Below are 72089 nucleotides of genomic sequence, written 5' to 3'. Positions count from 1 at the left end.
ATGAACAACGGTATAACTAACTAACTGCTAACGTTACTATATGAACAACGGTATAACTAACTGCTAACGTTACTATAAGAACAACGGTATAACTAACTAACTGCTAACGTTACTATATGAACAACGGTATAACTAACTAACTGCTAACGTTACTATAAGAACAACGGTATAACTAACTAACTGCTAACGTTACTATATGAACAACAGTATAACTAACTAACTGCTAACGTTACTATATGAACATCGGTATAACTAACTAACTGCTAACGTTACTATAAGAACAACAGTATAACTAACTAACTGCTAACGTTACTATATGAACAACGGTATAACTAACTAACTGCTAACGTTACTATATGAACAACAGTTTAATTACTTACTGACGTTACTATATGAACAACGGCATAACTAACTGCTAACGTTACTATATGAACAACGGTATAACTAACTAACTGCTAACGTTACTATAAGAACAACAGTATAACTAACTAACTGCTAACGTTACTATATGAACAACTGTATAACTAACTAACTGCTAACGTTACTATATGAACAACGGTATAACTAACTAACTGCTAACGTCACTATATGAACAACGGTATAACTACTTACTGACGTTACTATATGAACATCGGTATAACTACTTACTGACGTTACTATATGAACAACGGTATAACTACTTACTGACGTTACTATATGAACAACGGTATTACTATTTGCTGACGTTACTATATGAACAACGGTATAACTAACTGCTAACGTTCCTATATGAACAACGGTATAACTAACTGCTAACGTTACTATATGAACAACGGTATAACTAACTAACTGCTAACGTTACTATATGAACAACTGTATAACTAACTAACTGCTAACGTTACTATGTGAACATCGGTATAACTAACTAACTGCTAACGTTACTATATGAACAACGGTATAACTAACTGCTAACAGTACTATATGAACAACAGTATAACTAACTGCTAACGTTACTATATGAACAACGGTATAACTAACTGCTAACGTTACTATATGAACAACGGTATAACTAACTGTTAACGTTACTATATGAACAACGGTATAACTAACTGCTTACGTTACTATATGAACAACAGTATAACTAACTGCTAACGTTACTATATGAACAACTGTATAACTAACTAACTGCTAACGTTACTATAAGAACAACAGTATAACTAACTAACTGCTAACGTTACTATAAGAACAACGGTATAACTAACTAACTGCTAACGTTAATATAAGAACAACAGTATAACTAACTAACTGCTAACGTTACTATATGAACAACGGTATAACTAACTGCTAACGTTACTATATGAACAACGGTATAACTAACTAACTGCTAACGTTACTATATGAACAACGGTATAACTAACTAACTGCTAACGTTACTATATGAACAACGGTATAACTAACTAACTGCTAACGTTACTATATGAACAACGGTATAACTAACTGCTAACGTTACTATAAGAACAACGGTATAACTAACTAACTGCTAACGTTACTATATGAACAACGGTATAACTAACTAACTGCTAACGTTACTATAAGAACAACGGTATAACTAACTAACTGCTAACGTTACTATATGAACAACAGTATAACTAACTAACTGCTAACGTTACTATATGAACATCGGTATAACTAACTAACTGCTAACGTCACTATATGAACAACGGTATAACTACTTACTGACGTTACTATATGAACATCGGTATAACTACTTACTGACGTTACTATATGAACAACGGTATAACTACTTACTGACGTTACTATATGAACAACGGTATTACTATTTGCTGACGTTACTATATGAACAACGGTATAACTAACTGCTAACGTTCCTATATGAACAACGGTATAACTAACTGCTAACGTTACTATATGAACAACGGTATAACTAACTAACTGCTAACGTTACTATATGAACAACTGTATAACTAACTAACTGCTAACGTTACTATGTGAACATCGGTATAACTAACTAACTGCTAACGTTACTATATGAACAACGGTATAACTAACTGCTAACGTTACTATATGAACAACGGTATAACTAACTGCTAACGTTACTATATGAACAACGGTATAACTAACTGTTAACGTTACTATATGAACAACGGTATAACTAACTGCTTACGTTACTATATGAACAACAGTATAACTAACTGCTAACGTTACTATATGAACAACGGTATAACTAACTAACTGCTAACGTTACTATATGAACAACTGTATAACTAACTAACTGCTAACGTTACTATATGAACATCGGTATAACTACTTACTGACGTTACTATATGAACATCGGTATTACTATTTGCTAACGTTACTATATGAACATCGGTATTACTATTTGCTAACGTTACTATATGAACATTGGTATAACTAAGTACTTGCTAACGTAACTATATGAACATCGGTATAAGTAATTACTTGCTAACGTAACTATAGAAACATCGGTATAACTAACTAACTGCTAACGTTACTATATGAACAACGGTATAACTAACTGCTAACAGTACTATATGAACAACAGTATAACTAACTGCTAACGTTACTATATGAACAACGGTATAACTAACTAACTGCTAACGTTACTATATGAACAACTGTATAACTAACTAACTGCTAACGTTACTATATGAACATCGGTATAACTACTTACTGACGTTACTATATGAACATCGGTATTACTATTTGCTAACGTTACTATATGAACATCGGTATTACTATTTGCTAACGTTACTATATGAACATTGGTATAACTAAGTACTTGCTAACGTAACTATATGAACATCGGTATAAGTAATTACTTGCTAACGTAACTATAGAAACATCGGTATAAGTAATTACTTGCTAACGTAACTATATGAACATCGGTATAACTAAGTACTTGCTAACGTAACTATAGGAACATCGGTATAAGTAATTACTTGCTAACGTAACTATAGGAACATCGGTATAACTAACAGTCTGTTTGGAATGACTCGTCAAATCTAGCCACTACTTCTCAGATACTTAGGTCGAGGTTAGTATACTCCAAATATAGCCTTTGTAGGCATGAAAAAAACAAATACACAGCAATGATGAGTTACATAGCAACGAAAATACAGGGGTATACAGTTTACAGTCAGCGCAAACATACGACTGACTGTAGACTCTGTATGGATGAAACTGAAATAGTGACTATCGGGCGTTCCCCATTGGTTTCAACACGCATGCGCACTTCGTCTTGTGGAGCTCGCTAGACGTCGGATTCCACTGGCTAGGTGTATTAAGTCAAATTAAATATTATTTTCGTAGACATGTCCCTTCTTATGATGGTTATTGTATGCATCTACAGTAAACTACGTTTATAACGAACACGCTTATACCGAACCGACGGATATAACGAACTGCTTTGGGGTCCCGTCCATTTATAGGCTGAATATATGCCCATAACGAACTACGGTTATACATTTCTTTACACTCGTAAATTATACCTACCATGGGGATTCCGGGTAAGTATATAGGTCCCCAGCAATGTAAGAGGCTACTTAATAGATCGGGTGGTTGATGCATGTCATCGTGTTCCATGATCGATGGTCATGATGTCAATCACTGGATCCTTTGGTCCAGACTCGATTATATACAGACCACCGTCCTATAGCTGAAATATTGCTGAGTGCGGCGTTAAACAACAAACGAGCATTACACGTATATTACACCAATATGTGCATGAGGGTGACATAAACCCCAGCTGTTGGTGGCTACATCGAGTGAATGCATATGATACTGCACCATTAACATCAGCTGGCAAATATGATAAGATCATGGCCAATATATATGGAAATTGGACTTTTCCATAATATTTGCAATAAACTTTATGTATGTTTTCTAGTATGTATTCTCTGTTTCATGGCCATATGATTGTGCTTTGAATAATAACGGCGGTAGCTGCCACGACTGTTTGAATACAGTGAGAATGTTCTACAGCTCCCGTCGCGATTTATAGGTCATTATCAGACCCACTCCATAAGGTCACTCCTCTGACATATATTTACGTCATATGGAGACTGGATCTTGGTGTCGCAACTATTAGTATCCTATTGAAAAAATACAAGGTTTGGGAATACAAAGGAATGGTTTTCCCGAGGTACGACACAAAGAAGTCCGTTTCCTCTATCGGACCAAGGAATCTAAAATTCATAACAAATGTTCATGCTTTTGACATAAATACTCAAAGGAAATTAAGGGCCATCCTATTCTTTCATATTACTACAGCATGATAGATTAACTATGGTAACTATAGAAAGAATCGGCGACATTGTGTGGCATCACTTGATTGATAACGGTGTGGGTATCTACACCGAAACGTCACATTCGTTGTAATAAAGAAGTTACTAAAGCCTGGGCAAGTCTAGATCAAATTAAACCAGTCTAGTTTCCTAGATTCCACATGAAAACAGCAGAAGAGGAAAGGTTCTTTCGAAGAAAAGAAAAAATATTTTAAAGAAATTTTGGTAAATGTATTTTCATTGCCCAAGTTCGTTTGTTTTTGGGTTTTTTAAATGTATTTTTTTTATGTGGTTCTGCAGTGGACAAGCAAGGGGAGGTATGTTATATGATACCAGAAAGATATTGATTTGATTTTAAATATTCAATATAATCTCAGGTTAATATTTAGAATTATACATGAACACATGCAATCGCATTAAAATAAGATCTTAGTTCTCGCTACTGCTGAACAAAGATCTGAGGACATCCCATTGCGGGTCACGTCAGACCGACCTTGCGCGAACTTTGACCGACCAATGGAATGACCAATCAGAAGGCAGCTTTCTCGTGCTTTACGGCACTAATTTCAAATTGGGTACCTCGCTTCGAAACATATTTTGACAAATTCCCGATTAAAAATTTGAAACCTGAACAAAAAACATTCTGGAATGGCTAATAGATGGTCCGGATTGTATGGATTCGGTCGTTAAACCGCTAACTATCGTTTGAGAATATCCGGTGTTAAAGTTTTCAAGGTTGCATGATTAAAAATCACATTCCGACTGTCACTTTCATGATCTGGTAAGCGACGCACTGATTGGCACTGAAAGGTCGTTCTGACGTGATCCCTAATGGGATGTCTTCAGATACTTATTTAGCGGTAGCGAGAACTTAGGTCTGATTTTAATGAGATTGGAACACATACCACGATTCCTCTATTCGTTTAGTACTTTTAGTAGCCTCCTTCACAAAAGAGCCATCAACGCATCTCACATGACAAATATCTTTACCCTGCTAAAGAGAAATATCTTATCTGGGGTGGAGGGAAACGTTTCATTTTGCTTGTATTCACGGGAATCTGATGTTCTGATTTAAACATCTATTTTTTTAAATAATGAAATACCTTTATCTCTATCTAGAAACTCCCCTCGTGGGGATTCCGGGTATTTAGTCTCCTAGCAATCCATGCTTGTCACAAGATTTGTTTGGTCGTTTGTTGTTTAACGCCGCACTCAGCAATATTCCAACAAAATGGCGGCGGTCTGTAAATAATCGAGTCTGGACCAGACAATCCAGTGATTCACATCATGAGCATCAATCCACGCAATTGGGATACAATGACATGCATCAACCAAGTCAGCGAGCTTGTTGTCATAAGAAGCGGTCAAACGGGTCCAGTGGTCAGGCTCGCTTACTAAATGGATTGCACGTCATCGTACCCTACGACGTGGATCGTTGCTCACAATATCGATCACTGGTCTGTGTAGTCCAGACTCGATTATTAACAGGTCGCCTTCGTATAGCTGGAATATTTCTGAATGCAGCGTCACCCAACCGACAATCAGACACTACGATTAATTTATTCAGCAACATAGGCCATGGGCATTCAATTTGACCGTGTTTGAAATATAATATATTAAATCAGTATTTTCTCGTTTCTCGTAGAAAAAACTTTAACTAAATATAGACCAGTAATATATATAGAACGTCTATCAGCTCATGTCATAAGGTGGATATTTTTTAAGTTGAAAGTCTGTGTGATATAGATGCATATATTGTTCTTAACATGTTAAATGAGAGTAGTAATTAAAAAAGAACACGCATATATAAACTAGTTCGGAAACCTAGATGTGTCTTTTTTCACTGTTTTTTTATAGTTAACACACAAAGTCACTGTGCGGAGAGGATGGAAGCATAGGATTGGGTTTCGGGGCTTCTCTCGAAAAGCAGCAAGCTGGTGCCGTTACAACTCGCATCAACAAATTTCAAATTCATTATTCCCATGTTTTTCATCAAACGTGGAAGAAATTAACAGTGCGCGTTCCAGTCATGTTTTAGTTTATTCCAATCAGTTGTTATCAGATATCAAATTTTGAAACCAGACAAACATTGAGTGTATCGCATGGACGGGGACAGCATCCCGCCAAACAATGGCGGCCAGCGACACACTGATGCCGAACTAGCCAGTCAGCCTGCCGGCTCAGCTTACAGTGTATGATATTCACATATGTTGCCATTTGTCGTTTAATTGATAATTTTAATCACGTTGCCATGATCGAGCAATAACTCAGCCGCATCTCTCCCTGAGATGCATTGCTAGATGTCACATACACTGTTGGCACTGTTTCAACATACGTAGACTTTCACAAGTCTCTAAGGCAATAATTTAGTTTAAATCATAATTTCTAGAATATGTAAATAATAAGAACAAGTTGTTACTAGATGAGACTGGAGTCTTCATATATCTAAACTTGCCTATTAGGGGGATAGAATTACCACACATCCATGTACTTTTCTTTCAGTACAGCCTTTGAGCAAGGCTACAACATACGTACAGTATCACAATGGCGGACACCGGCTTCCACGAGTGAGATACGATGACCTCCGATATCCGGAGGCCTGTTTAGCAGTGTAGTACTTCAACACAACTTGCGACCTTTCTTTTATTAAAGCAAAATGAGCATACACATACAAACTAAATCTATGGGTTTGAATCCGAGATTAACCCCTCCCTATGCTTGGTTTGTCAGCACCATATCCGTCTCGTGGTTTTCACGCAAGTCATACTGAAATACTGTTCAAAACTTAATGAATACCCACGTTGCATTGAAGGTATTGTGATTAACTAAATGAATACCTACGATACATTGAAGGTATTGTGATGAACCTAATGAATACCTACGATGCATTGAAGGTATTGTGACTAACTTACTGAATACCTACGTTGCATTGAAGGTATTGTGATGAACCTAATGAATACCTACGTTGCATTGAAGGTATTGTGATTAACTAAATGAATACCTACGATGCATTGAAGGTATTGTGATTAACCTAATGAATACCTTCGTTGCATTGACAGTATTATGACTAACTTACTGAATACCTTCTTTGCATTGACGGTATTGTGACTAACTTACTGAATACCTTCGTTGCATTGACGGTATTAAGACTAACTTACTGAATACCTTCGTTGCATTGACGGTATTGTGACTAACTTACTGAATACCATCTTTGCTTTGACGGTATTATGACTAACTTACTGATTACCTACGTCGGCTAGCATACTGTACGGAAGCGAGTGAATCAATCGCTTAATAGAGTAGCTTTAGAAACCGTGCATCTAGTTTTGCCTCCAGGATCACAGAGACACGTGGTGAATGGGAACCCGTAGCGTATTGGACATTAGTCAATAGTTGACTGATAGAAGGCATGGTATGATGTATGGAGCGTTGGAAGTAGTTCCGCAGGGCGATCTCATTTGCATAGTCATAGTCGATAACACTATCCAGTATATGATAAAACGTTATACACCTCCCTTTCTGCATGTTAACACTACCCGAACGTCTGTGTATCTTGTAACTATCTATGTGAGTCAGATGTCATGTTCATAAATGTTGAAGTACCTAACCATGCCTGCTGAAAAGCTGGTATATAAGAACACTGTATGTTTCACCCGACCGTCGCTGACTCTGAGTCATATAATATATATAATACACAGAAGCACGGACAGAAGCCGACGAATCACTAGAAGGGCTAGACTGGAGACCATCCATCGGTATGTGGTCTCTGGCTAGACAAATAACAAATACATGGTTGGTTGATTTGTTTGTTGATTAACGCCGCACTCAGCAATATTCCAGTTATATGAATATAACGGCGGTCTGAATAAATAATCGAATCTGGACCAGACAATCCAGTGATTGATATCATGAGCATCGATCCACGCAATTGGGATCGATCACATGCATCGACCAAGTCAGCGAGCCCGACCGCCAGATCCCGTTAGTCGCCTCTTACGACAACAAATACATGGAACAATTGCAAAACATGCCTCTGCCAATCTCTGTATATCGATCGGAGTATATCACTTTATTAACACTGTTTGGACAAAAATGTAAAACTTGATCCGATTTCAAATTCTAGCCATTTTACCTCCATGTTGCTGCCATTCAAAGGCTAGCTATATAACATGGGGAAAAATAGTATATAGTAAGCGCAGCTTAGATATGTACTGTTGTCCCTTTCGATCTTTATTAGTTCGTTAACAAAACGTTTGACCTAAACTTCATTGAAGTTTGTCGAAAAAATAAAATAAATTCAGCTTCCAGGTTAGTATTGCTACAAATGAATGAAAAATAAACAAGTTTTAACATGGCAAGATACCGAAACATAATTGATTTGTTTTTGGGGTGTTTTATTTTGTTGTTGTTGCTGTTGTTGTAAGAATAAACATTTTTGTATGTATCAGTCACTATTTATTTATTTCGTTTATAAGATCTCCAAAATCTGACAAAATATTTTTCTCAATATTCATTTTATTTTTCTGGTTACAGTTTTGTCTGGGTCCCATAACCACACAGAAATAATAAATCATGTGTTTATATTATAGGCATAGTCTCTGTCTGTCGTTTATGATAATGCCAACATATTAATAGCTGCGTCATATGAAGACAATAATAATGAAGACGCATTGCTATGGAAACTCGTTGTTTCTCAATGAGACAGTCGTCAGCTCACATGCAGGTGAGCAGAATAACAATAAAACCTACACTCTTTATTCGGGGTCGACGACCTGGCAAATGTCTTTGTCCGTCGCACCACGTGTGCGGGGATCGAGCAACGGGATGGCTCCGTGTTCCAATGACTCAGTGAAGACCAGCTCCCACCTATTGAAGGGCTCTGTCGATCTCACCACCAGCTGCAGCAGCCAAACAGGTACATCATCCCCACTAAATCGATACCCGCTTCCGGATCGATGCGGTACAAGTCAGTGATATTACTGGGTAAACATTCTGCACAATTTCAGCTTTCACTATAGAAGTATTTGTCAGGCTGTCTTTATAAACAATAACAAAAAATAATATTCATGTTTTAAAATGTTTAACTTTAACAGGTCAGGATAGTTTTGAAAAAAAATTGAAAAAGGAATCTGCAATTCACGCATGGGTTACATAAAAATACAACTGTGTCGTGGACGCTTCATTGAAATAAAACACGGGACTTAATTGGCATCATGCATATGTATAAGTTTATTAAAAAAAATAGCGTCGGGTAGAATTTAGGGTTTGACGCTGATGCGAAAGAACATGCATTTATGTTGCCTAATCCAAGTAATTGTTAAGTGCTTCTTCTTAAGTGCGTCCCTACCCTCGAAAGTCTCTTGTGAATACCTAGATACCTGTCTGTCTTGTAGGCACACATGGGTATGTGACTTTGCTAAAAATCATTCCGAGTTGGTACAATGTGCTCAACGTTTCAAACAAGCCCATTCTTTGAAATACGGACAATGAAATCGTGGCCCCAATCCAGCCCAGGCGAGCATGTTGTGTGTCTGTGAAGATTTTAAGACGCTTCTCACAGTATGCGGCGTAGACACTGCCTGTGGATCGTCCACTCGATTTTCGGGAGTGGGGGAGGTACTCGGTAGCTCTGTAAGCGGTAACGTTTGTAGTGCACACTACCATTATACATAACAGGAAAACTGACACCACCCACCACACCACCCCGAACCTCACCCCTCAGGCTTGGTCCGCGCATTACCGTCAAGAGTTAGAAAGTGAATGTTGTGTAACGCCGCCCTCAACTCGATTCCGAAAAGAGCACGGCGGTCTGTAAATAGGAAGCGGGTATGGGCCAGACAATCCAATGTCTATTCCAACCATACATACGTTGACGATAGCATGAATAACATTGTCATACACCGTGACCCTCCGATCGTCACATTAGACAACAATTGGGTCAGGTGTGATGAGATTAAATGAGGTTTGACGTTGCCTTCAGGATTATTGCACTTATATAGCGACGTGCATGCACGTGTGTGCGTGTGCGTGTGCGTGTGCGTGTGTTTATATGTAGGCCACTGAGATACCATGCCGAAGTTTAACACGGATACCCTACTCAGACACACACTCCAGTCTATTAACGTGTTTTGGTATGAGGGGCGGTCGGGTAGCCTAGTGGTTAAAGCATTCGCTTGTCACGCCGAAGACCCTGGTTCGATTCCCCACATGGAAACAATGTGTGAAGCCCATTTCTGGTTTACCGCCGTGATATTGCTGGAATATTGCTAATTGCGGCGTAAAACCATTCTCACTTACTCTTTTGGTTTGACGAGGTCGGGGATCGAAATACCGACATTCCGCTCTATCCACTAGGCCACGGAGGCGGTCGACAATCATTGGGATATGATTACGTCCCCTGACCGTGAATCACCAGTCTCCTAAACTCATATCTGTTACTCTTCAGGTCTATTACAGAGCAAAATAAGTTCACAGAAAGCATTACTGGGTGGCTTCAGTTGTAACTGGAGTAGGGGCGGTCGGGTAGCCTAGTGGTTAAAGCGTTCGCTCGTCACGCCGAAGACCCGGGTTCGATTCCCGACATGGGTACAATGTGTGAAGCCCATTCCTGGTGTCCCCCGCCGTGATATTGCTGGAATATTGCTAAAAGCGGCGTAAAACCATACTCACTCACTCACTGTAACGGGAGTACAAAAAAAAAACACTGTCAGAAAAGTAGCATTTATTTCGGACATATTTCAACATAACTATTGTTTTCCGTGTAACATCACCTTTAGTGAGTCATGTAACACAGAGCCCTCTTCCTCGCCATGAAACAGTGCTCCAGACCTAAAGAACGTCACCAACGCCTCGAAAGCATTACACTGAATACAGTGCCATAGTGTCTGATAGTATCCACACAACATTCACCCTCGTCAGGAGATTTGGCAGCAGCATAGAACAAGCCTGGTGATTACGAAAACACAAGACAAAAATACGGTTTTTGTTTGTTGTTTAACGGTTGTTGTTTGTTTGTTGGTTGTTTAACGCCACATTTAGCAATATTCCATCTATATGACGGCGGTTTGTAAATAATCGAGTCTAGACCAGACAATCCAATGATTGGCATCATGAGCATCGATCCACGCAATTGAGATACGATGACATGCATCAACCCAAGTCAACAAGTCTGACCACCCAATCTCTTTAGTCGCCTCTAACGACAAGCATAGTCTGTACTATATATACACTTCCAGTCTCTTATGACTACTTGTGTGTCCTAGAACTGACAGAGTGAGCTAGCTTTAACGCAGCCTTCAACAGTACTAACGTTATGTTACGGGGTGACACCTAATGTGATAGGCAGGTCCTAGAGGTTCCTTAAATAGTGAACCAATAAGGGGAAGCAACTCTTCACAGTGAATTGCAATGCCTAAGATCACTGACGTGATTGGTTTTCGTCTTTATTTCACGAAGCACACGGCAATATTCCAGCTGCTTCAGGAGACGTTGGGCCAAGGGCGTGGAGTCATCCCACAGGTGACATCCTTACCTTGTCAGCTTGCGGACGGTGTTAACCTCTTTAGTCATGTGGTCAAGGCGTCCAACCCCAGATCAGAAGGTCCGTGGTTCGAATCCCATCACGGGACTTGGACATTTTATGCAATTACATGACCCATGAGAGACCCTGCAGTAAACAACAGTGACATCGTAGAATCACTTGACACTTCTACATACGCCATACTGCGTAAAACAAGTATGGGAACACACACAAATTAGTATATCTTCAGTAAAAGTAAAACTGAGTGAATGCAGTGGTATTATGTCTTATACATTTGGAACACTGCAGAGGTAATGTAAGCAGACACGCAGTTGGAACCCTGTCGGAACCCATATTGGTGGCGTTTTGGTGACAGTCAAAATGACAGAAAACATGTGGAAATGTTCCCGAATCCCGAACATGTCCATTGTCACACGATGGTGGCTACAACCCCAAAATAAACATCCACGTGCGCTACACATCTTCCCGAGACAAGGGAGTTAACTGACTGTAAAAGTCCAGTTTCCACCCTTGCCGAACTAGGCTGGTATTATGGAGTTACATTTTGGCTGGACTAACGAGTCTATGCATAGTCCAATCAAAACCGCGCAACGAAATCGAAATCCGGTTCGTAAACTGTCGTGCAGATTTTGGTCGATTGCAGGATTTGCAAAGCATGTGCACCACCAACTCGTTGTCAACAGATATTTTCATAATCTTTTCATGTTTTTTATCAAGTTGCTCGCGTGATTTGATGCACTTCGCGATGTAAAGACCTGTTTTATCACAATATAGATCTGGATTATCGATCAGATCGTCTTGCCTGGGCGCCGCCATTTTGTTTGAAACAGATGCAAGTGAAACGAAAGATGCAATCTGATTGGTCAATAGGAGAGGCTTAGAAGGGGCATAACTCGTAATAACCACTGGTGGCGCTACGACTGAGCCTAGGAATTCCAGCCTAGTTCGGCAAGGGTGGAAACTGAATTATTACAGACAGTTAACTCCCTTGCCTCGGGAAGATGATTCTTTCCGTTCAACATACGGCTATTATTTAATTTGTTTATTGGTGTCTGGTCCATTAAATGCCACAATATCTGAAATTACCCAATGTGTTCTGGTTGTCATTGTAGTCACTGAGATATGATGGAAATAGTGGGTGTTCCCATACTTGTTTGACGTGGTATAGATCTATATCGCCTGTACGTGTTACACGAGGCACGACAGGAGCCCAGTATATGGTGTTGAGTCTCCTGTGATATCCTGAAGTAGGTACACCACACGCATGTCTGCTCTTCGTCATCAGACGTCCCTTGTGCACGAAGTCATTATTTAAAACACTGCAAAAAAGCATCAAACGAAAGTATCGCCATCTTTTGTGTACGTTTTGCCGTAGAGGAGGGAACTAAGATAGTCGACCAAACCACTCAACTGGTAGTACTCCGCTTCTGTAAGAAGCTCCCGCCACAGGTTTTCGTTCTGCGGAAGGATACCTTCCTTGATACAACCGTCTCTAAGGTAATTCAGGATATACCGGAAGTGGGTACCGTCTCGGTCTATGAAGAAACTCCCGTCCAACTCTCGCTTCAGCTCGTGTCTCCCACTAAACATGGCCGCCAACATAGAGTCGGGGTCCTTCGTGAGCGTCAACAACGACGTCGTGAACAGATGGCCGCCGATGTCCAGCTTGATTCGACTGTCCTGGATCTTGTACATCTCTGACATCCTCTGAAAGAACATTGAATGACCGATAACTAAACGCCATATCATTACATGTAATATTAAGTGATTACAGATTTCCAACGCGATTCACCTATGGTAGAGATAATTACAGACTGAGGCCTGTGGCCAGAGACCAAGCCAGAACACCGAGGGAGGTCGTATAGTGTGAGGGAATGAGGGAGTGTGGGAGTTGGGTTTAACGCCGCTTTGAACAGTACTCCATTTATATCACGGCGTGTCAGCTTCACGTGGGAGGAAAGCCCGAAGTGATGCAGGTCTCAGATGTTTACCACTTTAGTGTAACCCACGAGCCACATGTTTTCTGACAAACATGAATCATAATTGGGGAAAAACTGGGATTCGAGAGAGTGAGTTGGGTTTACCGCCGCTTTTAACAGTACTCCAGTTATATCGTGGCGTGTCAGCTTCACGTGGGAGGAAAGCCCGAAGTGATGCAGGTCTTAGACGTTTACTACTTCGGTGAATCCCACGAGCACGGGTATGGTGCTGACAAACCAAGAAACATGATTGGGGCGAACCGGGATTCGAACCCACAATCATAGGTCTCTGGCGTGCCAAAGGGACGCAACTCTGCACAGCGAATTCCAGCAATGGCAGAGATATTTGATCGGCGTTTGGAGTATCAGGCCAGGCCTTGGGGAGGTCGAATAGAGAATACACTATCGGGGTGTCGTAAATATGTAAGACATTCACGTCTTTTAATGATGATATTGACAAAATGGAAATGAATGACCAAAAGAAATGACACTTGGAAAAAACTCAATTAGTATTCAAATCTACCAATGCTTATCAAGACAACAAACTACTTGGCACAATTGTAAATAGTCAGATTAACTTCAATTAAAGTAGACACCTTAAAAAAGGATCCCTGAAAAGGTAATAACAGACTCGGCAACTGTGCACTTGTTCCAGGACAATCTTGTTCTGACATCTCGCCACAGCCGGTAAATATGCTGATTGGAATATTACTGTACTAATAGAGTACATGAAATACTAGCCTATCGGTTTCGTAATCTGCATATAATGAACATCTATATGAGATTAATGCACATATTACGTACATAAAATCTGTTTTTATAGGGCTTTTCTCGGATGTGAATGTCGCGTTCGCAAGGACAGCTGTCCGGTAATGGTAGAGATAGGGGTGGGGGGTTGGGGGATGGGGTAGGTTAATACAGTAAGGATGAGCATGCTACATCTACATACATGTACATGTTGTGTTCTACAGGGGCATGCTGTGGTCAGGGTGCGGTGGCCTTTGGGTCACGGTGTTCGCTCGTCTCCAGGGTTCGATTCTCCATAATTAAGCAAATACAATAAACTACGGTTATAACGAACACGCTTATAACGAGCTGACGGATATAACGAACTTACTTTTTGGTCCCGACTATTTGCTGTAGTTATGCTGTATATATGCTTCTAACGAACTACGGTTATAACGAACTAAAATAAGAAGTCCCTTTGAGTTCGTTATAACCGTAGTTTACTGTATAATTCACTCACTCAGTGTAGAGCATAATTAACATTCATGAGATAAAGATTTATTTGTTTGTTTGTTATTTAACGCAGCACTCAGCAATGTTCCAGCTATATGATGGCGGTCTGTTAATCCTGCACTTATCCTACAAACTGTTTTGTTTGTTTGTTTCAATCATCAATATTCCAGCTGTATGACGGCGGTCTGTAAATACTAGTAATCGAATCAGGACCAGACAAACCAGTGATTGGCATCATGAGCATCGATCCACGCAATTGGGATACGATGACATGCATCCACAAGTCAGCAAGCCTGACCACTCGATCTCGTTAGTCGCCTCTTACAACAAGCGTTGTCGCCGCTTACGGCGAGCATGGGTTGTTGGAGACCTATTCTCTGCTCGGATCTTAAAGGGCCTAATGATGTATGCAGTCGGAAAGTGAGTAATGAGAAACGACTTTATACAAGTATTTTCATTAAATAAAAAGTGTCACAAACCTTGATTTCAGATTCGAACCTGGTTCTGTCAGCTGCCATCTGTTCCCTCTCTCGGTCCATTTCATCTTGTTTCTTCCTAACACCCTCTTCCGCTTCTTCCATTCTGTCCCGGAAGTCACGTTCAAGGTCAAGCCTGCGCCGTTCGTACTCTCTAATCTTCTCTTCACACGTGACGAGCTCGGCATGGAGACGCCTCTCACGGTCCTCGAGACGGATAGACATCATGTCAGTGTTCCTCTCGCGCGTACTCATGTCACGTTCACGATGTCGCAGTCGACTCTCACGTTCATCCACGTAGTCCTTGGCGCGCTGGACGAAAACGTTGTAGCTTGAGTGTAACTTCTCCAGAAAGGACTTCCCAATGTGGTCGATCTGGTCGTGGATGTCGATCTCCCACGTGCTCGTCACGTCTTCGAAGATGTCGTGATCGACGAGGGGGCCGATGGGACTGTCCTGGCAGGACTCCGTGGTCTCGGGGTTTGTGTTCCATATCCCGTCTGGGTCCGACACCTCCAGCGCTACAATCGGTCGAGTGAAATCTGAGTCAATGTCAAGACTTCGACCTATGGTCTTGTCTCTGTAGAAAACTGTCCGCCAGTCACTGTCAACATCCGCCTTAGCCCACATTCGGGTCGTCTTCTCCTGGGGGATGTGATATAACTCCCGTATCTTCCACTCCACGTGACCGACCTTCTCCATCTTGCTGAACCTCACGTTATGGAAATCTTCAGGGGGAGAATTCGACAGCATCACTTTGAAGGAATTCTGATTGTGTTCTATTTCAGCTGCCCTTGAGTAGTGATACACGACTAACTTCATCGGCTTGTGACCCTCCGACAGCCCGTACCACTGAATCAGCATCCTCCACACGTCTTCGTGTACTACGTCGGCAGTATGTGCGTAGTCCCGTCGCGTGACGATCGGCCCGGGGGGTGAGGTAACGCGCTTGGGGTAGTATTTCCTCGTGCTGGAGAGGCCCACGTATCGTTTGAGATGCTCCAGCCACTCCGCTACCACGACATACCAGAAATCCCCCTCCACAAGTTTCCGTTCAAACATTTGTTCTAACACCGTCTTCTGCGCCACCGGCTCGGGGGGAGAGGGTCCTGGTGCGGGTGTGGGAGGAGATGGTGGGGACGCTGCTGCCATGCCACTCGACCGTCGTTCGACGAGCACCTGACGGTGGTGGAATGATGACGTCACGACAGTGCCGCTTGCAGGCATTGCCTGCGCTGAAACAGACAGAATCACGTGAGATGTACATCTTCTCCCCGCCCTCCAACAATCTACTGCGTTCTTGCATTCCGTACCTGTGACGCTGTTGCCAGAGGTGCCAGACACGTTGCTAGGCAAGTGTTGCTAGGCACGGTTCCTTTTCAGAGCCTAAAATAAACTTTGGATCCGAGCCACGTGCATTTGTTTACAAACGTTCTTGAACGAAACTCCGCACTTAGATTAGCCTATTTTAAACCGTCAAATATCAGGTTCTAAATATGTCCCTTCAACTACTAAAAGACTGGCAATCTGGCTGCCGCGTTAACAACACAAAACAGTAACAAGCTATGGCTGGAAATAGCATCTGTAGTTTGAAAATAAGAAGAGTTGTTATGAAATAGATATATGTTGAAATGTAACAGTTTGTGAAGCTCTAAACTTCTGGGGCAACTACGCGATAACGTGAACGTAGCTAAAGAGGACACGTTGCTTCTGGTTGTGACACAGTGTCACGATGGATTGTGTCACGATGATGATTGTCACGGAGTTTAACATAGGTAAATTGATAATACATGATCAAGATAATCATCCCCAACAATCTGAATCAATTAACGGTTAACTCCACATGCACCGTTTACATGTGGCTGCGGCGAAACCTTCCGACAGCGCGCGTGCGAAATGTACCCGGTCACGTGACAATGTGACTGTCGTCATCGCCTGTGATGTCATGCCTATTGTCTCCTACAGTGGCGGTAGTGTCTATATCTACCATGTAGGTCAGTTCAGAGTTCAGAGTTGAAAAGTCATAAGACGGCGTCTACGTGTATTATCACAAGAATCGTCAAAGAGCATAAAACAGTGACATTCTAAATATCATTAGTTAAAGCTGTAGTTAGTTGAAGTTAAATCTGAGTGCAAAACGTTACCAGTAAGAAACAATATTTAGTTAAAGCTGGTTTGTAAACATAAACTGTCCTCTCACCTTCTGTTTACAAACACTGACAGATGACAGTGGCCATTATGAGTTCTCGAGAAGACAATGGCGACCAGCTGTCTGACACAGCTGTGTGAACGAGTGCTTACCTGGTGGGATGACGATTGGCATTCACCTGTAGACTGTTTGAGATTTTCTTTAAGACATCGCATTAAGATTTGTTTTATACAGGAAAAAATCCACGTGATTCAGGTGAAAGTGAGGCTTCCTTTTTGTTTGGCAACAACCTGCTCGTGACGTCACAGCCTGAAAATAACGGCTCCAATGTGAATATGCAAGCGTTTCGAAAGGTTCCGTGTCCAAACGCCGAGTGAGGTTAAGCAAGTTCGGCGACCAGAAATACATACCTGTGCTGTACTGCCAGTGATTGGCCCTGTGAAATAGGCCAGGTGCGGCTGTGAGTGGGGGGTGGGGGATGGGGGATGGGGGTGGGGTGATAAGGGGGTGATGAGGGGAGGGAAATTAGACTAGAGTCAAGGTTGTTACGGTAAAGTCGATTTTGAAACCAGACCCAGTGCGGACCAAGACGTACATAGCGCAACCTTCAGCTCTCGCGGCGGGACCAAACTTATCTTTGAGATTGGCAATAGATGGGTGTTTGAAATCCATCACATCTCGTTTGCAACAAACGGAACCACGATTGAAGTGTTCTGGGTTTGTTACAGTTGCCACAACCCGGCAAACATTTCTCTATCACACTCCATGGGCATACACCTGAAGAGAGTTGGGGAGCTAAAATGTGTCACCTGGCGTCGTGGATGGTTCAGTCACTGGTTTGTCTGGCCACGACTAACCAAATACATGCCGCGACGATAGACGACATATTGAATATTCATTGGCGGGAACGACATTCCCCCATTTTACTCTTCTATAGCGCTGTCATTTCATTGTTCGAACTTTCTTTAAAATAAAATAGTAAGCACTTCCAGTGATGTTTGGTAACTGTGAACTCTTAGAATATCTAATTATTGGAGATAGAGGATATCAAAGTTTCAACTCGATCCACCACTTTATATTGTCTTTTATTTCAAACTTCACAAATTCCATACAACATATTTCCTTAAATTCAGTGAATATCCACACAATGATTGAATAGTATATGACACACTCCAAGAATAAGTCGTAATGAACAGTTGCTGCACAGTTGAAGGACCCGTGAAGATCCTTGGTTGAATAGGTCTTCTACAACCCATTCTTGCCATAAGAGGCGACTATGCTTGTCGTAAGAGGCGGCTAACGGGATCGGGTGGTCAGGCTCGCTGACTTGGTTGATGCATGTCATCGTATCCCAATTGCGTGGATCGATGCTCATGATGTCAATCACTGGATTGTCTGGTCCTGATTCGATTACTAGTATTTACAGACCGCCGTCATACAGCTGGAAGGAATATTGATGAGTGAAACAAACAAACAAAACAGTTTGTAGGATAAGTGCAGGATAGATGTAGGATAGTAACTAAGTAACATGGACAGTGGCTCGGACAGGTTAAAAAACCGTATGTCCTCTATTCCTTTAACACAGTCTTTTTACACTCTCTTAGAAACATGTCTTACTTCTTTCATATCACAGACAAACCCTAACAAAATTACAATTAAAACGTTTTTCTATATATACTAAAAATACCTAAAATTCGTCTCTAACAGTAACAAAAATAGCTGCGTTTTCTTGGCGTTTGTCGGGCGGTCGGGTAGCCTAGTGGTTAAAGCATTCGCTCGTCACGCCGAAGACCCGGGTTCGATTCCCGACACGGATACAATGTGTGAAGCCCATTTCTGGTGTCCCCCGCCGTGATATTGCTGGAATATTGCTAAAAGCGGCGTAAAACCATACTCACTCACTCACTCTTGGCGTTTGTCAGAAACTGGTGTAGTAAGCTTTATGTTGTTTGCCTGTTTGTTTGTTGTTTAACGCAGCCCTTGATCACTATTTGGACCAGATAGACTTGCACAAGTCTCTAAGGCAATAATTATTAGTTTAAATCATAATTTCTAGATTATGTAAATATTAAGAACAAGTTGTCCCCATAAGAGAGTACTGTCCACATATCTAGACTTGCCTATTAGGAGGTCAAAATTACTACACATCCATGGACTTATGTCTCAGTACAGCCTTGGAGCAAGGCTATCTCACGCCCTACACACATACGTCGCTTATATGTGCAATAAATATACTTTTAATAGGGGCTATGTCAATTACTTTGGGTTTTTTTGCTTTATTATTTTCTGGTGGCTATGGAGCATGACGTCTGTCCAATATTATTGTCAACCTGTTTGTGCCATAATCTTGAACGCGACGTCAAACTCCGTTTCACCGCAACTCATCTTTTACAACACATACCCCCCAGCAGGTTACGATAGCTCCCTCTCAATGCGTCACAGCCCAGGTAGCTATATACCGGGTTAGTATTTCATCAAACCTTTTGAAGATTAATGTCGACGCTGGAAGTGGAATCGCGAAAAAGTCAAAGAATTGAACCGAGATGAGCGTCTCACAATCGTATCGCTTCACTGGTTGAAACGCGTCACCATTCGAATTTCATGAAGGTGTCATCTTCCCGAGGCAAGGGAGTTAACTGACTATAAAAGTTCAGTTTCCACCCTTGCCGAAATAGGCAGGAATTTCGGAGTTATATTTTGGCTGGATTAACGGGTCATTGCATTGTCCAATCAAAATCCCGTAACGAAATTGTCATCCAGTTTGTAAACTGCTGTACAACTCGGCGTTTAGAGTTATTTTCCAAATCGTTTCATGTTTTTAATCAAGGTGCTCAAGTAATTTGTTGCACTTGGCGAGGTAAGACCCGTTTTATTACACCATAGATCTTGATTATCGATCAGGTCGTCATGACTGGGCATCTTGGAATCATATGGAATCTGATTGGTCAAGATGAGAAGTCGATGATCAGCCTTTATCGCGAGATAGTCAAGGGATTGTCTGGTCTAGACTCGATTATTTACAGACGACCGTAATATAGCTGAAATATTGCCGATTGCGGCGCTAAACAAAAAACAAACAAATAAATCTTTATCTCATTAATGTTATTTATGCTCTACACTGAGTGAGTGAGTGAGTGAGTGAATTGGGTTTAACACCGCTTTGGTAAACGTCCACATTGATGAAACCAAAGAGCGAAAGTATGGTGCAAACAAATAAGAAACATGTTCAGGGAGAATATAGGATTCGAACCGACGATCATTGGTTTCTGGCATGCCTAAGGGTAGACTAGCATATATACTCATGAAATCTATTACATAATACACTTCTCTCCTCTAAAATTAAAACAAATAATTTTCCTGATGCTGATTTCATAACAGCAAGCTGGAACTTGATCTGGGACTTCCTTTTATATATATCTATATATCTAGATTGGTTTGGGTTTCATAAAATAAATATATTCCACAGTCATGGTGCAGGACTAGTCTAAGGAGCTCGGCCTCTCTCTCTCTCTCTCTCTCTCTCTCTTTCTCTCTCTCTCTCTCTCATGGATTAACGTGAACTTAATCGACCACTTTAAGAATCACTTGGCAAATCCGCAGCTGGGTCCCGGTTACAGGAACTCGTTATTAGGGGGTATCTTATTTAAAAATATATCTCTACAAAATAGAAATAATCAAATCCAAATGTAGCCAAAAAGAATCCTTAATTTCAGGGACTAACCAAATCTGCAAAGCTTTAATTTGTTGGAATTTCTGTAATCTTGTCAATGTCAACCTTCATTCCTGTTTACATGCCACTGCTACTCAGACGGCCTATTTCTGACCACCCCCTGTCACCTCCCTCCCCCTTTGGTATCCCTCCTCTATACCCAACGTGGCAACAACTCTGTTGCTTTCCTTGTGTTTTCCAGCTCTTTGTTTAAAAAATAGCTCATTTCAAATGTTAGTGACTTTCCACTTCCAGGTTGTGAACAAAATAACACATCTTTCCCTTTCAAGTACAACATATTATTTCTCTTCTGAGTCGGACGGATCTGTTGAATATTTAAATTAAAAAGTGCAGTCAGAATTGCCTTTTATGCATCATTGGATTCTATTGCAAATATATTTGTGAAAGACGTTTAAAGCAGCGACGCTTTCTCTTCATAAAGCTTAACCCTAACTTGCACAAGTCTTTGAGGCAATAATTATTAGTTTAAATCATAAGTTCTAGATTATGCAAATAATAACAAGTTGTCACTTTAAGCAGAGACCATATACCGAAGTTCGGCATATGGCCTCTGCTATAAGAGATTGGATTCCTTGTACTGTCCACTTATCTAGACTTGCCTATTAGTCAGATAGAATTACTTCATATCCACGGACTTTTCTTTCAGAATAGCCTTGGAGCAAGGTTAGCCTCAACCCAATATGTTGTGTAATTAATTGGGAGCTCCCACAACTGGCATTCATTAAGTTTAGACAAAGGAGAGAGGGTTTCATAGGTGTCAGTGGGGGTCACCCACATCAGCTGTAAACACCGGTGTGCAGAACAAGATTTACTGATAACATCAAGCCAGAATCTCGCTTGTTAGCCATGCAGATTTGATTGACCCTAGAGCTGAGGCAATCTAGACTTGCCAAATAATTTTAGACTTGAGTTGGACTCCTTTTTATTTATTTTTGTCTTGGGTCTAAGAGACAGACTAGTCCCGGTGCCACCCTCCAATACTACCACCTCCTCCCACGTTTTCATCAGCACACAACCCCCTTCCACCCCAGTCTCATCAGCAGTCAGCCAGCATCCTCCGCTGAAAATAGGAGAGAGAGCTGGCACCCATCAATCTATAAATAGCACCGTTGGCACCACTTCCGTCGGGCTAGAGAAGAATAACTTGCACCAAGAAAGTTTTCAATCTGCGATTAAAGTAGGATTAACATCAGAGTTTGCAGAAGTCTGGTGCGATGAGTACGTGGTAGACTTCATGTGTTCCTGTGATCCGACTTTCACCCAACAAACAGCAGCGGAGCGCCGGGAGTCGTGGAAATCAGGTAACAATTAGCAGAGGTGTGAATATTGAACACGTACTACACGTTTACACATTGTAACCTTGCTGTGCGATATATAACGAAATGATCATCGACGGAGCAATATTACGTGTATTGCCTGATAATCTGGTTAAGGATATGGTGGCATATACTTGTACTTTGATGGTCGCTTGAGGCTTTTTTGCCAGTTGTAAACAAGAGACGATTCACGAATGATATGCATTAGGGACTTTTTTAATGGCTCCCATAAATACAGTAAACTACGGTTATAACGAATTTAAAGGGACTAATTTTAGTTCGTTATAACCGTAATTCGTTATAAGCATATATACAGTATAACTACAGCAAATAGTCGGGACTAAAAAGTTAGATCGTTATATCCGTTAGTTCGTTTTAAGCGTGTTCGTTATAACCGTAGTTTACTGTACCATGTTTTTCCATGACGACTCATTCCCATAATAAATGAGCACTCCCTAATTTATGTTATTTTTAAAAATCATTTGAAAAGATAGAACTGTCATTTATTTTGCACCCACCCACCCCTCCATATTGTTGTGAAACATTTTGCCCCCCCCCCCCCCCCCCCCTCCTTATTGCTGTGCCAATTTTACATGAAACCCCCCACCCCCACCCCACACCCCCTCCCCACACCCCACACCCCCTCCCCACATAACCTCACCCACCCCTACAATAAATAACAGTCACTAATCATCTGTAAATTTACTCAAGCATGTCTTCATGTGTGATAAGGGGTAGTGGGATAGCCTAGTGGTTAAAGTGTTTGCTTGGTGCGCTGAAGACCTGTGTTCAGTTTCCCATGGGTGCAGTGATGTGGGAAGTCTATTTCTCGTGTCTCCTGACGTGACATTGCTGGATTATTGCTAAAAGTGGCATAAAACCATACTCACTCACTCATTCACAGATGATTATGCCATATCGAGAAATCATGTGCTAGGCTTATAGCTACTGTTGGGTGTGTTTGTGATATATGACCCTTGTCAAAATCAATACATCATTTCAGGAATGGCTAAATTCTTTTATTATTTTTTTATGTAAATATGAAAATATAGTGTTATTAATTCACATCCTTGGAGAGTATTTGAAGCATTTAGAACATTTAGGGAATCATATGGTTTTGCCATCAATCATTATGTCAGTTGAACCTTGTTTGGTATAATGAGGTATATGACATACTTTTTGTGATTTAATGCACATATGTAATAAAATGGACAGGGGTGTCAAGTCTTCTTGTATTCTGGTGGCTGTGGAGCGTGAAGTCTGTTGAATATGATTGTTTTCACAGGTACAGGGCTATGGAGTGTGAAGTCTGTCCAATGTTATTGTCTTCCCAGGTACAGGGCTATGGAGCATGAAGTCTGTCCAATGTTATTGTCTTAACAGGTACAGGGCTATGGAGCATGAAGTCTGTCCAATGTTATTGTCTTAACAGGTACAGGGCTATGGAGCATGAAGTCTGTCCAATGTTATTGTCTTAACAGGTACAGGGCTATGGAGCATGAAGTCTGTCCAATGTTATTGTCTTCCCAGGTACAGGGCTATGGAGCATGAAGTCTGTCCAATGTTATTGTCTTAACAGGTACAGGGCTATGGAGCATGAAGTCTGTCCAATGTTATTGTCTTAACAGGTACAGGGCTATGGAGCATGAAGTCTGTCCAATGTTATTGTCTTAACAGGTACAGGGCTATGGAGTGTGAAGTCTGTCCAATGTTATTGTCTTAACAGGTACAGGGCTATGGAGCATGAAGTCTGTTGAATATGATTGCCTTAACAGGTACAGGGCTATGGAGTGTGAAGTCTGTCCAATGTTATTGCTTTCACAGGTACAGGGCTATGGAGCATGAAGTCTGTTGAATATGATTGCCTTCACAGGTACAGGGCTATGGAGTGTGAAGTCTGTCCAATGTTATTGTCTTAACAGGTACAGGGCTATGGAGCATGAAGTCTGTCCAACATGATTGTTTTCACAGGTACAGGGCTATGGAGCATGAAGTCTGTCCAATGTTATTGCCTTCACAAAATGGGGTAAACCTGTATTCACTGACTAACATTTGCATCTGATCGCATACTCCTCATCCCCTAAAGTTGAGGGTGTACTGGGTAGGACCTTTCCCGGTGGCCTGCGGGATGTCCCTCAGTGTCTTTTCATAGATGAAGGTCACATACGGTCCATCCATGCTTATGTTTTTCTCTCCAACAGTGTCACCATTGTTGGAAACTGAGTGAGTGAGTGGGTATGGTTTTACGGCGGGGGACACCAGTAATAGGCTTCACATATTGTGGTGAATCGAACCCAGGTCTTCGGTGTGACCAGCGAACGCTGTAACCACTAGGCTACCCGACCGCCCCTGCAAACTAAGAGTTATGGTGGGTGGGGGTATGTCTCAAACCTTAAACATGTTATAGATGTAAGTGTTTTACCTGACATGACGATGTAGGGTGTTGTTTCACAGGCCACCTGTTGCAAGCCCAGGATGGAGGCTACAGAGACTCTTGCTTTGAAGACCTTGTCCGAGTTCAACCCTCCCAATTTAGGAGATGAGCGCCACCTGGATCTGTTCCTGGACTTTCTGCTGACGGTGGCGCTACCAAGTGGCATCGGTCTAATCCTGGCATTCTGCATGGCAATGTGCATGTGCAGTTCCGGCTCCAGTCGGTCAGTATCATTTCATAACCACCAGTTGATCAAAACAACCGTCCAGGCAACTATCATCATATAATGACCATCCAGTTAACTATCATCATATAATGACGATGATAAATTGACTGGTTATCCAGTGGGATGATATATTGATTGGTTATCCAGTGGGATGATATATTGACTGGTTAACCAGTAGGATGATATATTGACTGTTTAGCCAGTAGGATGATATATTGACTGTTTAGCCAGAAGGATGATATATTGACTGGTTATCCAGTAGGATGATATAGTGACAGTTTAGCCAGTAGGATGATATATTGACTGGTTATCCAGTAGGATGATATAGTGACAGTTTAGCCAGTAGGATGATATATTGACTGTTTAGCCAGTAGGATGATATATTGACTGGTTATCCAGTAGGATGATATATTGACTGTTTAGCCAGTAGGATGATATATTGACTGTTTAGCCAGTAGGATGATATATTGACTGTTTAGCCAGTAGGATGATATATTGACTGTTTAGCCAGAAGGATGATATATTGACTGGTTATCCAGTAGGATGATATATTGACTGTTTAGCCAGTAGGATGATATATTGACTGGTTATCCAGTAGGCAATATATTGACTGGTTAGCCAGTAGGATGATATGTTGACTTGTTAGCCAGTAGGATGATATATTGACTGGTTAGCCAGTAACATTATAGATTGACTAGTTAGCAAGTAGGATGATATATATTGACTGGTTAGCCAATAGGATGATATATTGAACAGTCTGTCACTCAGGTATACTGAAAACGAAGGTTCTTAGCATGTTCAGAATTTACCACTGTCTACAGAATACACTCAAGACGGTTGTTGATCAATACATGTACTTGAACAACATGCATTTTGTACATGAAAGGTCAACATTTTCTTAGTTTGTGTTTGGTTTCTTTACAGGAAGAGGAAGTTAGAATCTGATGAGTAAGTGTCGCTTACAACTTTGTCTCCTGTCGCTAACAACTTTGTCTCATATTGCTATTTTGTCATTAATTGTGTGTTAATAATCATGTCATCAGCTGATAAATGGCCATCTTCCAGAGGCAAGTGAGTTAACTGACTATAAAAGTCCAGTTTCCACCCTTGCCGAACTAGCCTGGTATTATGGAGTTAGATTTTGGCTGGGCTAGTCTATGCATAGTCCAATTAAAATCACGCACCAAAATCGGAATCCGGTTCGTAAAGTGTCATGCAGATTTCTGTCGACTGCAGGATTTGCAAAGCATGTGCACCGCTAACTTGTTGTCAACAGATATTTTCTATATCTTTTCATGTTTTTAATCAAGGTGCTCACGTGCACTTCGCGATGTAAGACTCGTTTGATCACAATATAGATCTTGATTATCGATCAGATTGTCTTGACTGGGCGCCACAGTTTTGTTTGAGGCAAATGCAAGTGATACGAGAGGTTGAATCTGATTGGACAATAGGAGAGGCATAGAAAGGACATTACTCGTAATAGCCACTGGTGGCGCTACGATCGAGCCCAGGAATTCCAGCCTAGTTCGGCAAGGGTGGAAACTGGACTTTTGTTGTCAGTTACCTCTCTTGCCTCGGGAAGATGATAAATGGCTAACCTAACTAACAAAATCACTAACAATTCTTGACCCGTGAAGATCCGGGGTAGAATAGGTCTTCATCAACCCATGCTTGCCATAAAAGCCGACTATGCTTGTCGCAAGTGGTGACTAATGGGATCGGGTGGTCAGGTTTGCTGACTCGGTTGATGCATGTCATTATATCCCAATTGCGTGGATCGATGTTCATGATATCAATCACTGGATTGTCTGGTCCAGACTCAATTATTTACAGACAGCCGTCATATAACTGGAATGTTGCTTTGTGTGGCGTTAAACAACAAGAAAATAAATTAATAATTCTCCTTTTACATCCTGTTAACTTGAAGCAAGATCATGGTGGGGCACACAGATCTTGCTAACTTTGACATTAGGAGCATTTGTTTGTGGTAAAGACAGTATGTAAGCTGATCATGTTATGCAGGCCACTCTTTGGGGACCAAGGTTAGAATAGGCCCCCAGCACTGTTTCTGGTTGTAATTGGTCATATGATCATAAGCCCTTGTTGCTAACAAGAGGGTTTCAATCTGTGTCCCCATCATGAAGTTCTCTTCAAGTTGTAGACTAGTAGAGCTGAGAATAGTAGAGCTGTAGGCTAGTATCATGCTGGTGTTGCTGTCAGCCAAGCCTGCTTTACATCTGCACTCCTCAAGGCTTGCCATTTACAATGTCAAGGTCAGAGTTGCATCTTCATTAGATTCATATTTGATTTCAGAAAATAAATCCCCCCAAAGTATGTATTTCTTCACTCTGTGAAAATATATCCTGCTTTTAACAAAATGGCACCCTATACATGAATCATTTAATCATTAATAGATTCAAGGTATAACACAGAAAGTTGATTTTCTTACATTGTGTAGGCCTATTCCCTTTTATGAGGAGAAATAGAGTGTTAACCTGCTCATATTTAGACACATGAATGAGTTTTTAGTACGCTGCCATATTTTTCAACCTCTTGTCATTTATTATAGGGTAGGTGGGACAGAGGGAATCAGGGGAAGGTCACCAAAACATATGATAGTCTCATAAAAAATAATACCATATAGGTACACATATTTTGGGAGGGTCATGAAAAAAATGACATTTAATATTTAATGTGAAGTGCTTTTGCATTTTGGTTATTTGAGGGGCTCTTGAAATAAATGTACAAGGATATGGGGTCAAAGTTCGCAAAAGGTCGTTCTGACGTGACCCGTAATGGGATGTCCTCAGATCTTTGTTTAGCGATAGCAAGAACTAAGGTCTGATTTTAATGAGATTGACAATATCACAATAAGACAATCAAAATGTAGAATATATTACTGTAGACTAAAGAGGTTGTTATCCATAAAAAAGTGTCATGCATTCATATTTTTCCAACCTTAAAATGCCTATCAATGACTTAAGAAAACAGATACATGTCAAATCGAGAATCGAGAAAAAGACAACTCTGATCTTGCAATATGGATGTCTGTGTTTCCACAGGAGATAGTGTTAATCCAAACTAACATTTCCTTTACCAGCACGGCTTGCAGCAAGCACAAGAAGAGACTGATACTTGTCACCACAAGACATAGTAGCCAGAGAGAAACTTAAGAGATGGACTTGAGTTACAGTAGAAATTAACATAGGCATGATCAGTGTGCGAAATAGTTGTCTACCCGCTGGCCCGGAGGCTGGAAAGATTTCAGTCAGGTTGAATGTTCTGAAATGTCCCAAGCCTGACCGGCTACTGAAATAAACTGTCCCATATTTATTTACGTAAAATTTGATACTGGTTTTTAACTTTTAAGGGTAGTTAGTCCACCTGGCCAGCAAAATATTGAGACTCTTTTACACCCTTGACATGATGAAGGATCAATATTTGACTTACCGTATTTGACGTAATAAGCACCCTCAAAATTAGAAATAGGGGGCTCTTATTTGAATATAATTTTGGTGAGAAAAAAACCCAGAGTTTATGCTGACAGCCTGAAAATGATACAGAAGAAGAATCTGTGTGTATTATACACGATAGATATATTTTCCAGAATGTAATTGCCCATAATTAAGGGTGCATATAACACACTAGTGTGTATTATACACAAATAAATAAGTCTTGTGTACTGATCAATCGGAAGGGGTGTTAATTGGGATTGTTCACTAGCCAATATATTAGCAAATATCGCCATGGGCGCTTATTTGAGCGGGGTGCTTTTTATGTCGAATATGGTACTTGTGAACTTTCTGGCTTTTGTTTCAAATGTCTTATCAGGACTATCAACTATAAAGTTGGGTATATTGGTGACTTCTGACTATAGACAATGACAGACCATGGTTATATAACTTGATGCTTTTAACATACCGATTACTACAATGCTGATACCTGAGATATTCTGTGTGTCCCATTGCTAGGACACGTGGTTTGAATATGATGATGCTGACCTTGACCTTCTTCTGGCAGTGAGCAGTACAGCCGGTATGAGTCCGTGCGGCGGGCTTCGCTCAGTCTCCGCCACATGTCACAGAAGAGAGACACGCCCCTCATGAACAACGAACACTGCATGACCCTGGACCGTGACCACCGACATCGCCGCGGGTTCCGGCCACGGGATGCGTGTCAGTCAGCTCCTGGAACTCTTCAGAGGTACGTATGTTCCCAGCTTATGTCTTCAAGTGACATTCACAGTAATCACCTTCCTCAGGTGACATCTCTACTATTGTTCACAGACCCGTGAAGGTCCGGGGTAGAATAGGTCTTCAGCAACCCATGCTTGCCGTAAAAGGCGACTTTGCCTGTTGTAAGAGGCAACTAACAGGATTGGGTGGTCAGGCTCGCTGACTTGGTTCATGCATGTCATCGATCCAAATTGCATGGATCGATGCACATGATATAAATCACTGGATTGTCTGGTCCAGACTCGATTATTTACAGACCGCCATCATATAGCTGGAATATTGCTGAGTGCGGAATTAAACAACAAACCAACCAAATCACCTTCCTGAGGCATCTTCCCAAGGCAAGGGAGTTAACTGACTTTAAAAGTCCAGTTTCCACCCTTGCCGAACTAGGCTGGTATTATGGAGTTATACGAGTATTATACGAGTCTCTGCATAGTCCAATCAAAATTGCACAACAAAATCGAAATCCGGATCGTAAACTGTCATGCAGATTTCGGTCGATTGAAGGATTTGCAAAGCATGTGCACCGCCAACTCACTTTCAATAGATATTTACCTAATCTTTTCACGTTTTTAATCAAGGTGCTCACATGAATTGATGCACTTTTATCCACCGGTGGCGCTACGATCGGGCCGAGGAATTCCAGCCTAGTTCAGCAAGGGTGGAAACTGGACTTTTTTTGTCAGTTAACTTGCCTCGGGAAGATGTCCTCAGGTGAAACACCACAATTTTGAAACCTAGTACACATTGATACTTTTGAAAGTTTATTATAACTATAACCAACATATTTGCAACAGAAATAATACAAATTGCAAATGGTTTCATGAATTAATTGTTTTCATCTACCAGTTTTATTACAAGTTGCAAGCTCCTTTTTCAAAAAGCTGTGTCTGTACTTCACTTATTGTTGGGGTGTGTTTGTAGACAACATCGTCAGCGGGCACACTCCGACTCCCAGCCCCCTCCTCCTGCCTACAGCCCCCCACCTCAGTACCCGGGCAACGAAGATGACCCTTTCAATTAGTAAGTCAGCCTCGTGTTCCTTGTTGATAGGATACCGCATTCAACGTAATAAGCGTCCACAGCAATATTTGCTAATATTTTGTCTCGTGAACAATCCCAATTAGCACCCCTTTCAATTGATCAATGAATACAAGACTTATTTATTTGTATATAATACGCACTCATGTGTATGCACCCTTAATTGCAATTAAATTCTGGTAAATATATCTGTCATGTATAATACAAACAGACTTTTCTTTTGTATCATTTCAGGCTGTCAGCATAAACCACAAAATTTACGATCTTTACACATTGTTTTTTTTCACCAAAATTTTATTCAAATAAGAGCCCCCTATTTCTAATTTTGAGAGTGCCCTGGGCACTTATTGCGTTGAATACGGTACTTGTTTGGCCTTAATTTATTTTCCCTGCCACGTTTAGGGTGTGTGAAGCAGTAGGGGTGACTATTGGTCTGGAAATCACCATTGCAATAACTATTGATATTGAAAGAAACTGTTGCGATAACTATTGATATTGCAAGCAACTATTGCGATAACTATTGATAGTTTTCAGTGTATCATTTTAGATGGATTTTAGAGTAATTAATTAAATTTTGGAACTGAAGTTTCCTTAAAATGTGATAACCATAACAACAAATAAAAAGTAAAGTTTGAGATATGACTTATTTGTCTTTTCTTTACCCTAATAATTTAAGCAAAAGAAAGATTCCACATTACCATGTGTAAATTACAACCACTCATGATAAAAAGAAAAACAAACTTGAACAGCACTGAAGCAACTGAAATTATACTTTTGATCGGAAACTGATTTAACAATTGATTCATTGACTTTAAGTGCTTACCAATAGCAATATATCAATATATCATGACACCCCTTTGAAGCAGGGACCCTTACTACATGGTAAGCATTTGACCAGTGTGCTATTGGTTAGAGAGATATCTCCAGAACCTCTGCATTAATTTTGTTCATATTGATGGCACAAGTTCTCAGTGGTGTTTGGATACCCCAGTTAATAATGGTGGCATTGGACTTATTTGACCTTCAAGGGCTTGGGAACCATTTGACCATTTTGCTATGTATTAGATATCTCAAACACTATGTAGCAAGGCATGGTCAGCTTGCTGACAGGGTTAACCTCTTTGGTCATGTGGACAAGACATCCGACCTCGGATCAGGTCCGTGGTTCGAATCCCATTACAGGACTCAGAAATCTTATTGCCCATACAACTACATATAATTTATCAATAGGTTTCTTTGGGAGTCATAGACCATGGATGAATGTGGTTACCTTGACCTTATATTTCAAGGTCACTGAAGGCTTTTTTTCCTTTGAGCTGTTTCTTCGTTAAATTTCTCAAGATATTCTTCCCAGATTATATTCAAGGAAACAATGTCATTGGGAGAGTCTGCACACACCACTTTGTATGGTAACGTTGACCTTATTTTCAAGGTGACAGATAACATTTCATGGATTTTGATTTTGTACACTAATCAGATTTTGCGTCTTTGCATTTCGATAAACTTACACTGACCCCTGGAACCATCCCTGTGGTTCTCGCAATCTCAAATTACCCGCCCTTGATTTCCATTTGCCAATTTGATTGGTATGTTAGACCCAGTAGGGTAGCCAATCAGAATGTTACTTACAAACCAGCCTCAATGTTGGGTTGGCCAGTCCAATTGATTATGATCGAGATTCGAAATTTGACATCGAAAAACTGACTGACACAAAAATGAAAGCCCTCATAAGTCTTTTAATGGAAAAAATGTCTTCATGTCCAATAAAACTGGCAGTAGCTTTGAATTCTAGGTAATACGAGTTACCCTTTCCCTTATCTTGACGTTTGATTGGTCGGTAAAATGCTAATGAATATCCAGGGCTGGTAATTTGAGATTGCGAGAACCAGAGAGGGGTCCTGGGGTCAGTTTACTGAAATGCTAGCAGTGGATGTTATTTGGATGGCATTAATACAATGATACTTCTCAGCAGGCAACCGTTTCTCCAGTGAGTGCCTGTACCACTTATACCTTTGGGATGGAGATCCAGCCAGTGTTGATTTGTGCTCATTATAATTTGGCCATATCCCAGGTCAGCCATCATGGCTATGTACTTCTGTCGGATTTCAAGATTCTTTCTTATGTTTATCAGCTTCAACCAGAGAACCCAATTGTCATATATGTTGTCGGTTTCAGTGATGACATCCCGATGCAAGAGTTGCCTGGTCGAGGCCACATCAACACTGGCGCCTCCACCTATAATGGCTACATGACAAGATGAACATCATCATTTCCACATGGATGGTAGTCAGCAAGTGGACGTCAGGGTCCGTCTGGTTCACTGGCCATCTTGTTCAGCTAGCTTCATGTACCATATTAGAATAGGTCTTCAGCAACCCATGCTTGTCATAAAAGGCGACTAAGCTTGTCGTAAGAGGCGACTAATGGGATCGGGTGGTCAGACTTGCTGATGCATGTCATCGTATCCCAATTGCGTAGATCGATGCTCATGATATAAACCACTGGATTGTCTGGTCCAGACTTGATTATTTACAGGCCGCGTCATATAGCTGGAATATTGCTGAGTGTGGCGATAAACAAACAAATCATATTCCATAATGATGGACAGAAATAAGGGAACAGATATCAATGGTAGACACCAGTCAGTGACTTTATCCTCTAGTCTGAAGCCCAAGTCTAGTAAAATTTTGTTTGGTCTTGTAAGCTCAGTCAGTCAGTGTCAATATAAAAACACCAATATCTATAGAAAATTGTGTTAAGAGCCATCTTCATGTTTGTAGACTCAAATGATGTAAGACACCCATGGTCATCTAAGCAGTCCACAGAACATCATGGACTTGAGGTTTATGTGAAATAATTAGATTTTTTTGAAAACAGACAAGTGATCGTTGTGAAATCATGCAGCTTTTTGGCTGGAATGATTTGTTCTAAAGAGGAAGTAGGCTTGAGCAAACTGGCAGTCCATTGAAGTTTGTTCCAAGTCATGCTAACATCACTTTGCTTACTCCAAGTTAAAGATGTACATAAATCTTAGAGACAGTGCCTGCTAGGGTTGGGACAAGCCCAAATTTACAACCCGGGTACCCACCCCACTATTACCCGACCCTACCCGAGGTACCCGTCCCAGCCCTAATGCCTGCGTTTCATTAAAGGTACATGTACAACTTATCGCATCTAGACAGAGACAGGAAGCAGACTGTGGAACGTGACCATCCTTTAACAATAGTGAACACACACATCAACATTAGTCCGGGGCAATATTGCCTTTATCATCCATAGGAGATATCGTTTGCCATGATGTCAAAATCAAATGACATCACTGATTTCTCTGCCATTGATGCTGGTTAGCTGTACTTTAAACACACAAAACACTTGTTATTACTGTATACAAACTAAAAAAGTTGGAAGTATGATTTCGGATGATAAATAGTGTCTTTTGATATCCATATATCAACACAAGTCGATGTAAGTTCAAATCTCCTTGGCTTTGGCTTAAAAAAATAAAAAGAATTGGTTCTCAGGCTATAGCTTTTGAAAATATTTTTTTGTGTGTTTTTTTTTGTGTTGGTTTGTTTGTTTAAACTAGTATGTAACCAAATAAACAATTGTGTAACCAGAAAAATAGTTTTGTACAATCAACCTGGGAAAGGGTTTCCCTATATAAATGTATTCCTTGATGAGTAAAATAATGGATGACATTATTTGACTTCAGTTGGACTTGTAAAATTTAAGGATTTTTGTTTTTATTTTTATGGAAATAAACGCAAAATGTGGTGCGAACTTTATGATGATGCAGGCTGTGCCTGAGAACCAAGACTATTATACTATTTATAGCCGTATCAGTATTTGAAGATGGGGTGCAATGTCTGTGATGGTTTGTCAGTCCCCAGTCTTGTCTGTCCACGAAGCCTACTTAGCACTAAGACTGATGTATCTCCCATACTTAGACATGGACTAAGTCGTGTGCTAAGATTGCTTTGGGGAACGGAGCCCTGGTGATGTTCTTAACAACCTGGGGCCTGTACAAGGTGATCTTAGCATTGAGACTATCGTATCTCTCAAACACTACCATAGGCCTACAACAGTTGTAGCACCGAGATTGCTGTGGACAACGGGGCCTTGGACTAGTGGCCAGGCTATAATTGTTTCAGTTTCCCATTCTCACACCATCATCATGGCACCACAGTGGCTCCATATTTTTATACCATGGGAGGAGGCATGAGCTGTTCTATGTTCAATAAAACATTCAAATATTTATAACAGATTTCTTTCTCTTTTTGTCAGATTTTATTATGTTTTATTCATCAAAATGTATTCATCCAATCGACAGTACCATTGTGCTCCAGCCTCTAGTTATATTCATTCAGGATTTATCCCACTTTCTACATGCTCTTACATCCATGCTGGTCATCAAGATACTTGTAACAAGGTAACACATTAACAGCTTAACGCTTAACAGTAACGTGTTCATGATTGAATAAATATAAATAGTGCTCTCAAATTCATTATCAACACATACTTTGTAACTTGGCAACGTATCAAAACATAACAGTAACATGTTCATGATTGAATAAATATGAATAGTGCTCTCAAATTCATTATCAACACATACTTTGTAACTTGGCAACACATTAAAACATAACAGTAACATGTTCATGACTGAATAAATTTTAATAGTGCTCTCAAATTCATTATCAACACATTCTTTGTAACTTTGCAACGTATCAAAACATAACAGTAACATGTTCATGATTGAATAAATATAAATAACATTGGTGCTCTCAAATTCATTATTATCAACACATTCTTTGTAACAAGATAACACATTAAAAGTTTAAACTTAACAATGTCATGTTCACGATTGTATAAATATCAACAACATTTGGGAATGTAATATAACAGTGGTAACAGTAACAGTCACACGTGAATCTCTGAACAGTTGTGTGTGATACATCTGTACTCTGGCAGTGTTGTAGTCGAGAGCAATGGCAGTAAATAATACAGTTTAATACAACCAAGATGATAATCCATATTAAGTAATAAGACACAAAATGGCAGATACAGTGTCGACTTCACTCCCTCCGTAACACATCAGTCTCAATGTGGCTGATACAGTGCTGACGTCACTCCCTCCGTAACACATCAGTCACAACGTGGCTGATACAATGCTGACGTCACTCCCTCCGTAACACATCAGTCACAACGTGGCTGATACAATGCCAACGTCACTCCCTCCGTAACACATCACAAAAGCTCATAAGGGTTCCCTTTGAGCGTCTGTCTTAGGGACTCAACACGACAAATTTGTGGAGATCTAGGTTACATGCCTCAGAGAAGGTCGTACAAAGTGGCCATGTGTAAATGGTGCAGTTATGGATGTGTACAAGACGGCTGATGTCAAGGTGACATAATACTGCAGCACAGGTGTACATAGGCAGGCGATCAGAGTTGTTGCCCTTTACCAGCTCCTCCCCCTGCGGAGGTAGATGTCGCTGTAGGCTTCCTTCTGTTTGGCTTCCAGCGTCTGGTTCCCACACAGATCTGTGACATAAATCAACAACTACTAGACAGGTTCCCTTTGAGAACTCCGGGTTAGAATCACACCCCACCAACCTATGCTTGTGTTTAGAGGCGACCAAATAGATCAGTGCTCAGACTTGCAGACTTGATTGACAGCATGTAATTGTTACCTGACAATGTGGGTAGCTGCATAATATCAATCACTGGATTGTCTGGTCCAGAGTAGATTATTTTCAGGCCACCATCATATACTAGCTGGAATATTGCTGAGTGTGGCGTGACATGCATACAAACAAAATAAACAAAAGATGGTGAAATGTGGGAAACACAAGCGGACGGTTCGCCGTGAAGGCATTGAACAAGTTGGAAACCATCTTCACGAGGCAGGGGAGTTAACTCGCTATAAAAGTTGTTTCCACCCATGCCAAACTAGGCTGGAATTTCCAGGCTCGATTGTAGTGCCACCAGCGGTTATTACGAGTTATGTCCCTTTCTATGATCCTCCTACTGACGGGGGGCACGGGTGGCCCAGTCGTCTGAGGCGCTGCGATTCACTGTGCAGAGTGGCGTCCCTTGGGCATGCCAGAAACCTATGATTGTGGGTTTGAATCCTGGTTCGCCCCGACTATGTTTCTAGGTTTGTCAGCACCATACCCGTGCTCGTGACCTGCATCACTTCGGGCTTTCCTCCCACATTAAGCTGACACGCTGTGATATAACTGGAATACTGCGGTAAACCCAACTCACTCACTCACTCCTCCTACTGACCAATCAGATTCCATTTCTCATATCACTTGCATTTGCTTCAAACAAAATGGCGGCGCCTAGTCAAGACGATCTGATTGATAATCAAGATCTAAAGTGTATTAAAACGGGTCTTACCTCGCGAAGTGCATCAAATCATGTGAATACCTTGATCAAAAACATGAAAGAATTTGCAAAATATTTGTCAACGCCCAGTTGGCGGTACACATGCTTTGCAAATCCTGCAGTCGACGAAAATCTGAGTTGAAATCCATGTTATTTACGAACCGGATTTCCAATTTGTAATGCGATTTTGATTGGACTATGCATAGACTTGTTAGTCCAGCCAAAATGTATCTCCATAATTGCAGCCTATTTTGGTAAGGGTGGAATCTGGACTTTTATAGTCAGTTAACACCCTTGCCTCGAGAAGATGGTTGGAAACACAAGTGGATACTTACCCAGGACAGCGTTGAACATTTTGGCAGCGTAACTGCGGAAGGTGTTGTGCGTGCCGCAGATGGTGTGGAATCTGGTCCACGTCTTGGTGGCCGTGCGCTGCTCCACGTGTCTGACATGCAAAAGATGATGTGGACATAGGGGTTAATGAGTCACCCTTGAACAACTCAAAACGAGAGGAGTTTAATAACATGGTACTCAGGATCTCTGTGGTTAATGCTACTCTCCAGTTTATCTCCAGAAGATTAGGCTAAAAAAATACAAGAGTTTTCCACCAACCTGGCTATATCCCCTGCCCTTGTTGCAGAATTTATGACATAAGTAAATGTAAACAAACCCTAACCTTTTTTAACCGAGGTGGAATTTGTCATGGAAATTGTATAAAAAAGAAGAGTTTGGAACCTAATTCCCTCTTGTTGCCATGGAAAATTTCTAAATAGCAAAAGGCACCAGTTCAGCATGTACCTGACAAACCTGCAAACTTCATGCAAAAATATTGAACGGTTTATGATTGATGCTCCGCATACGAAACGTGACGGATGGACAGACAGACCCCGTTTCTATATCCTTCGCCAACTTTGTTGGGCGGGGGATAATAAATAGTCTTGGTTCTCAGGCACCGCCTGCATCATCATAAGAACTGCTGCACGTTTCATTTATATTTCCATTTTCAAAAAAGTTAAAAAATCCTAATACTTAAAACGAATGCGATCCAATGAAGCACGCAGATACTTCCCTTTACATCCAAACTGCTTTACTGCACATCTCGTGTTATGGTGATGGAGGCAATAGGAGTGTGTATGGAGACCCTTTCCCAGGTTGATGGTACACAACTGTTTATTTGGTTACATACTAGTTAAAAAAACTTATATGTTTTCTGTTTTACTTGGGGAAGTAACAAAAATGGCGCTTTGCAAAACAAACTGTCTCAATTGACGAGTTGAATGAGAACTTTACACTTTACAAATGGCAAGAAGTGATATTAACTCCATAAATGACCATCTGTCATTATTTTGCCTTGTCCGCGTGGTACCAATGTGAAAAGTATGTCAACAGTTTGTGTACGGGCCAGACACTTGTGATAAAGGGAAACAGTTTAAGGGAAGGTAACTCATGTATGACACTAGTTCCGTCAAAGTGTTATGTTCACTGCAATGAAAATATAACTTTTCTCAACTTCAGAAAACTCAGTCTTTCACACTGAAGTATATCAAACTTCTTACGAAAAATATGCATTGAGAAATACTCTTCAGTCTACAATAACTACATATCAAAGTGTTGGGGGAAACCATCCAGGAAGCACACCTCATCATTTCCTCGGTGTAGTTGGATTCTGAAGATGGAGACCTGACAACAGGGGGCACCACTTCCTGTTCTTCTTGCACCGTCTCCAGGGGCAACAGTCCTGACATCCCGTCTTGCTCCTGCACCAGCTCCGCCAGAATCTCCTCCTCCGCAGTAAGCTGGTCCGATCCTCGCCGAGATCTGAGATACAGAGAACAGCAGAGATATTTGAACTTCAGGAGGCCATAGACTTGAGACACTGCTGGCATCAAAGATCTGAGATACAGACACCAGCTGGCATCAAAGATCTGTGATACAGACACCAGTTGGCATCAAAGATCTGTGATACAGACACCAGCTGGCATCAAAGATCTGTGATACAGACACCAGTTGGCATCAAAGATCTGTGATACAGACACCAGTTGGCATCAAAGATCTGTGATACAGACCCCAGTTGGCATCATAGATCTGTGATACAGACATCAGTTGGCATCAAAGATCTGTGATACAGACACCAGTTGGCATCAAAGATCTGTGATACAGACCCCAGTTGGCATCAAAGATCTGAGATACAGACATCAGTTGGCATCAAAGATCTGTGATACAGACATCAGTTGGCATCAAAGATCTGAGATACAGACATCAGTTGGCATCAAAGATCTGTGATACAGACCCCAGTTGGCATCAAAGATCTGTGATACAGACATCAGTTGGCATCAAAGATCTGAGATACAGACATCAGTTGGCATCAAAGATCTGTGATACAGACCCCAGTTGGCATCAAAGATCTGAGATACAGACATCAGTTGGCATCAAAGATCTGTGATACAGACCCCAGTTGGCATCAAAGATCTGAGATACAGACATCAGTTGGCATCAAAGATCTGAGATACAGACATCAGTTGGCATCAAAGATCTGTGATACAGACCCCAGTTGGCATCAAAGATCTGAGATACAGACACCAGCTGGCATCAAAGATCTGAGATACAGACATCAGTTGGCATCAAAGATCTGAGATACAGACACAAGCTGGCATCAAAGATCTGAGATACAGACCCGAGGTGGCATCAAAGATCTGTGATACAGACCCCAGCTGGCATCAAAGATCTGAGATACAGACACCAGTTGGCATCAAAGATCTGAGATACAGACACCAGTTTGCAACAAAGATATGATAGTCATGATTTGGCATAAGAAAATATTAAATTTCAGGCAAAAGATTTTAGGGACATTATGTTACTAGTACTGTTTAGTCAGTAGCTTTGAATAATTTGGATTATTAGGACATAACCTTCAGGTGTGACCTGTACATCAGTGTATGTGTAGTGGCTTCATCGTCACGTACCTGGGCCGACTCGGGAGGCTGTCCTCCATGCTCCTCTCCCTGCTCCGCTCCAGGCTGTGGGTGCTGCGGTCAATCTCAATGGACACGTCCCTCTGTCGACTTCTCTCCAGCGACAGCACAGAGTCACCGCGCGCCACCTCCATAGAATCTCCTTCCTCCATCTGGAGATAAGAACTATTGTAGCGATGTTGTCAGGGGGCAATTCACAACAGCAGTGAAACGGATATTATTGGGGTGCAACACACCAGGAATGTACCTATGTTATTACGGTGCAACACACAAGCAATGTACCGATGTTATTGGGGTGAAACAAACCATCATTGTATGATGTTATTTGCGTGCAACGCACCAGCAATGTACGATGATATTTGCATGCCACACCCCAGCAATTTCACTAATGTCATCAGGGGAAAACTAACAAATGCAATTGAAACTGCAATAATATTCCATAATCCTGACTGCCAAAGACTAATCATCAAAACTTTCAACCATCAGACTGGCATCAATACAGTTCTCATACAGGTTGCCAAGTAAGTGCTATAACACTACATTAAACCCCAATCACCACACCTCCCTTTGATTACATGGACCCACTGGCAACAACAGGCTACCTTCTCTGCCGATGGCTGGTCTGCCAGACGCTTGGACCGACGTGTGCGGGAACTCTTGTCAGAGTCAGTCGAGTGTACTGCAGCGGCAGGAGGACTCTGTTTGAGGTCAAGGTCACTTCCTGAAAGACCTGCCTCTGCTGGTGGAAGCTTGGAACATGAGAAGTTTTTGGTCAACTGGCAATATGTTCACATGAAAGAGTGGAATATGAACAAACATCTAATCAAACTTTACCCAAATATTTATCTAAAAATATAAACAGTCCATGGCAGGCAAATTGGCTAAAAATCATCATTTTGTTCAAAATTGGGACTTATTTTTAAGTTTCTATTTTCCTACTTTCAAATGTATTTTAACATTGCATTAACTGAAAAACTAAGCATAAATGTCTCTTCGACCTATTGTCCAGGATATACAATTTACTTCTAAAAAAACATAACATTATTTATAACTATATTAATGTGAATTTGGAAATGTTTAATTCCAGTTGTGGAATTTTTACTGACATTAGCTGCAGACTAGAAGCCGAATATTGGCCTTCGAGCAGGTCTAGATAAATCTGTTTTAACGCATATTTAAGAATCAGTTTCTTGGCCTTACATAGTTTGGGCTGCAATCAAGGTAACTACTATCAAGGACATGGTAACTACTGTCATGGTGGCTACAGATATGGTAACTATCCGGTACTGACATGGTAACTACCCGGTAACTGTTGTCATGGATACTACTGTCATGGTGGCTACAGACATGGTAACTACTGTCATGGTAACTACAGACATGGTAACTACTGTCATAGTAACTGCTGTCATGGTAACTATTGTCACGGTAACTGTTGTCATGGTAACTGCTGTCATAGTAACTACAGACATGGTAACTACTGTCATGGTAAGTGCTGTCATGATAACTACTGTCATGGTAACTGCTGTAATGGATACTACTGTCATGGTAACTGCTGTAATGGATACTACGGTCATGGTAACTACTGTCATGGTCACTTACCAGCACTTGTCTTGGTGACTCCATGTCCAGAATGGGGGACAGTCTACGTCTTGTCTGCTGACTCTCTGGAAACTCATCTGGGCTTTTCATTAACTCTGGAAAAGTTTAACAATAAAGATATAGATGCTGTCCTCTAACTATCACTGAATGCAAACTAGACCTGGTGGGCGATGTAAATCTTATTGCATCCACAGTAAAAAACCCTGTTGCATCAACCAGGTACTATGTACATCATGTACATCATCCATGAGGAAAATAAAGAATGATTGCATCCCTGGATTATGTGTAACTCTTACATGCATCTCATCGGCCACCCGTGAAGATGTGGTAGAATAGGTCTTCAACAACCCATGCTTGCCGTAAAACGCAACTATGCTTGTCATAAATGGCGAGTAACAGGATTGGGTGGTCAGACTCGCTGACTTGGTTGATGCATATCATCGTATCCCAATTGCGTAGATCGATGCTCATAATATGAATTATTATTTACAGACCGCCGTCATATAGCTGGAATATTGTTGGGTGCGGCGTTAAACAACAAACAAACAAACAAACAGCATCTCACCAGCCACAGTCCAGGGCGTGTCATCAATCTCCTCCCCCATGACAGCATTCCGCGTCCACAGCCTCAGCAGCGTGGGGTGGCACAGCTCTGACAACAAGAAACATGCTCCACCTTACCACCTGCATCAGACTACACAGATACCTGATATACTCGCCTCAATATTGTGGCTCCTATGATGGTACGAGACGTTCTGTTCACATTACCAGTATATGCCAATGTACACAGCCAAACTTTTTACTTCGGGTAATCTGCTATACTGAACCAGCACCAGTAAATAAGGCAGGAATCTCACAGAGCGAAGCCTGTCTTACTATGATGGTAGAAATGGTCCCTGATTCTAGGTACTGAAGCATCACTCTGAGAACTAACAGGCCATATAAATAAAGATATATCTTGAGTCTCTGATATCAGCGTTACTGACAAAGAGTAAGTGAGTATGGTTTTACGCCGCTTTTAGCAATATTCCAGCAATATCACGGCGGGGGACACCAGAAATAGGCTTCACACATTGTACCCAGGTCGGGAATCGAACCCGGGTCTTCAGCGTGACGAGCGAACGCTTTAACCACTAGGCTACCCGACCGCCCCTACACACAAAGAGAAACACATACATAATAATAATGTTCTTTGACAAGCCTGTACCTTTTTTGCAAGGTCTTGAAAACAGTTCCTCAGGAAGGGAGGGTCTTGTGGATGGAAGAACCTGAAGCATAAAGAACCCAAATACAATTAGTTGTCGATACCTAAATGAAAAGAACCTTATTAAAAAAGATCCTGAAACAGAATTGCATGAATCAAACTTATTTAGTACATCAGGTGAAAATGTGATTGTGTGTAGCGTCTTCAAATGTTTTGGTTAGGTTTTCCCCAGTTTCTCAGCATATTAGTTTGTTTGCATAGAATCAGTATAAATGGCTTAAAGTAGATAAGAAAAGTGGTGATGGTCCTCACGTTTGTGCGACAGATGTCTTTGCTGGTCACCATGTTGTGCTTCAGTTGTTTCTTGCTTATCTGGGTCTCGATGTCGATAAACTTCAGGCGGCGCTTACGTCGTCGAGTCACAGAAGTGGGTGCGACAGGTTCCAGCTCCATTGCCAGACTTGGGCGCTGGACATAGATCAGTACATTGATATATCGATAGACAGTATAGAGCAGCTACATGTTCATACTGAATGTATGCAGCAGTAGAAACTAACATTGTTAGTCTACTAGTCCTTATAATGATAACATACCGGTATAGCAAACCCTTCAAAAAGGGGAAACTTAATCAAGTCCTTATGATACATTAACTATTGGACAGTTTGACAAGGACTTCAGGACTAGTGCCAATTTCTATCGCTGTGTCTGGATACATCAGTATACATATACTCTGTAAAAAAGGAAGCGCAAAAGGTATTTTAGATGTATATTTTATATCATATCAGTAATGGTAATCAATTGTTCAAAATTGGCAAACATCATTGTCATTGACCCAAGTTCCATATGGCACAGTAGATTTTCAAGGTGAAGGTCATCTGTTCTCAACACCGTGTATGGCCACTATTAGAGTCCCAAACTGACTAGCATCGTTGTCCCATGGAAGCAGTCAGATCCCGAATTGTGGCCTGGGGAATGTTCACCCACTCTGCTGGCACTGTATGTGCCGACTGACAAAGGTTGTCTTGTTGGAAAATTACGTTCACCTGTTGCATAATGGGAAGGATGTGTGGCCAAAGTAGCTCATCTGTGTAATGTTGTGCCATTAAATTCTCCAGAATGTGTGCCATGTATGTTCTACAAGTGGAGGAGATGGCTGCCCACACGATCCCACTACCACCACCAAATCTGTCCACTTCCTGTATGCAGTTTCACGCATAACGTTCCCTGCGACGCCTGTAAACATGGTGAAAGTCTACCATCCGAAGCATAAATGTGACTTGACACTAAACCAAACTTGTCTCCATCACTGTTGTGGCCATACTCTGTGACCTTGACACCAATGCCATTGCAGCCGACGATGCGGGTCCTCAACTGTGGGCTGATAACCTACGCAATCCTGGTATTGCCGTAGTTGTAGAGGTGGCCATGGTGGTTCTTTCACATAAGTGACGTAGCCGTATAATTCTGCTCTAGTAGTGTTATGTGGTCGACCGGATCTGGGAAGGTCCCGTGTTGTCCTGTGTGTCTGATAACAGGTTCACAGTCTTGAAATGGTGCTTCTGTCAGTTGTGGCATGTTTTCGCTGTTCACTTGCCATAAGATTGTGATTTGCGCTTGGGGGGGGCAGAAAATAACAAAGAAACATAGCAGGCATATTCAGTGCTTGTCTGTTTGCTGTTAGCTCTTAGCAATATTACTGCTATATGACGAGTCTGTATATAATCACATCTGAACCAGACAGTTAGTATGTGGCGTGCAATTCAACAAAACCACCGAGCCAGACCACCCGATCCATTTAGCATGGGTTGCTGGGGACCTACATTCTTACCCTGAATCCCTGTGGGTGGACATACAGACTTAGAAATTTGGTTCTTTTTTACAACTTGTTCAAAGGACTCATGTATAGCTTCCACCTACTGTCTAGTCCTGCTTGAATAAAGCCAAAATGTTTACATTTTCTGTCAGTTTCAATCAATTCCACTATGTAGTAAATAAGCAGGAGAACTGGTTTAGAATTAGAGCTCCAGGTAACTTTTTGAGCAATTGAGTTTTTACTCAAAGGTTTTTATTTTAATTGGGTTAAAACATTTTTCATTGGGTAACCAATATTTTTTCACTCATCTATTCAACACTCTGTTGGGTTTTTCCCAAAATGAGTAAACATTATGATATTTCAAAAAACATAAAATAATGTTTTAGATGTAAATAAGGGTTCTAACTATAGGCTTGACTCGGAAAGTAAACTAGCTTGTAACTGTGTTTCAGAAATTAGCTCCATTGTACGCATGCAGAAAAAGCTTCATTGGGTAATTACGCATGCTGTTTTTATACATTTGAGTTTTTGATTTAATGCATGTGTTTCTGTACGCAAGTTAATTGAAAGTAATTGGGTTTTTATTTGGGGGTACTTGTGGGGGGTATTTTACACAAATACGCAGCTTATCTGTAGCTCTGGAATTGTAGTCCTTAAATGGCACTACAGTCCGTTTGGCTCCAATGAGAATGATGAATTAGCAAAATATCTCAAAATCGGGAATAGCTGAGTTTCACATCAGCTGTGTGGCGCATCTTGTCAGTCAACAACGACATATACTATGTAGCACGTGCAGTACATGTTTCCATTGTTCCTCCTACCGTTGTGCCCCCCTCCCCTCTCCGTTCAAGATGTCAACATGTACACAACATAATAGTTTCCTTAACAACTTTTTCCAGTGAGGGGTATAAAAATAACAAACAGCATATAGTGTTGGGTACAGGGTATTCATTGCCATGTACCATACTGACATTTAATAGACTATTCCAGATTTTTAGTTATTTTGCAATTCAGCGTTCTCATTTTGGGTTCATGGAGGCAATGAGGACGACCACCACTGGCATTTTACTTGTCCTCAGCACAATTTAGCAGTCACAGGCTACCGGACTAGCATGAATTCCCAAGGCTGATACATATTGAACAATTAAAAAAACAGGGATATATCAGTACAGTTCATTTTATATTTTTATGAAAGTACTTCAAGCAGGCTTTTGTCATAACTCGGATCGGTCACAAATTTAGGGGATCCCTAGATTTACGTACTCTAGAGGAAAACCAGAAGGACCCCATGACCCACCTTCATTTCAAAAGCTGTGAAGTGAGAGAGAGATTCTGTTGGGTTTACACTGCTCTCAACAGTATTTCATGTTGTGGCCTGGCAAGGGGAGGCAACTCCGCACTGCGCAACCATGTTCCCCAGAGTGAGTTATAGGGAATCTCCATGGTCCATCATTGATGAAAGTGATGTGCAATCTTTTCTCAAGACATGGGACGAGAATTATTCAAAAGAGGTCTACAATCACAAGTGTACCGTTCAACATTTGGCTTAATAATATAAAAGTATTGGTTCTCAGGCAATGTCTTTTGAAAAAAATAGTCCTGTTTTTTCTTCTTCTTTAAACTAGTATGTAACCAAAGGTGTACCATCAACCTGGGAAAGGGCCTCCCAACATAAACAAGCATACAAACTTCAATCGCGACCATTACCGAAACACAAATGTGCAGTGAATCAGTGCGCACGTAAAGAGAAGTAACTGCTCACTGTATTGGATCACATTGTTTAAAAGTATTGTGTTTTTTTTTAAAAGGATATAAGACCGGATGTACAGCAGACTTTCTGATGATACGGGTGGTGCCTGAGAACCAATTACTATTTTTATTATCCTTATTTCCAGTAGATTTAGCAATTACAGATTTCTAGTATTTCTTGTGACCAGAAATATGCTGGGATTTAACTAGGATTCTAAACTAAATGCCCTTGGCAGGCAAATAGGCATTTCTTTTTATTATTTTGGTCAAAATTGGGATTTTTTTTCAAACTTTATTGGTCCTGTTATCAATGATACACAAGTTATCTCTGTAAAGCTATAGCATTAGTTAAAACTATATTAACAAGAATTGGGAATTTTAAAATTCAAATTTGGGAATTTTTACTGATATTTACTGCAGACTTGGGTCTATGAGCATGTCTAGATAAACCCTTGAAATGTACTGTATTTGGGCTCCTGGTTCGTGAGTAAAAAACTTTACAGTCAGGGGAGAACCTCTATCGTCTGATCCATCTGACAACGTGACAGGCATGTCAATAACCAGCTGGTGGTCGACATGCAGAGCAGATAGAAAATTCTTAATTAAGGTCAATTATACCCAAAGATTAAAGCTATCCCTGATAAAGTGTCAACAACACTGACCACACGATGCCTCTTTCGACTTGGTTCTTCTGGTTGAATCGGTGTCACCCCCGGGGATGCTGGGAGTTTTCGGCGTGGAGGCACACCTTCGTCATCCACCTTCTTTCCGTGTGGTGTTTCTATCACTGGATGCAAAACCTCCCTGGAAGAAGAGTGTGTGAAATGTTGGTATTGCTGCTGGCATTTTTATAACAGCTTAGAATGTCGCCTGTAAATAACAAAGTTTTGATTGGGCCAACCTCGGACTGACAGATGGGCTACGATCTCTGCCATCAGATGTGATGAAGCATTCAGAAATCACAGTCTGACCCCACAACCTTCATTGTAGAGGATCATACAACAAGCTGGGAACTGTGGACCATTCTGACCCGTGAAGATCCGAGGTAGAATAGGTCTTCAGCAACCCATGCTTGCCGTAAAAGACGACTATGCTTGTCGTAAGAGGCGACTAATGGGATCGGATGGTCAGGCTCGCTGACTTGGTTGATGCATGTCATTGTCCCAATTGTGTGGATCGATGCTCATGATGTCAGTCACTGGATTGTCTGGTTCAGATTTGATTATTTGTCAGTTTTATTGAGTTCCAATATGTAGCAAAAATTGAAGTATTGACAACTGGTTCAGAATTATAGCCCACCTAGTCCTACTAGTCAGTGAGGAATACCGTCACTGGATTTTTAGTTCTCAGGGTAGTTTAGTAGTCTCGAGTCTGCAGACTAGCGTGAGTTTCTAAGGCTGTACTGAGATCACCATCTACATGCGTATCTCCTCCCCAGCTGTAACTCACTCTTCCTCCATTATAACTGGCATGATGTCTGACATGCTGGATGTTGATCGTGACCGCGTCTTCAGCGGGGAGACGAGGTCGGCGATCTCGATGGGGATCTCCTCAACCTTGTCTTCCATCATCTCGATCTCCTTCCCATCAAACCCAGGCAGCTCCTTCTCGTCAGGGACCTACACAAGAAACATATCATACTTGATACTATCATCCTCAACATCAGAGTCCTCAACATCAACATCTTCAAAACCATCATCCTCAACATCAAAATCAACATCCTCAACACTGACATCAAGTTCTCAATGTACACATTGATATTTTATATTCCAGGTGTTATGGGTATCGGACGCTTTAGAAACAATCATAGTTTTCTCACTAATCAGAAGAACAAATGCAAAACATCTCAAGCCATCATCTGAGTATTTACAATGTCTGTGTGATGCCACTACAATTGTTATAGAGCGAGTAATCACAATAAACCTGGCCGTCCAAAAAAGTATGATGTCCGAAAACCTATGTTCTGACGATACTAAAGCAACGTACTAATATCTTTTTGCTTTGTAAGAGGTGGCACACCTTATAAATAAAAACCTAGTATCTTTGCTCCTTGGGGCAACAGAATAGAATGAATGCGAAAGATCAAAAACTTATATCTAAAAAATATTTTCCAAAGAGAGGAAAAGAAATATGCAAGGTTATGAAATAACATGAAATAATAGCAGCATCCATGTGAGGACGAAGCTGTATGTTCATCTCGCCAGAGACGAGGGATAATGCTGCATTTCTGCACCATCATTTCAACTTTTCCTTGACCACTGTTAGTGTTATGCCACAAAGTAGGCAAAACAATAATCAAAATAGACTACTAAGAAAGCACACGACAGCACAGAAGGGCAAAGTGTATAACATTATTACCCCACCAACATCAGTGTGCATTCAAACTCAGCTCCCTGGGGAGTATACTACCCAGTTCCCTGCATCATTGAGATGTGTTTCTTTCACTCAGCTATATTCCAGTTATATAACGGAGGTTTGTAAACAATCAAATCTGGACCAGACAAACCAGTGATTGACGTCATGAGCATCGATCTATGCAATTGAGATACGATGACATGCATCAACCAAGTCAGTATGAATGACCGACCATCTGATCCTGTTAGTCACCTCTTACGAAAAGCATGGGTTGCTGAAGACCTATTCTTACCTGGATCTTCACGGGAGGACATATTTGTGTTTGGCTTTACCTGTATCCGTTCCGAGGTGAGTGACTCGTCCTCCTTGAGACGAATGTCCTCCGGTTTTGACACGGTGTGAGGACTTTTCAGTGCTGTAAGGAGAACTACAAAATGTGGAAATATTCTCATCAACTGTAGCAAGGCTTAGTAAGGATAAGATTTATGGATGAACAACTTCTTTATTACAATTAGGAGCGACGTTTTGATGTAGGTTCTAACACCGTTATCAAGCAAGTGATGTGTGATGGGAGGCGATTGGTTTAGTTCTACAACATACATTCCTACTTGAATATGGCTTACAATCAAATCATAGACACTGATAATCATAGCAACTGATTGGGCCAAAGTTATAGGTTGTTTGGAAGTTTTCTAAAACGTAGTGCCATACCATATTCAGGAATTGCAACTGAGAGTTTAACATGGTCAATGTTGGAGGTAAGATCAAAGTGTTGCATGTCTTAGATGTTGACTACTTTGGTGAAACTCGTGATTAAGGGCATAACGCTGACCGAGAAACATAATCAGGGCGAATCAGGGATTCAAACCCACAATCATAAGTTTCTGGATGGCCAAGGGGACACAACTCTGCATTGTGAAGTGATACAGGTGCCTAATTCAGACTTGAGAACTCAGCATTAGAAATTGGCACTGGTCCTGTAGTCCTTGCCAAAATGCCCAATAGGTAAGGTGTCATAAGGACAAGTAGAAATTTGCCATTTTTAAGGGTTTTGCTATATGTTATCATTATAAGGACTAGTGGACTAGAAATGTTAGTTTCTACTGCTGGAACTATGATAAACAAGTGACTTTACCGTCTTCCAACATCTCCTGCATTGACAGTGGAAGGGGAGACAACTGCAGCTCCTTGGTTGGACTCACGTTGATGCTTTGCCACATGTCCTGTCAACACATGTCGGACTCCATGTATTATTATTACATGTGGATTTCAAAACTGTTCACATTTTTATTGTGACAGCAAACAAAAAACAAATCATATTTCAGGGTTCATACAGATTTTGGGTCTCTAAATTCAAGTACTGTTTGAGTACTTTTCAAGGCAACTCATTTGTTTCCAAAGACAACTTTTAATCATTCAAAAGCTCACTTTCTGCCATGCTTTTGACACAAGTATTGTGACCTACAATACACTTGAATAGAGTCGATAGTCTAACATTCTTGACTTTGTTTCGTTTTTTAGGAGAGCGAGGCTCAAGTGCTGCTCATGATAATGTGATAATTAAACTATATTCAGTTACACAATGCGCAAAGAATTTAACATTCCTAGCCAATAATAGATAGAAGACAGTTTTTCTTTTTAAATGATGTGAGTGACAAGAAGTGAACAACGAACTGAAACAAGATTAATAATAATTTTCAGTAGCTATTTTGTCATACTTGACAGAATGTATTTACATTCCAGCACTTCAATGGTAAAATGGCAGAATTAAGCACTTTTCATCAAATATTGTTAAATTAAAGATCTTTTCAAATCCTTGCAAACCCTGCCTATCTTAATGTTGAGACCTAGTTCACTACTGTGTACTTACTATATCAGCCGGACCGTGGCATAGCAGGCTAAACTGGCGATGGTTTGGTTGAAAACTTGGAACAGAACTTGGAATAAAACATGAAACAGTGGCAAACAAACAGAAAGAGACACCACTACTTTAAAAAAAACATTGCAATATGTGGGAAGACACCTAAACATAATGGTACACAATATCTAACTTTTGAAATGGTGAATATCGTACCGACGTTTTCAAGAAATATATATTGTTGCGTTTGCTTGAATATAATTCTTCCACTTGAACAGGGAGTGGTGTGAGTGTGTGTGAGTGTGAGTGAGTGTGAGTGTGAGTGTGAGTGTGCGTGTGCGTGTCGGGGGCAAGAGGCTTGAATAATGGCAAAAAATGACAAGCATTTTAGGAGGGTCTGTAATGATAGACAGACTTTTGGTTGGTAATAATTGTTTGGACCTTAGTCCACAAACATTGTCTGGCCCACCTTGTGATAAATAATCAATAAAAAAACATCAACTCTTGCAGAACCATGTAACCTCATCATGCACGGAGAACAAAATAGACGCAGACAATGCAGGGAGATTATGAAATGAAAACCTGAACATGTCTGAATTGCAACAAGGGGTTCCAACAAAGCAAAATGTCAAAATGAGACGTGTACCTGTTCCATGAAGCTCGCATCCTCACTAGGCATCTCCCACATCCCGAAGGTGTAGTTGTAGTCAGCGCTCAAGGGGTCGACGGTGCCCACAAGGTCAGGCAGATTCTGACGGGCGGCATCCAACCTGCATGAGACGTTGGCAAGGTATGATGCAGACCATCATCCCTAGGCAAGGGAGTATTAAAGTCCAGTTTCCACCCTTGCTGAACTAGGCTGGAATTCCATTGTCCCATTTTGGCTGGACTAACAAGTCTATGCATAGTCCAATCAAAATCGTGCAACCTACTGGTAAACCTGGATAAGTGGAACCGACTAGGTAGTCAAGTAGGCGGTGCACGGAATTTGGACAACCGTATTTGGCTTGTTGCAAGTAGAGAGGGTGTATGCATGTTGTGCATGTGCAAGTCATTACAATGAAATTGACTTCGCTCCTATGAACACACGTGTTGCTCATAAGTCTATTGAGAGGTCAATGTGACAAGCATCTTCCCGAGGCAAGAGAGTTAACTGACAACAAAAGTCCAGTTTCCACCCTTGCCGAACTAGGCTGGAATTCCTGGGCTTGATCGTAGCGCCACCAATGGCTATTACGAGTTATGTCCTTTCTATGCCTCTCCTATTGACCAATCAGATTCCACCTCTCGTATCACTTGCATTTGTTTCAAACAAAACGGTGGCGCCCAGTCAAGACGATCTGATCGATAATCAAGATCTATATTGTGATAAAACGAGTCTTACGTCTCAAATCACGTGAGCACCTTGCTTAAAAACATGAAAAGATTTAGAAAATATCTGTTGACAACGAGTTAGCGGTGCACATGCTTTGCAAATCCTGCATGACCGAAATCTGCATGACACTCTGCGAACCGGATTTCGATTTCGGTGTGCGATTTTGATTGGACTATGCATAGACTCATTAGTCCAGCCAAAATCTAACTCCATAATACCAGCCTAATTCGGCAAGGGTGGAAACTGGACTTTTATAATCAGTTAACTCACTTGCCTCGGGAATATGTGTGACAAGTCGATACCAGAATTCTCAAAAAGTCGTTGGATAGAAGTTAATGAAAAATCAACAGCATGCTGAAACCCCATGAACAATCACATGGAATTAATTAAGGAGAGTATGTCATTGAATCAACTATCACTATGTTAAGGTCTCAACCTTCACAATCATTGATGAATGACATGGCACTATTCATTATTGCTCTCTGGGGTAAAAAACAACTATTCCATATTTACAGCAAATGAATTCCCTTGATTGCCACGATACTTTTCAGTTGTCATTATGCACATTTTCTGTCAATGTTTTCCCAGTCATCGGGTATCTCACATCAGCACATACTATTATGTGCAATTCTACCATGAATTTGGAAATTACTTGATTATGATAGGTCAATCAGAGGCTATTACATCACAATAAACACCCTCCCCGGTAGGCATATTTAAATAATTATATCTACAAATACAGGCTACAAAATGCAAAGTTGGGGTTACTACCATATTCTACACAGAGAATGTATTTTAGTTTTGGGGACAACAGAGAGCTTGGAATTTAGCGCTGTAACTATATACGACTGTGATGTCATTTATTTGCGTCACAGTGACGTCATAATGATGACATGCATTGTAGAACAAAAGCCTTGCAATCTTCATGATAGCTTACCAAGTTGCCGTGCTTATATGCTTTCAATGCCTGTCATATGTTTAAGTGAAGTATTACGGTGTAAACAAACTGTTTGAGCATATACAGCGCTTTGTTTACAGGCTGTTGTCGGTGATTCCTAAATTCAAATCCACAACCCACTCAAATCACTGGACTCAACCCATGCCACTTCACTCAATATATTTGTTAACACCAAAGAGTTCGCGTTTTGTTTAGACATGGTAGAATGGAGATAAACATACTGTGTTTTCAATGTAGAGCTGGGGTACCTGTAGATTAAACAGGTAACCTAGCTCTACATTGAAAACACAGTATGTTTATCTCCTAATTGAACTCGCCACTAGAACTCGTTAATCAAGACAGGACATGCACATATCCATCATACTATTTGTCGCGACACCACCCCTTTCTTCACAATGGTATGCGCCAGTGGGCGGACCTCATGCATAGTCGTACTGGGTTAATGGTTGCGTCACTACTCAACTTATCCTGGCTTACCAGTAGTTCTGTGTTAGGTAGGCACAGTTTGCTGACAATTTGTGTAACAACATTGGAGCCTGTACCATCTTCGGCGGTGACCCGACCTATCTCATTTGAATATGCACTAGTGGAATCACCTGCTTTTGATTTCCTGTCTGACAGTTGAAGTTCAGCTCGTGTAGATAACAAACGATAGTATTCAATCCAACTGCAATCATCCCATACTATATCCATGGATGAAAATGAATATTTCCTTTTCTAGCTGAAACATCTCTTCAGGAAGCGTTGCAGTCCATAATTTGGGGGTGTTTAGGGGAAAGCCATGAGATCTTAACAGATTTGCGGAAATTCACGGAAGATTCTCACCCGTGTATATCATGGAATTCTCATTGGCAGATTTGTTCTTGTTCTTTTAGTTCAAAGGCATGCATACATTTCATGATTCACGGTATCACTTCAGAGATTGAACTTGGCAACAGACTGCTTGCCCAATGTTAAAAGTATTTATAAACATTAAAATATATTTCAAAAACTATAGTCCTAATTTGTACACAGTTGACAGCTCAAGTTTTTCTACTACAACAGCTGTGTTCGTGACTGACTTACTTGAGGTCAATGTCACAGGTGGATGTCTTCAGGCCTGACATTCGCAGTCGTGCCCATAATGTTGACGTGTCATCTGGAAAATAGGACAATGCTGACTTCAATATCAGTTATTATCAGGCTGTGGGTTCAGTTACCTAACAGCTGGAATTGGCATGTAATTGTAAACATATCCCTCCATTCATGGCAAATGTTTTCTCTTGGATACAAAGGACTGGATTCAGCTTGAAAAATATCAGGAGCCATTTAAAATATTTTTATGGGCAAGATTCCAGTCTTCAAAGTCTCCTGCTCAAAGATTACATAGAGATAGAGTGATGAGAAGTTTGTCTCACAGTAGAGATAGAGAAGATTGTCTCACCATAAAGAAAGAGAAGCTTGTCTCACCACAGAGATAGAGAAGATTATCACAGTTGAGATAGAAAAGTTTGTCTCACCATAGAGAAGATTGTCTCACAGTAGAGACAGAGAAGATTGTCTCACAGTAGAGATAGAGAGGTTTGTCTCACAGTAGAGATAGAGAAGATTGTCTCACCAAAGAGATAGAGAAGTTTGTCTCACCATAGAGAGAGAGAAGCTTGTCTCACCACAGAGATAGAGAAGATTGTCTCACAGTTGAGATAGAGAAGTTTGTCTCACCATAGAGAAGATTGTCTAACCACAGAGATAGAGAAGATTGTCTCACCAAAGAGATAGAGAAGTTTGTCTCACAGTAGAGATAGAGAAGATTGTCTCACAGTAGAGATAGAGAGGTTTGTCTCACAGTAGAGATAGAGAAGATTGTCTCACCATAGAGATAGAGACGATTGTCTCACAGTAGAGACAGAGAAGTTTGTCTCACAGTAGAGATAGAGAAGATTGTCTCACGGTAGAGATAGAGAAGTTTGTCTCACGGTAGAGATAGGGAAGTTTGTCTCACAGTAGAGATAGAGAAGATTGTCTCACGGTAGAGATAGAGAAGTTTGTCTCACCATAGAGAAACTGGTGCTGTTTCCTGAACACCTTCACTGTGCCGTACATGAGCTGGGCCGACAAGTACAGGGAGAACCGCGGTCGAGTCCGTCCTCGCGTTGTAGATGGCACACGCAGCAGGATGTAGTCAATGATGTCATCACTGAAAGGCACATTATGAAAGTTAAAATATTGTTATGAGAACAACTTGGACAAATGAAATTTAATAAACTTCATCAATCAGTTCCGTTCTGCAAGCGACTAAATCAGTGATGAAAGGAAGTCTTAAAGATAAAACTGTGTGAGTGAGTTGGGTTTAACGCCGCTTTTAACAGTATTCCAGTTATATCACGGCGTATCAGCTTAATGTGGGAGGAAAGCACGAAGTGATGCAGGTCTCAGACATTTACCACTTCGGTGAAACTCACGAGCACAGGGACATTTGAAAATCAGTGAGAATGTTCGCAAAAAGAGTAAGCACTGGTAGCATTTGCCATTCACACAATTAGAATAAACATAACCTTACGAGAGCCATGTGGCAGCGGCATGTAAACAAACCATTCAAGCACCTCTCCATTCCTTAAAACTAATGGAGACAATTATTTGTTCAGGTTTCAAATTTGTAATTGAGAATTTGTCAAAATATGTTTCGAAGCATAGTCGCCAATTTGAAATTAGTGCAGTAAAGCACAAGAAAGCTGCCTTCTGATTGGTCATTCCATTGGTCGGTCAAAGTTCGCGCAAGGTCGGCCTGACGTGACCCGTAATGGGATTTCCTCAGATCTTTGTTAGGCGGTAGTGATAACTAAGATCTGATTTGAATGAGATTGAGTTAATTTCACACCATACCTTCCTGTGTTGCCATAGCGGAGGTCTATAATTAAATGTCCTCAAATTAAACGATACAGATTCAAACCCCGCTGGTGACATGTTTTCCGACAAAAAAATTGAAATTATTCACTTGTCAAAATATAGGAAAATAGTTTGTCTATTCTAAGTGTAAATTAATTCAAAAGTTGGTTCAACATAATATAACTGACAAACTACACTCCATTCCTGAAAAACAATGGAGCGTTTAAACAACAGAATGACATCACAGGTGTGTTTGGTTGGTCCAGAAATCCAGTTACATGATTGTATTTACTGACTTTGGCGAAACTAAAAATGATTTAATTTTTAATTGTCTGATATCTGTGATCAACAGTCTTATAAATTCTTCTTTTTTTTAAAGACTGATCCAAAGGACTACTGTAAATGTAATCAAGGATTATATCCTACCTAAATATTATCCCGGGGGAAGTTTTACTTTAGAGTAAAGTATCCTACCATAGTACCACACTGGTATGGGATCAAATTCACTAGGGAGAATCATCCTGACACTAGAGAATTTCATCCCAGGTATAAAAAATAGGGTAGGATAATATTCACTCTTACATAAACATTATCACATGTCCTCAGAGTTCACAGGGGGCACGGGTGGCCCAGTCGTCTAAGGTGCCGCGATTCGCTGTGCAGAGTTGCGTCCCTTGGGTACGCCAGAAACCTATGATTGTGGGTACGAATCCCGGTTCACCCCGATTATGTTTCTAGGTTTGTCAGCACCATACCCATGCTCGTGGGTTTCACCGAAGTGGTAAACGTCTGAGACCTGCATCACTTCGGGCTTTCCTCCCACATTAAGCTGACACGCTGCGATATAACTGGAATACGGTTCAAAGCAGCGTTAAACCCAACTCACTCACTCACTTTTAGATTCACACCGACAATCCTGGTGAGGAAGATGGCTAACTTGGGCCAAGACCTTTGACTTGTGATAGATCTGACCTTTACAGCGTTAAACCCAACTAACTCACTCACTCACTCAGAGTTCACAGCTTGTCCAGCTTGAACGAGACAACACTGTTTACTATGTATTACATAGTCTGGCTGTTTTATCAGTTCCAGTTTGTATCAAAACTGAAGCACTGAGAACAGGTTCAGAATTAAAGCCCTCAAATGCTACCATCACTGGATTTTCACTTGTCCTCAGCACATTTTGGTAGTCTTTGGCTAAAGGACTAGCATGAACTTCGAGGGCTTGTACCTGATATCATGATAATAATAATAAAAAACTGATGGGGATAACAGATGTAGAACTCTGTGAGCTCTGACGTGTATCGAAAGTCCTACCATGTTCTCTTGACTCGGACACTCATATACTCTCGACGTGTCAGCTCCGATGATCGAGTTGCAGCCACCCTAAAAAGTAGCAAAAATCATTATGAAACTTAAATGGATAAGTTAGAACTCTACAATAGAGAATGATTCACAGAATCCTCATAACAAAATCATTTTAAAATAGGCATCAGTGATGTTAACCTTCGATAACAATGACATAGAGACTCTTGAACACCTTTTGTTTCAATGTTGGAAAGAAAACCATTCAACAGCTCAAGCTGCACATACAAAATCAGTAAAGCTTATACTTGTTTAGATATTGGGCAGCATTATGGTGAATCACATTTTTATTTTCAAGCACATATAAAGAAAAAGGTCAAATCTCTTCCCCCTGTGTATCTTGTTTGTCTCTATCTAATGTATCAATTTGGCATAATAAATAGGGGCATCTCTCCTGGTAGCGACTATTCACTCTCCTGGTAGCGACTATTCACTCTCCTGGTAGCGACTGTTCACTCTCCACTGGTAGCGACTATTCACTCTCCTGGTAGCGACTATTCACTCTCCTGGTAGCGACTATTCACACTCCACTGGTAGCGACTATTCACTCTCCTAGAAGCTACTATTCACTCTTTCTGTTCATTTCTCCTTTTTGTCTTTCTCTGTAGCCTTTCACCTATGCATTCTATCTTAATGTTTTTAGGTACAATTATTAAGGTTGTTGTATAGGTACATAAATCATATTGCAAAATGTATAAATGTAAGGGTCACCTCAGCCACTCGCGTCCCTCCCAGTTCATGTTAATTTGTGGCTCTGTACTTTGAAGTGAAAAATGTATTTAAAAATAAATAAAGATTAATGATAAGTGTCAATGGATCCTTGTCATAATTTTAAAGTTAAAGGTAAAAAGATTGTTGTTTTAGATTTAAATATAACAGCAGATAATCTCAAGGACCCCCTTAATTTCAAACACAGTGATGGCTATGTGATTTATTACAAACCTGTGTATGTTGAAACTAGAACTAGATAAAAAGTAAATAAAACAGTTATTAACTTCATTATGGAGAAACTGGATGGCTGTTCAAAAGTGTAAACATCAGCTGATATGTCTGCAGTCTACTGACTTCCTGCAAATTGCTGTTTTTCAAAAAGAAGAAAAAAGGACTAGTGCCTACCCTTTTTTGGATCTACTTGAATAGGAAAAAAGAATACTGATTGATTATTGATTGATGACTGACTGACTGATTTTGCCTTATTTAAGCCAAAGAAACTGATTGGATTTGAACTCTTTAACCGTGCAAACAATTTCCCAATTGTAATTTACTGGTTTTGGGATTTTTTTCTGCATTCAGAATTCAAACTTCTGATACGAAACTCACAAGCAAGGATAGAAATGTATTTTGGGTGGAAGGTTTTCCGATATAATCATTATGATGGGGACTAGTGAGTAAAGTGCGTTATTGGTTGCTTCTACCTCTCCAAAATTGGGACCTCAGATATGTGGATGTTTTCTATGGCTACCATACCAAAGACGACAGGACCAGTAACCAAAAGCATCAGATATGACAACTCACCACACAATACCAAATTTTCCACCTCGCTTCTGCAGAATATCATGACTGTAAAACATGATCAGCTCTCAGTGAACCGTTTCTGGATGTGAAAAGCTGGAAAATTAATGTCATAATAAATAAATAAATAAATAAGTAAATAATGCAACTGAATCTGTCACTCTTTTTATGAGGAATGACACAACATACACCCAATTATTGATCTGTTAATATGGTGGCTACAGTATTGTACATATAGCCACATCACTGAACATGTTTATGGTGCCTATATTTACTAATTTAGGCCTACAATGTGTGCAGGCCCTATGTAAATTCGATGATTTGTGCATAGCCCTTAGCATAAGCAAATGCATTACATGGCACAAATATTTACTAACAATTTACTTTTAACGAGCAGACATACATATTAGATGTCACTTCTTGCTGAACAGATTTGGACGGATCGAATTTCCACAGAGATGCAGAGTAATCCAACACATTCGAAATATCAAATTTCCCGCCAAAAAACATTAATCGTTAGGAGCGCGAGACTAAAAAGTTGGTATCCGGAAATGAAATGGAAGAAATTGAACATGGTTTATAAATTCGAGCAAGGGAATAATATATACTTGGCTTTTACAAGACGTTAACGAATGTTTTTTAATAAAGTCACCGAATGCTATTTACTTCAGCTATAGATGAACATATTTATATAGTTTAATTTCTAAACCCATTAAATAGTTCTACTTTTGTAACCTACAGACATTAAACGTGCGCTTACTCTACTTCCGGAGCCACACGTTTCCGCCTTGATAAAGTAAAGTGAAAATAGGTTTCTCAGAACTTAGATTACGCGCGTTTCAAAATAGGTTTGTTGCAACACATTTCGTCAGAAGATTTACATACTTCAAAATGCCGCTACCAGACAGGTAAGTAACTTGGGGCCAAGTTATCAATTTGAATTTATTCTTTCGATATTTTATTGAAACTGTGAAAGACAGCAAATCACGACGATGTTAGGACTAGATGATACCGACGATAGCCTGCTGAGGGATACGAAGTAATCATTATCATTACTATGGAAATAAACGAAATACGAAATCCGACATAGTGTGAATGCCACTTTGTTCTTTTATTTTGCAATATAAATACATTATCCAGAATCAGCAATAGCCTTTTCTTCGCGATTAACACTAAAAACAAACCACTTCCCAGATGCAGCATGTTCAGGTTTGTCAATATTTGTTTTCAGACATCCCAAGTGAAAACACCTAAAATAGACAATATTGAAGTCTCCCAACCAGAAACAAGGGCCATGGCCACACAAACTGCCTTTACAGTGTGGTGTTAGTGCTAGGCATAGGCTATTTTGTCAACAATCATAATCATGATAATCAATAATGATGTAGTTTTGACACTTTTGCTTACCATTAAATCTTGTCCGTTGAAAAGATTAGAATCTGAAATGTTTTTTTGGCATTGCGTAGCACTAACACAAAGGTTAGTGATGAGGACAGTTCCAAAGTTCGAGTTAGTCATATGGAGGAGTGCCTCCCAGTTTGGGAAAAGCAACATCACAGGAGTTAAAGGGTAGTTCTTGTACTTCCTTCGGGTGTAACTTGTAATGTTCATCACAAATGACTTTTTTTGCTTGTCATTGAGATAATACAGGAATGTAACTGAAATACAGTTTTAGCTAGCATTAACGCATTAAGCCATACTCATTTTTTACAAAAAATGAGCCTACTCTAATCTGTACCATATCAATTTCTGTGTAATTTTGGCAAATAAAGTTATATTCTGCATTGTTTTGGCAAAGAGTTCAGTCCTATCTTGTGTATATCATACTTAGCAGACACAAACTTAATCGTGATGATAAAACTGCCCAGATCATTTCCCAATTTGCAGTCTGAGTTTTGTTGATTGAATAATTATATCATAATGTTAAGGTGATGTACATGTTCACAGGTGGATCCAGGGGGTCCAGACCCCCTTTTTGAAAACCAAAAAGAGTATGTTGTCAGCAGTAAAATTATCTGAGAGATGATTTTGATATTTTGGACCTCCCTTTTAAAAATGCTGGATCCTCCCTTGATGTTGATCATCTTTACTGTGAAATACCCAGGAGAACTCAGATTGCTGATAGATATTTGTTGACTGTTTCAGATGGGAAAACTACACAGCCCTTGGTGGTGTAATCAAGGGCACCAGGATCGTGTGCTTCAAGGTGCCACTCAAACATGTAAGAGACTCTCATTGCCAGATAGCACGATCATCAGGCTCACAATTACACAACTGGCTATCATGGTTAATTTGTTTTAGTAAAAAACACAAGTTTTCCATTGTTAAGAGTAAACCTCCTTCAACATGAGTCAGTAACTTTCCTAAACATGCTTAATTTACATGACCTAGGAGGGGCGGTCGGGTAGCCTAGTGGTTAAAGCGTTCGGTCATCATACCGAAGACCCAGGTTCGATTCCCCACATGGTTACCATGTGTGAAGCCCATTTCTGGTGTCCCCCGCCGTGATATTGCTGGAATATTGCTAAAAGCGGTGTAAAACCATACTCACTCACTACAGTCATATCAAGTCTACGTTTCTGGTCTCGTTAACCATGTGTGTTTGATGTTGTCTTAGGCACATGTGAGTTTACACAGTCAGGTTCGAGTTGCTGAGGAGTGTTGATTATCTGTTCCTTGTCACTACATGACCTATGGCCGTGGTCACTGATTGATAATCACTTTTGACTTTATTGCAGGCTTTGGTTGAAAAGTTACCACAAAAGGAAAAGTGAGTTTTTTTTAATGAAACTGTCTCTAAAGACTAAACATTTTCTTCTTCGAACATTGTTTCCCTTGAAAATATTTGGAAACCTACCAGCTTTGTTATATTGGTAGTGCAATGTTCTGTTCAACATTCATGTAATTATATTGGTAGTGCCTTGTTCTGTTCAACATTCATGTAATTATATTGGTAGTGCAATGTTCTGTTCAACATTCATGTAATTATATTGGTAGTGCCTTGTTCTGTTCAACATTCATGTAATTATATTGGTAGTGCAATGTTCTGTTGGTCATGCTGGACGTGCCATAGATACAAATTAGTGCAAGCACGAAAATAATAAATTGTGCTGAGGATAAGTAAAAGTCCTTCATGATTGACTCTAGCAGCTAGCCTGAGACTGGTATGTTGTGCTGAGACAAGTAAAAGTCCTTCATGATTGACTCTAGCAGCTGGCCTGTGAATGGTATGTTGTGCTGAGGACAAGTAAAAGTCCTTCATGATTGACTCTAGCAGCTGGCCTGAGACTGGTATGTTGTGCTGAGACAAGTAAAAGTCCTTCATGATTGACTCTAACAGCTGGCCTGTGAATGGTATGTTGTGCTGAGGACAAGTAAAAGTCCTTCATGATTGACTCTAGCAGCTGGCCTGTGAATGGTATGTTGTGCTGAGGACAAACAAAAGTCCTTCATGATTGACTCTAGCAGCTAGCCTGAGACTGGTATTCCCCGAAGTGGTAAACGTCTGAGACCTGCATCACTTCGGGCTTTCCTCCCACATTAAGCTGACACGCCATGATATAATGGAATACTGTTAAAAGCAGCGTTAAACCCAACTCACTCACTCACTCACTTTCAGATTCACACCGACGATCCTGGTGAGGAAGATGGCTGACTCGGGCCAAGACCTTGGACTTGTGATAGATCTGACCTTTACCAGGAAGTACTACAACACCAAGGTCAGACTGACCACGACTTTGGACAATTATCACCCCTCTTCTCATTCTGATACAGTAAACTACATTTTTAGCGACCTGAAAGATATAACAAACTTATGTTTGGGTCCCGGCCATTTGCTGTGTATATATGCTGTACATATGCTTATAACGAACTCTGGTTATGACAAACTACTATTAGTGGTCCCTTTCAGTTCATTATAACCATAGTTTACTGTAGTTTAATGCATTCAGATTTAGCTTCTTGTTTGTTGATAACTGGCCAGGTGACTAGCGAAAAGCTCTGAGGACAAGTAGTTTACTCCCAAAATGTAGTAAAGTTATATAAACGTGATATACAATGCAACGTGTTTGTTGATGACCTGTCTACTCCTGTAACCATGGTAACTATGGTGACATCATTACGTAACAGACTGATAACTTTAAGTAAGTTTTGTCACAAGAAAACTATAGGGCTGTTATGATACAACTACCTCCGATATCGATATATACTACTCACAAGAAGTTAAAGAACACCTGATTTTTTTCATGACTATAGTTGATCTGTCCTGGCTGGTGGGTATTGCAATACAGCCTTCCAATTGTGGGTGTTCCTTTACTTGTTTTGAGTAGTATATATCCCAAGTCACGGAGTGATGTGTATGCAATCCTCAATGCACCATTCCAGCATGTAATTCTCCATGATATCAACACATGATCAATCAGTGTCTGTTTCCCTCTCGTTCTAAGTAGTTTTATGCAATCAAATTTAGACGTTTGTTTTGTGAAGGGTGTTAAGTTAAAGTTAGCCGTTTTCGAGGGTATTGCAAAACATTGTAATATTAATTTTTGAAATTGATACAGAATGAAAACATGAATCGATGCATGGGTAGGCGTATTATGTATCATATCATTTGTAAATTTGCAATACATCAGTAAGATAGACTGGTGATTTGGGACACCCCAAGAAAGCTATTTGTCCTTCATTAATCTAGAAAAGTGTGTTTGGTGTGTTGACAGGAGCTGACGGATAGGGGCGTCCAGTATGAGAAGATATTCACCAAGGGCCAGGAAGTCCCCAGCGACTTTGTCTTTGGCAGGTTGTTTGCTTCATCTGCTCATGGATTATTTACATTTTGCAATTTTAACTCACCTGACCCAAAAGATATGGTGAGCTTATTACGCTTATGGATTCATCATGTTTCTCGGCATTATTTATGAACTTGTTGATATGTCTCTTCAGGACCACCAGATGGATTGATTTGGAGTTTTTCTGACCAATTGTGTTAAAACATTATAATATAAATCAATGTGGCAACCATTGTTGGTTATATCATTAGCAGCTTTTGAAGCATGATTACGTCTATAGACATGGCCCTCCATGTATCTGTACAAAATGGTTGGTGACCTGTCTGTCAAAGGTCAAGGTCAAGGTCATCTCTGAGGTTATTGTGAAACATGGTCATTCATTGCCAGTTACTGTTACTTGTACAATCCTGAGACCTGGGTAAGCATTGAATGTTAGGAAGCTCTCTTGCTTAACATGCTTACGGTCAAAGTCTGCAAGTCCCATTTTAAAACTGGAAGGACAAGTATCTTAAGCCAAATTTGATGAACTGTAAATTGTTTGTAATGCAGACACTCTTCCAGTTGACGAGAGGGTAAATTTGTTTTGGATTTACAGTTGATTATTATATTTCCAGATTTGCACATGTGATTGACGAATATTTGGAACAAAGTTCAGACAACAGTAAGTCATATATTTCACCACACACAGACTGACAGTGTCGTAACGTTTCATGTTGTGAAAATGCTAGTCTTGTGTTGATGTATATATAAAGCGCACATATTTGAGCTCATTTCTTCGTCTCATGAAATATGTGTGTGACTCATCAAGAATATGTGTGTGACTAGACTTGGAGCATTTGTGACTGTAAAGTGTGTGAGATTTGTTATGTGTGATTCCTGAATTATGTAAGATGTATGTGTTTCAGCATCTGTGATTGGCGTCCATTGTACCCACGGTGTGAACAGGACAGGCTACATGGTCTGCAGGTATGGGATCTTGTTTGTTGTATCAGACATGTATTGATGACATTGTATACATTCCAGCTAGGGGGTCAGACTCACTGAATTAAGAGCCTGACCACCCGATCCCATTAGTCTCCTCTTATGACAAGCCTAGTCGCCTTTTACGACAAGCATGGGTTGCTGAAGATCTATTCTACCCAGAATCTTGGCGACTAACAAGATTAAGGGTCAGGCTTGCTGACTTGATTCATGCATGTCATTGTATCCAAAATGCATGGATTGATGCTCATGTCAATCACTGTCTGGTCCAACTTAATTATTCACAGACCTCGTCATAGTGGGAAGTGAGGTGTTGAAGCTGGGAGTGCTGCGTTAATCACCAACGAAACAATGCACTCCATAGGTGGATTTAGGCTACAAAATAATAGTCTTGGTTGTCAGGCACCTTCCGCATCATCATGAAGTCCACAGCACATTTTGTTTTTATTTCAATTTTCAATAAAAATGAAAATCTTTAAATATTCTGAGTCTCAAACACACAACCTGACAGTGAAATGCTACAATACTTAGGAACAACATGATTTCGCTGAAATTATTGTATACAAAATTTGGTGCTATACCAGCTTGTACAGCCAAGGGTGACCGTGTTGTGTGTTTGTGTTTTAGGTATATGGTGGAGCGTCTGAGTATGACAGCTGACGATGCTATGGCAGGTGGGTACTTATCTTGTCTAGTTCCCAGTGTAGGAATTGGTTGCCCAGGTTCACTGGCCCGGATGTCTTGCTAACCCCAATCATATTTTACCAGCCCCAAACACATTCCATAAACTACGACATGAAAACAAAATGACAACAGACTTTGACATTAAACATTTGCCTTAACTGACGTGATGATTCATAGAAATAAATTTTATAACTTATCCTTTTCCACACTATTTACTGAATTGTATGGACTACAGTTTTCAACTAGACAGTCGGGCCATCCTTACTGAAATGTGACTTGCCCAATTTATAAGTCACTGGCATTTGGTTAGCGGGCAGGCAGCAATTTTGAACACTGCTTGTACTGCTAATGCAGAGAACTCCTTACAGGGGTACACAGAACTTCTTACAGGGGTACACAGAACTCCTCACAGGGATACACAGAGCTCCTTACGGGGTACACAGAGCTCCTTACAGGGGTACATAGAACTCCTTACAGGGATACACAGAGCTCCTCACAGGGTTACACAGAACTCCTTACGGGGTACACAGAGCTCCTTACAGGGGTACATAGAACTCCTTACAGGGGTACACAGAACTCCTTACAGGGGTACACAGAACTCCTTACAGGGGTACATAGAACTCCTCACAGGGATACATAGAGCTCCTCACAGGGGTACACAGAACTCCTTACAGGGGTACACAGAGCTCCTTACAAGGGGTACACAGAACTCCTTACAAGGGGTACATAGAACTCCTTACAGGGGTACACAGAGCTCCTTACAAGGGGTACACAGAACTCCTTACAGGGGTACATAGAACTCCAGATCAGCTGAAGTAAAATATGCATAATAAATCACCATGAAGCCAATTAACGTTGAGTTGCTTTAGTGAAAATAGGCATGAAGAACAATTAATATGAACGATGATATACAGTAGTGACACTGCATCATTACCCAGTGTAGCCTTTTCAGCCTACATACCTGTATGTGTTTTCATATCTTTACTTACTGATGCCATCTTCCCGAGGCAAGGGAGTTAACTGACTATAAAAGTCCAGTTTCCACCCTTGCCGAACTAGGCTGGTATTATGGAGTTACTGTACACTTTGGCTGGACTAACGAGTCTAAACATAGTCCAATCAAAATCGCGCAACGAAATCTAAATCCAGTTCGTAAACTGTCATGGAGATTTCGATGGATTGCAGGATTTGCAAAGCATTTACACTGCCAGCTCGTTTTCAACAGATATTTTCTAAATCTATTCATGTTTTTAATCAAGGTGGTCACGTGATTTGATGCAGTTTGCGATGTAAGATACGTTTTTTCACAATATATATCTTGATTATCGATCAGATCGGTTGACTGGGGGCCGCCATTTTGTTTCAAGCAAATGCAAGTGATACGAGAGGTGGAATCTGATTGGTCCATATGATTGGAGAGGTATAGAAGGGACATAACTCATAATATCCACTGGCAGCGCTACGATAGAGCCCAGAAATTCCAGCCTACTTCAGCAAGGGTGGAAACTGGACTTTTAAAGTCAGTTAACTCCCTTGCCTCGGGAAGATGACTCATGCAGGCATCACATACATATACTCACCGCCTAAAGAAATGCGAATCATAGTTTTTGGTTTGTTGTTTAAGGCCACTCTCGGCAATAATCAGCAAGAATATGACAGCAGTCCGTAAATAAATGAGTGTGGACCAGACAATCCAGTGATTGACATTATGAGCATTGATCCACAAAATTGTGATACAATGACATGCATCAACCAAGTCAGCGAGTCTGACCACTCTATCCCATTAGTCACCTCTTACGACAAGCATTGTCATCTTTTTGCTGAAGACCTATTCTACCCCGGACATATAGAGAAGTATGTTCATTAAGAAGAGATGTTGCCAATGGTTACCACTTAATGACAGAACTAACAATCAGTCAAGTGTCGCCACAGAGTGTCTGTTTTTATCACGATATGCTGCACGTGATTTCAAACTTTTCATGCTAATCCTACACAAGGCAAATGGTGCATCTCGAGTCATGGGTGTATGACGTCACATGTGATGTGTTCATGAGCATCGGTTCACACAACATAACAGTATGTTTCTTTTGTGCATCAAACCTATCTAATATCTCTTTAAAATGAGTAATTCTTCTTATATGAACCAACATCTATGGTATTCGCATTTCTTTTGTCGTTAAGTATATGAACTTATAAAAGTACTACGTCACGTTTATTGTAAGGGGCGGTCGGGTAGCCTTGTGGTTAAAGCGTTTGCTCGTCACGCCGAAGACCCGGGTTCGATTCCCGACATGGGTACAATGTGTGAAGCCCATTTCTGGTGTCCCCCGCCGTGATATAGCTGGAATATTGCTAAAAGCGGCGTAAAACCGTACTCACTCACCCACTCACGTTTATTGTAACTTAGCCATGAATCCTTGTTGTTAACTTTAATGTGGGACATGACACACTTGGGGCATCACATTGGCAGATGCAAATTAGAAGTCACCTGAAACAGAAGTATAAGCAGAATTGTGATTATAAAAGGTTCTCTCATTTGATTGGGGAGTAAAAATATATTGAATACCCTATGAAAATTATCAATACCCAATGTGAATGATAACAAGTCAGTAAATACTCAATAGCTCCAACAAGTATCTGGAGCTCTGGGTACATGTGCACTGCACATCTAAAGTTAACACAAGCAGCATCTGTTTCAGCCTTCAATGCGGCTCGAGGCCATGATGTCGAGAGGGAGAACTACATTGAAGACCTCCGCACCAGAACGCCGTGAGTGACGCAGTTCAGTATGGAATGCATTGAGTGGGAATAATTCACTGTGACTAAATTATTTAAAAATTAAGGGACATTGTTTATCGCAGGGAGAATAAAGCATGACAGTCGCAAACCCAAGTTTTTTCTCCAAGCAGTTATTTATTGTACAATAAAAGACGACCACAAATCTTTTATTTCTTATATGAGAAACATTATTTACAGCCTCTTCATGGATGATGATAAAATGTACAAGCATTAGAAATCTTTAACTGCATTTAAATAATGATAACTCCCTGAATAGAATTTGACACGCGCAGTGTTGGACAAGTCCATTTGTCCATTTGGGGTGGCCCAGTCGTCTAAGGCGCCGCGATTCGCTGTGCAGAGTTCACTCTCACTATTGGAAGCTATTGTTTCTTTCTACAGAAATGATGTCATGATAGAACAATGATTTATCCTTAAATAAAACCACGCTTCTTAATTAGATAATTCAAGCTATGTAATGGGTAGATAGGCAGGTGGGCCCAGTCTTCGCTTGTGCGTGCAAGAAACGAATGAATTTGGGTTCGAATCCCAGATTTGCCCTGATCATGTTTCTAGATTTGTCAGCACCATACTCCATGGCCCAGTCATCTAAGGAGCCACAATACTGCTGTACAGAGTTGCATTCCTTTGGCATGTCAGAGACCTATGATCGTGGGTTTGAAATGCGCTTCACTCCGATTATGTTTCTAGGTTTGTCAGTACCATACCCGTGCTCATGGGTCCCCCAAAGTGGTAAACGTCTAAGACCTGCATCACTTGCGGCTTTCCTCCCACATTCTGCATCTGACTCAACTCTCTCTGCATTTGGCTCATACTCATGAGGGGCGGTCGGGTAGCCTAGTGGTTAAAGCGTTCGCTCGTCACGCCGAAGACCCAGGTTCGATTCCCAACATGGGTACAATGTGTGAAGCCCATTGCTGGAGTCCCCCGCCGTAATATTGCTGGAATATTGCTAAAAGCTGCGTAAAACCATACTCACTCGCTCACTCATACTCGCGAGTTTCACCAAAGGGCTTTCCTCACGCATCAAGCTGACCCAAACTCATTGATGCAAATGTGACATGGGACTATCATGATGTGACTATTTCTAACAGTAAAATTTCTTGCTTCTTCTTTGCAGAGGCAAGAAAACCCCATTTGATCCATCTGCCACTCCCCCTGAGGATAGCACACCTGACTATAGCAATAAGAGGATGACGGACAAGTTCTCACAACCTGGGTACAAGGCAGATAACTCCTACAGTAAGCTTCTGGAAAAACATCGTAGTCGCTATGACAACTGGAATTCCAACAATTCAAGGCAGAATGAGAGAGATCATGAGATGAGGCCTCACCGTGGTCAGCAATGGAACGATGACAGAAGGTCACAACCATGGCAACAGAGACATGGTGATGGTGGTGGCTATTCAGGGAATGGCTTTAGTGGTTACCAAGGCAATGACAGTGGCAGGCACCAAGGTTATGGGGGTTACCATGGCAACAGCTATGGTGGTTACCATGGAAATGCTTACAGTCAGTCCAGTCACTATGATAACCACGATTATAAGGGTCGCCATGGGGATCGTAGTCAGCATAATGATTATTCTTGTGATGGAAACTATTCGTTCGATGTGGACTTTTCTCAAAAGGAAGGTCATGGACAGAAGGGTAGTCACAGTAAAAACAGCGCATATATAAAGCAACATCGGAGCTATGAGGACCACCGAAGCCCCATGAAATATGGTGACTGGGCAAATGATGACACAGATCGGTACGCCAGGAGTGGGTGGAGCAACGGTCCTAGGAGAGGCGGGCGCAACCGAGGGGGGCGGAGGTGAAGCTGTGACCCGCTGGTGTGACCAAAGACTGCCTGTGATGACATCTTCATACATTATCCTTGATTGTAACTGTCTGTCGATGTATATCCATTTGTGTAGAGGAATCTGCTTGTGTTAGAAATGCTCATGAGAACAATGGGGAGAAAAATATACAAATTTCCTGTGAAGTTCCCCTGTGTATTGGGCATAAACCTATTCCTGGCCCTCAGGCATCGGCAGCCATCATATGACAGCATTTGCTTTCATGGTGAAATGGGGGGCACGGGTGGCCCAGTCGTCTAAGGCGCCGCCATTCGCTGTGCAGAGTTGCGTCCCTTGGGCACGCTAGAAACCTATGATTGTGGGTTCGAATCCCGGTCCGCCCCGATAATGTTTCTAGGTTTGTCAGCACCATACCCGTGCTCGTGGGATTTACCGAAGTGGTAAACGTCGGAGACCTGCATCACTTCAGGCTTTCCTCCCACATCAAGCTGACATGCCGCGATATAACTGGAATACTGTTAAAAGCGGCGTTAAACCCAACTCACTCACTCACTCACTCATGGTGAAATGGAAAACCAGGAATCTGGTAGCTCACTTGTAACCAGAAGAAACCTTGTTGCATGACTACACTACCTGAGTATCAATTGAGCGAATATCTTAAGCCACGGAAGAATCATGTTGTATGTACCATTATTTATTGTATACGAGGAATGTGAATCAAATGGTAACAAACAGGTGTGCTGGCGCATGGCGACATTTAAAACCTGAAAACCATCTTGGTTACTACTTCATTCAGCCTAAACAAGCAACATTTGGAATTGAGATCATTTTGTTTTTAAACAGATCTTACCAAATGCTTCCGAAAGCTGCTTGATGTTAAATATTGTGTTTATACAACGCTGCCGGTGAGTATGTGTATCATGGTTAGATTACAGCTTTCACAATTGACTCTAGCAGCTGGCAAGGGTCCTCATTGACTCGTAGCATTTGAGGGCTATAATTCTGAATCAGTTCTCAATGCTTCAATTTTGCTAAAAATCAGAACTGAAAAAAAACTGAGAGAATATGTAAATATAGACCAGCTACACTCTGAGGACTAGAGAAATAAGGTTTACACTCGGTACGTCTTGAAAAAGAGGAATTTCTTGGCTGTATTACTAGAATGGGAACAATAATGGAGACTAATACCTCTTTGATTTACATTTAATCGGCTGTTGTTGAACTTTTGATTGGTTTAAGAGTCTTTCAAAGGTATTTCCAAGCTATAAATATGTATTACTATGTGTAACATTCAGTGGACTCTGACATTTTGCCAATATAACGATAACATTGTTTGTGATAGTTTTGTTTTTTGGACTCATGGTGGATGCATCTTCCCAAAGCAAAGGATTTAACTGAAAGTCCAGTTTCACCCTTGCTGAAGTAGGCTGGAATTTTTGGGATCTATCGTAGTGCCAGCAGTGGCTATGAGTTATGTCCCTTCTATGTCCCTCCTATTGACCAATCCGATTCCTCCTCTCATATCACTTGCATATGCTTCAAACAAAATCGTGTCGCCCAGTCAAGATGATCTGATCGATAGTCAAAACCTGTATTGCAATAAAACGGGTCTTTATTTGCGAAGTGCATTAAATCACGTGAGCACCTTCATTAAAAACATGAAAAGATTTGGAAAATATCTGTTGACGCAGTTAACGAAGGGGATGTCGATTTCGTTTCCATGATTTTGATTGGACTATGCACAAACTCCAGTCAAGATATAACTCCATAATTCCACCCGAGTTTGGAAAAGGTGGAAACTTGACTCTTATAGTCAGTTAACTCCCTTGACTTGGGAAGATGTGGTGGGTGCTGAGTCAACTCACAATACACTAGTTGATGACTTCACGGATTATGCCTCTGTTTTTTTTTTTACGAATCATTGTCACCTTACATGCAGATTGTGATTTTTTATTTCTGAAGGATCTTGCATTGTTACTTCCGCCATCAAGAATATTTCTTTCATATGTCAACAGCTTTGCACCAGTCTGAGATTATTTTTGCTGATACATACCCAGTAAACCTTAGTAAACTCAAGTCTGTTGAACTAGTAATGGCTTGAAAATTCTTGTACATGCTGTCAAAAAATAGTATATTTGAACAATTCTTTTTCGCATCACACAATATGCACCATTTTGTATGACATGACACAGTGTTATGATGCTCAGAATCCTCAGTGAATCCTTGCAGACATACTTTTGGGGAATAACTTTGACAAGTAATAAATTGGTTTTTATCAAATCTGGTTTGAAGACGGCTCTTCATGAAAGACAGGTCAAATTTGGAGGCGAGCGAGATCATGAGCTGAGCAAA

The 72089-nt window shown here is 40.7% G+C and overlaps 4 protein-coding genes across 6 annotated transcripts; 2 read left to right on the top strand and 2 right to left on the bottom strand.

The window, feature by feature from the left end:
* Positions 1–12014: 12014 nt before the first annotated feature.
* LOC139452568 (uncharacterized) lies at positions 12015–18057 on the bottom strand. 2 transcript variants are annotated; one of them, XM_071234091.1, is made up of 3 exons: positions 17840–18057; positions 15542–16773; positions 12015–13551 (listed from the first exon to the last, which is right to left on the bottom strand). In XM_071234091.1, the coding sequence occupies exons 1-3, from the start codon at positions 17859–17861 to the stop codon at positions 13177–13179; spliced, it is 1629 nt and encodes a 542-aa protein (XP_071090192.1). In that variant the 5' UTR covers positions 17862–18057; the 3' UTR covers positions 12015–13176. The 2 variants fall into 2 exon arrangements, with proteins under 2 accessions (XP_071090192.1, XP_071090193.1); XM_071234092.1 differs by lacking the exon at positions 17840–18057 and adding an exon at positions 17739–17757.
* Positions 18058–22455: 4398 nt separating this feature from the next.
* Positions 22456–34887, top strand: LOC139452353 (uncharacterized). Its single transcript, XM_071233807.1, has 6 exons — positions 22456–22718; positions 25188–25390; positions 26318–26341; positions 29417–29599; positions 30559–30657; positions 32851–34887. The coding sequence occupies exons 2-6, from the start codon at positions 25209–25211 to the stop codon at positions 32933–32935; spliced, it is 573 nt and encodes a 190-aa protein (XP_071089908.1). The 5' UTR covers positions 22456–22718; positions 25188–25208; the 3' UTR covers positions 32936–34887.
* A 1246-nt stretch (positions 34888–36133) lies between these two features.
* On the bottom strand, positions 36134–59165 carry LOC139451661 (meiotic recombination protein REC8 homolog). The gene is made up of 19 exons (XM_071232981.1): positions 59094–59165; positions 58694–58786; positions 57131–57199; positions 54982–55124; positions 54014–54086; positions 51262–51385; positions 49893–49980; positions 49090–49172; positions 47852–48021; positions 47065–47206; positions 43153–43308; positions 42844–42904; positions 42202–42288; positions 41637–41731; positions 40640–40786; positions 40029–40189; positions 38704–38883; positions 37401–37510; positions 36134–36216 (listed from the first exon to the last, which is right to left on the bottom strand). Exons 2-19 carry the CDS (start codon positions 58747–58749, stop codon positions 36134–36136), a joined length of 2028 nt encoding a protein of 675 aa, XP_071089082.1. The 5' UTR covers positions 58750–58786; positions 59094–59165.
* Positions 59166–59472: 307 nt separating this feature from the next.
* Positions 59473–70143, top strand: LOC139452525 (RNA/RNP complex-1-interacting phosphatase-like). Of its 2 annotated transcripts, none has more exons than XM_071234035.1 (10): positions 59473–59598; positions 60836–60911; positions 61429–61460; positions 62310–62409; positions 63406–63485; positions 64089–64135; positions 64380–64440; positions 65083–65129; positions 67839–67908; positions 69059–70143. In XM_071234035.1, exons 1-10 carry the CDS (start codon positions 59582–59584, stop codon positions 69753–69755), a joined length of 1227 nt encoding a protein of 408 aa, XP_071090136.1. In that variant the 5' UTR covers positions 59473–59581; the 3' UTR covers positions 69756–70143. The 2 variants fall into 2 exon arrangements, with proteins under 2 accessions (XP_071090136.1, XP_071090135.1); XM_071234034.1 differs by lacking the exon at positions 59473–59598 and adding an exon at positions 60076–60259.
* The last annotated feature ends 1946 nt before the right edge of the window (positions 70144–72089 follow it).

This window comes from Haliotis cracherodii, unplaced genomic scaffold, assembly GCF_022045235.1.
Source record: "Haliotis cracherodii isolate W230 unplaced genomic scaffold, xgHalCrac1.p SCAF_9, whole genome shotgun sequence".
In the NCBI taxonomy this organism is placed as follows: Eukaryota; Metazoa; Mollusca; class Gastropoda; order Lepetellida; family Haliotidae; genus Haliotis; species Haliotis cracherodii.
This window is presented reverse-complemented; position numbering and strand designations above follow the sequence as displayed.

Bases quoted from the DNA above. Each gene is read 5' to 3' on its own strand.
- LOC139452353 (XM_071233807.1), top strand. From the start codon at position 25,209: ATGGAGGCTACAGAGACTCTTGCTTTGAAGACCTTGTCCGAGTTCAAC. The intron at 29,600-30,558 runs GTACGTATGTTC...GTGTGTTTGTAG, and splicing joins GCTCCTGGAACTCTTCAGAG to ACAACATCGTCAGCGGGCAC. The intron at 30,658-32,850 runs GTAAGTCAGCCT...TGTCGGTTTCAG, and splicing joins GAAGATGACCCTTTCAATTA to TGATGACATCCCGATGCAAG.
- LOC139452568 (XM_071234091.1), bottom strand. From the start codon at position 17,861: ATGCCAATCGTCATCCCACCAG. The intron at 16,774-17,839 runs GTAAGCACTCGT...TGTCTGTTTCAG, and splicing joins GCCAATCGTCATCCCACCAG to CGCAGGCAATGCCTGCAAGC. The intron at 13,552-15,541 runs GTTTGTGACACT...ATGTTCTTTCAG, and splicing joins GGTTCGAATCTGAAATCAAG to AGGATGTCAGAGATGTACAA.
- LOC139452525 (XM_071234034.1), top strand. From the start codon at position 60,135: ATGTTTTTTTGGCATTGCGTAGCACTAACACAAAGGTTAGTGATGAGG. The intron at 63,486-64,088 runs GTTGTTTGCTTC...TTATATTTCCAG, and splicing joins AGCGACTTTGTCTTTGGCAG to ATTTGCACATGTGATTGACG. The intron at 64,136-64,379 runs GTAAGTCATATA...TATGTGTTTCAG, and splicing joins GGAACAAAGTTCAGACAACA to CATCTGTGATTGGCGTCCAT.
- LOC139451661 (XM_071232981.1), bottom strand. From the start codon at position 58,749: ATGTTTTACAGTCATGATATTCTGCAGAAGCGAGGTGGAAAATTTGGT. The intron at 48,022-49,089 runs GTAAAGCCAAAC...TTTCTTGTGTAG, and splicing joins TCACCTCGGAACGGATACAG to GTCCCTGACGAGAAGGAGCT. The intron at 43,309-47,064 runs GTCAGTGTTGTT...ATCTATGTCCAG, and splicing joins GTCGAAAGAGGCATCGTGTG to CGCCCAAGTCTGGCAATGGA.